General features: G+C 46.5%; 3 protein-coding genes and 2 non-coding genes across 6 annotated transcripts; 1 reads left to right on the forward strand and 4 right to left on the reverse strand.

Moving 5' to 3' along the window:
* Positions 1-32,937: 32,937 nt before the first annotated feature.
* LOC103649921 (probable 3-beta-hydroxysteroid-Delta(8),Delta(7)-isomerase) lies at positions 32,938-34,792 on the forward strand. Its single transcript, XM_008675600.4, has 4 exons — positions 32,938-33,319; positions 33,417-33,572; positions 33,985-34,093; positions 34,202-34,792. The coding sequence occupies exons 1-4, from the start codon at positions 33,178-33,180 to the stop codon at positions 34,455-34,457; spliced, it is 663 nt and encodes a 220-aa protein (XP_008673822.1). The 5' UTR covers positions 32,938-33,177; the 3' UTR covers positions 34,458-34,792.
* A 2,417-nt stretch (positions 34,793-37,209) lies between these two features.
* Positions 37,210-38,714, reverse strand: LOC103649922 (uncharacterized). 2 transcript variants are annotated; one of them, XM_008675602.4, is made up of 3 exons: positions 38,185-38,714; positions 37,908-37,971; positions 37,210-37,794 (listed from the first exon to the last, which is right to left on the reverse strand). In XM_008675602.4, exons 1-3 carry the CDS (start codon positions 38,370-38,372, stop codon positions 37,516-37,518), a joined length of 531 nt encoding a protein of 176 aa, XP_008673824.1. In that variant the 5' UTR covers positions 38,373-38,714; the 3' UTR covers positions 37,210-37,515. The 2 variants fall into 2 exon arrangements, with proteins under 2 accessions (XP_008673824.1, XP_008673825.1); XM_008675603.4 differs by having other exon boundaries at positions 38,194-38,660.
* A 3,034-nt stretch (positions 38,715-41,748) lies between these two features.
* Positions 41,749-41,831, reverse strand: TRNAS-AGA (transfer RNA serine (anticodon AGA)). The gene has a single exon. It is a non-coding gene; the product is annotated as a tRNA-Ser (tRNA).
* Positions 41,832-42,583: 752 nt separating this feature from the next.
* TRNAL-AAG (transfer RNA leucine (anticodon AAG)) lies at positions 42,584-42,664 on the reverse strand. The gene has a single exon. It is a non-coding gene; the product is annotated as a tRNA-Leu (tRNA).
* An 8,921-nt stretch (positions 42,665-51,585) lies between these two features.
* On the reverse strand, positions 51,586-54,407 carry LOC100384152 (Protein NRT1/ PTR FAMILY 6.1). Its single transcript, NM_001176731.2, has one exon. The coding sequence runs from the start codon at positions 53,777-53,779 to the stop codon at positions 51,794-51,796; it is 1,986 nt and encodes a 661-aa protein (NP_001170202.1). The 5' UTR covers positions 53,780-54,407; the 3' UTR covers positions 51,586-51,793.
* Positions 54,408-71,127: the final 16,720 nt, after the last annotated feature.

Consider the following 71,127-nt stretch of genomic DNA (forward strand, 5'->3'; position numbering starts at 1 on the left):
TATGGAAGCACGCGATGGACGGACCACGACGTCATCCGCCTAATGCTAAGGTCCTTTACCGTCCTTGATCCACATCTTGTGAACAATATTCGCGAGAATCCTAGGTACACCAAGATGACGCCCGAGGAGATACTTGGAAAGTTTGTAAGCGGGCGGATGATGATCAAGGAGGCAAGATACGTCGACGATGCATTAAATGGCCCAATCCAAGAGCCTCAAACTATTGCTCTCAAGGGACGCAAGGAGCATCCCAAAAAGAACAAGACGAAGGGGAAGCGCTCATGCTTCAAATGTGGTAAGATTGGTCATTTTATCACTAATTGTCCCGATAATGAGAGTGACCAGGAACAAGGGAACAAGAGGGAAAAGAAGAAAGCTTACAAGAAGGCTAAGGGCGAGGCACACCTTGGTAAGGAGTGGGACTCGGATTGTTCGTCATCCGACTCCGACAATGAAGGACTCGCCGCCACCGCCTTCAACAAATCGGCCCTCTTCCCCAACGAGCGTCACACATGCCTCATGGCGAAGGAGAAGAAGGTATGTACTCAGAATACTACTTATGCTTCTTCAAGTGATAATGAGTCTAGTGATGATGATGAAATAGACTATTCTAGTTTATTTAAAGGTTTAGATAGAAATAAAATTGATAAGATCAATGAATTGATTGATGCTTTAAATGATAAGAATAGGTTATTAGAAAAGCAAGAGGATCTTTTGTATGAAGAACATGATAAGTTTGTTGAGGCACAAAAATCCCTTGCTTTAGAAATTAAAAGGAATGAAATGCTTTCTTGTGAATTGTCTACATGCCATGACTCTATTTCTAGCTTAAAGAGCATAAATGATGATTTGTATGCTAAGTTAGAAAAAGCTAATAAATCAACATCTTGTGTAGAACATGTTACAATTTGCAATAGGTGTAAAGATTTCAATATTGATGCTTGTAGCGAACACCTAGCTTCAATTTCTAAATTGAATGATGAAGTGGCTAGTCTTAATGCCCAACTTAAGACTAGCAAAAGTGAATTTGATAAGCTAAAATTTGCAAGGGATGCCTACATGATTGGTAGACACCCCTCAATTAAGGATGGTCTTGGCTTCAAGAGGGAAGTCAAGAACTTAACAAGCCATAAGGTTTCCATCTTCGCCAAGGAGAAAGGGAAGGCCCCTATGGCTAGTAGTGTTCAAAAGAACCATGCTTTCATGTACCATGATAGGAGATATTCTAGGAATAATTATAGAAGTTATGATGCTTTTAATTCTCATGTCATGACTGCTTCTAGTTCTTCTATTATGCATGATAGAAATTTGACTAGGAAAAATGTCATTCATCATATGCCTAAGGGAAATGTTGCTAGTGTTCCTAGGAAAATAAATAAACCTTCTACAATATATCATGCTTGCAATGCTTCCTTTGCTATTTGTAGAAAGGATAAGAAGGTGGTTGCTAGGAAGTTAGGGGCAAAATGCAAGGGAGATAAAACTTGCATTTGGGTCCCTAAGACCATTGTGACTAACCTTGTAGGACCCAACAAGAGTTGGGTACCTAAAACCCAAGCCTAATTTTGCCTTGCAGGTTTATGCATCCGGGGGTACAAGCTGGATCATCGACAGCGGATGCACAAACCACATGACAGGGGAGAAGAAGATGTTCACCTCCTACGTCAAGAACAAGGATTCCCAAGACTCAATCATATTCGGTGACGGGAATCAAGGCAAGGTGAAAGGGTTCGGAAAGATTGCTATTTCATCCGAACACTCCATTTCTAATGTATTTTTAGTTGAGTCACTTGGATATAATTTGTTATCCGTTAGTCAATTATGCAATATGGGATATAACTGTTTATTCACAAATGTAGATGTGTCTGTCTTTAGAAGAAGTGATGGTTCATTAGCTTTTAAGGGTGTATTAGACGACAAACTCTATTTAGTTGATTTTGCAAAAGAGGAGGCCGGTCTAGATGCATGCTTAATTGCTAAGACTAGCATGGGCTGGCTGTGGCACCGCCGTTTAGCTCATGTGGGGATGAAGAACCTTCACAAGCTTCTAAAGGGAGAACACGTGATAGGTCTAACTAATGTAACTTTCGAAAAAGATAGACCTTGTGCAGCTTGTCAAGCAGGTAAACAGGTGGGAAGCTCTCATCATACCAAAAATGTGATGACCACATCAAGACCTTTGGAGATGCTTCATATGGACCTCTTCGGACCCGTCGCCTATCTAAGCATAGGAGGAAGTAAGTATGGTCTTGTTATAGTTGATGATTTTTCCCGCTTCACTTGGGTATTCTTTTTGCAGGATAAATCTGAAACCCAAGGGAACCTCAAGCGCTTCCTAAGGAGAGCTCAAAATGAGTTTGAGCTCAAGGTGAAGAAGATAAGGAGCGACAACGGGTCCGAATTCAAGAACCTTCAAGTGGAGGAGTACCTTGAGGAGGAAGGGATCAAGCACGAGTTCTCCGCTCCCTACACACCACAACAAAATGGTGTGGTAGAGAGGAAGAACAGGATGCTCATAGACATGGCAAGGACGATGCTTGGAGAGTTCAAGACCCCCGAGCGTTTTTGGTCGGAAGCCGTGAACACGGCTTGCCACGCCATCAACCGGGTCTACCTTCACCGCCTCCTCAAGAAGACTTCGTATGAGCTTCTAACTGGTAACAAACCCAATGTATCTTACTTTCGTTTATTTGGGAGCAAATGCTATATTCTAGTGAAGAAAGGTAGATATTCTAAGTTTGCTCCCAAAGCTGTAGAAGGGTTTTTGTTAGGTTATGACTCAAATGATAAGGCGTATAGAGTCTTCAACAAATCATCGGGTTTGGTTGAAGTCTCTAGCGACGTTGTATTTGATGAGACTAATGTCTCTCCAAGAGAGCAAGTTGTTGATCTTGATGATGTAGATGAAGGAGACGTTCTGACGGCCGCAATATGCACCATGGCGATTGGCGATGTGCGACCACAGGAACTCGAGGAGCAAGATCAACCCTCTTCCTCAACAATGGTGCATCCCCCAACTCAAGACGATGAACAGGTTCATCAAGAAGAGGCGTGTGATCAAGGGGGAGCACAAGATGATCATGTGATGGAGGAAGAAGCACAACTGGCACCTCCAACCCAAGTTCGAGCGACGATTCAAAGGAATCATCCCGTCGACCAAATTTTGGGTGACATTAGCAAGGGAGTAACTACTCGTTCTAGATTAGTTAATTTTTGTGAGTATTACTCCTTTGTCTCTTCTATTGAGCCTTTCAGGGTAGAAGAGGCCTTGCTAGATCCGGACTGGGTGTTGGCCATGCAGGAGGAGCTCAATAATTTCAAGAGAAATGAAGTTTGGACACTGGTGCCTCGTCCCAAGCAAAATGTTGTGGGAACCAAGTGGGTGTTCCGCAACAAACAAGACGAACACGGGGTGGTGACAAGGAACAAGGCTTGACTTGTGGCAAAAGGTTATGCCCAAGTCGCAGGTTTGGACTTTGAGGAGACTTTTGCTCCTATGGCTAGGCTAGAATCCATTCGTATTTTGCTAGCATATGCCGCTCACCATTCTTTCAGGTTGTTCCAAATGGATGTGAAGAGCGCCTTCCTCAACGGGCCAATCAAGGAGGAGGTGTACGTGGAGCAACCCCCTGGCTTTGAGGATGAACGGTACCCCGACCACATGTGTAAGCTCTCTAAGGCGCTCTATGGACTTAAGCAAGCCCCAAGAGCCTGGTATGAATGCCTTAGAGACTTTTTAATTGCTAATGCTTTCAAGGTTGGGAAAGCCGATCCAACTTTATTCACTAAGACTTGTGATGGTGACTTATTTGTGTGCCAAATTTATGTCGATGACATAATATTTGGTTCTACTAACCAAAAGTCTTGTGAAGAGTTTTGCAGGGTGATGACTCAAAAGTTTGAGATGTCGATGATGGGCGAGTTGAACTACTTCCTTGGGTTCCAAGTGAAGCAACTCAAGGACGGCAACTTCATCTCTCAAACGAAGTATACGCAAGACTTGCTAAAGCGGTTTGGGATGAAGGATGCCAAGGCCGCAAAGACTCCAATGGGAACCGACGGACACACCGACCTCAACACAGGAGGTAAGTCCGTTGATCAAAAGGCATACCGGTCAATGATAGGGTCTTTACTTTATTTATGTGCTAGTAGACCAGATATTATGCTTAGCGTATGCATGTGTGCTAGATTTCAATCTGATCCAAGGGAGTGTCACCTTGTGGCCGTGAAGCAAATCCTTAGATATTTAGTCACTACGCCTTGCTTCGGGATCTGGTATCCAAAGGGGTCTACCTTTGATTTGATTGGATACTCAGATTCCGACTATGCTGGATGTAAGGTCGATAGGAAGAGTACATCGGGGACGTGCCAATTCTTAGGAAGGTCCCTGGTGTCATGGAACTCTAAGAAACAAACTTCCGTTGCCCTATCCACCGCTGAGGCCGAGTATGTTGCCGCAGGACAGTGTTGCGCACAACTACTTTGGATGAGGCAAACCCTCCGGGACTTTGGCTACAATCTGAGCAAAGTCCCACTCCTATGTGACAATGAGAGTGCTATCCGCATAGCGGAAAATCCTGTTGAGCACAGCCGCACAAAGCACATTGACATCCGGCATCACTTTTTGAGAGACCACCAGTAAAAGGGAGATATCAAAGTGTTCTATATTAGCACCGAGAACCAGCTAGCCGATATCTTTACCAAGCCTTTAGATGAAAAGACCTTTTGCAGGCTGCATAGTGAGCTAAATGTCTTAGATTCGCGGAACATGGATTGATTTATAGCATACATGTGTTTATGCCTTGATCATGTTCCTTATGCATTTCATTGTTTATTTATGGTGCTCAAGTTGTACAAGCACTCCCCGGACCTCACAAGTCCATTTGCAAGTGATGCACACATTAAGGGGGAGATGTGCTACAACTTGACCCTTTGAGACTAACCATGTGCTTGAGTTTTCTTAATTTAGTCTCAAAGGAGGTTTGAAAGGGAAAAGGTGGACTTGGACCATGAAAGACTTCCACTGCACTCCGATGAGAGGGTAACTTACTCCAAGTTCATCTCTATCTTCTTATTGCCTTTGTACTCTTATGTGAAGATTTTGGTGAGGCAATGAGGTTTAAGGCCAAGATTGATCCCGTTTTGGTGCTTGATGCCAAAGGGGGAGAAAATAAGGCCAAAGCAAGAAATGGATCAGCTACCACTTGAGAAATATTGAAAATAGTAGAATAGAGCTTTTGGTTTGTCAAAACTCTCTTATTGTCTCTCTTGTCAAAAGTTGGCCTCTTGTGGGGAGAATGCTTGATTATGGGAAAAAGGGGGAGTTTTTGAAATCTTTGATCAATTTCTCTTGGAACAACTCTCTTTATGTCTCTACAATTGTGTTTGAATTAGAGATAGGAGATTGAGGTTGATTTGCAAAAACAAAACCAAGTGGTGGCAAAGAATGATCCATATATGCCAAATTTGAATCAAAACAATTTTGAGTTTTCATTTGTATTGATGTTGCACTTATTTTAGTTGTTTTTTGTTGTGTTGGCATAAATCACCAAAAAGGGGGAGATTGAAAGGGAAATGTGCCCTTGGGCCATTTCTAAGTATTTTGGTGATTGAGTGCCAACACAAGTGCTTAAGTGAAAATCTAAGCCAATTGATGGACAAAGTGCAAATCAAGTCTAAAGGTATGCTTCTAGACTTAGTACATTGTTTTGAGAACTAATGTATTGTGTCTAAGTGCTGGAAATAGGAGAAATCAATTTGGAGGTGACTTGGCTCGTTCAGCCAAAGTCTGCTCAGTCTGGGTGCACCGGACTGTCCGGTGGTGCACCGGACAGTGTCCGGTGCGCCAGGCTGGCTCTGGCTAACTTGCTGCTCTCGGGACTTTGACGGTGGTGTACGGCTTTAAATCACCGGACTGTCCGGTGGTGCACCGGACTATCCGGTGAGCCATTCACAGGCGAAGTCGTCGCTCTCAGGAAGTGATTAACGGCGTACGGCTATAATTCACCGGACTGTCCGGTGATCCAACGGTCAGCCGGGCCAACGGTCGGCCGAGGATTCCGCGCGTGACGCGTGGCCGAGCCAACGGTCACAAGGGTGCACCGGACAGTGTCCGGTGCACCAACGGCTCTGAATCTGCAACGGTCGGCTTCGCCAAAGAAGGAAAGAAATCCGCACCGGACAGTGTCCGGTGGTGCACCGGACTGTCCGGTGCGCCAGGCGACTGAAGGCAAGAATTGCCTTCCTGGAATGCTCTCAACGGCTCCTAGCTGCCTTGGGGCTATAAAAGGGACCCCTAGGCGCATGGAGGAGATAACCAAGCATCCCTTGAGCATTGTTGATCACTCACACTTCATTCTTGCGCACTTGTTCCACATTCTTAGTGATTTGAGCTCCGTTCTAGTGAGAACCTCGTGATATTCTTTTGAGCTCAAGTCTGGGTCTTGTGTGTGCGTATTTGCTGTGATTTTGTGTCTTGTGTGTGTTGCTCATCCCTGCCTTACTCCGTGCTTCTTTGTGAACATCAAAGTGTAAGGGCGAGAGACTCCAAGTTGTGGAGATTCCTCGCAAGCGGGATATATTAAAACTAAGCAAAACACTGTGGTATTCAAGTGGGTTTTTGGACTGCTTGAGAGGGGTTGATTGCAACCCTCGTCCGTTGGGACGCTACAACGTGGAGTAGGCAAGCGTTGGACTTGGCCGAACCACGGGATAAACCACTGTGCCATCTCTGTGTTGATCTCTTTGTGGTTATTGTGTTTTGCTAAGACTCCTCTCTAGCCACTTGGCATTATTGTGCTAACTCCTAATCAAGTTTTGTGGCATTAAGTTTTCAAGTTTCACAGGATCACCTATTCACCCCCCTCTAGGTGCTCTCACTTTTCCCCTTTAAGTCGGTTCCTTTTGATGCCGCTGAGCCAAAGCTCTTTTGCGCGTAGCTTCGGAGCAGCATCAACCTTTGTCTCGACCAAACTTTTCGTATTGTGTACAATTTTATTCTGAGTCCGAAGGTACCTGTACATATATTGCACTTGGGAAACATAGTTAAATCGTGTTTTTGAGGACCTTCGGAAGATGAAGGCCCCCAACAGTAGCCCCTTGCAGTATAAATTTGTTTAAATAATGAATTTAGACTGTGACGTGAACAAAGACCTTAAGCCGAAGGTCCGAAAAAACATCTTCCCTTTGCTAGAATAGCAACAGTCAATGACAAACGGGGCCTACCAAGTTGCAACGCACTGGGTGTATAAATATAAACGACAGCGACAACACTTGATACGCCGTTCCCACCATTTGCATCATTGTCTTAATCTTTTTAGCTCTTGCTCATTAGCTCTCGCCTGATATTCAAGCTTTTCGAGCTTCGGTTTAAGAACGTGCTTTCACTATGTCTGGGGAGAAGATGACTGAGGAAAAGAAAATGACTATGGAAACGAAGGTAACTAAGGAAACGAAGTTGTTTGAAGAAAAGAAGACCACAGATCCTTTTATCGCCGGGTTTGTTGAGTCTATGTCAAAAACAAACACAGAGAAGATTACTAAAGAGATTCTAGAAAGTTTGTCTGAAGATACTGATGACAGTGATAGCTATGATGTGGAGAGTGGAGACGAAGATTCTGAAGATCGGCCCTGGCGGCCAAGCCATACTGTCTTCAGAAAATCAACTATTAAACAGAGTCATCTTGATAACATGAGAGGAAGGTACTTTCATGACATGTCTATCGTGAGAGCTAGCGGAGACAACACCGCCCCTGCTCCTGAGGAAAATGAAGTTGTTATCTTCCGAAGCTTTTTAAGGCTGGTCTCCGGTTTCCTTTGAGTAAGTTTGTAGTTGAAGTGTTGAAGATCTACCAGATCTTCCTCCATCGGATCACTCCCGAAGCTATAATAAGGATGGGGATTTTTGTTTGGGCTGTAAGGAGTCAAGGGCTAGAGCCAAGCGTGAAGTGCTTCTGCAGTATGCACGAGCTTTTATATGAGACGAAGGTTACTGGTAAGGAACAATACCACAACAACTTTGGTTGTTATGGATTTATTGCTCGCCCTAATGCAAGCCACCCAATGCCAACATTCCGTAAAAGGTGGCCCGGGGCCTGGATGGAGGAGTGATTTTACGTTAAGAATGATTTAAAGGCAAGGGAAGACATCAAGGGAATCATTCAGCGCCCTATCTGGTCTCGCTTCGGCCTCCGAAGGCTGAAGGTGGAAATTGATGGCGTTGTTGAATCATGCCAGAGGGCTTTTAGTACTGTTTGGGCCTTCATTGGCACAAGGGATTTGATTCAAGAGCATATAGCCTTCAGGGTATGGCCACTTGTGGAGAATTGGGATATGCCAAAGGAGACCACCGTCGACTCCAGTGAAAGTGGTCTAGTCCGACTGAAGTATACCTTCAGATTTAGGGAGAAATTTGATGAGCCAAACGACGACTGGATGAAGTGTATAGAAGCTACCAGCGATGATCTACTTGGAGCATACTCAAAAGCCGAAGATAATGCTCTGTCCGCAGCATTTGGAGGTCGGGGTAAGAAAAGATTAAATAGGGTATTCGATGCTATTGGCTTCGTATACCCTGATTACCGCTACCCGCTGTGAGGGCAAGAGAAGAAGAGGAAGGCTGCTGCTTCGGCTACCACAGTCGTGCCGAAGAGCAAAAAGTTGAAGGTAACCCACCCTCCGCGATACATTGAGCCGGCCAAGGTACCTGAACTTGGCGAAGGGCCCTCTTCAGCTGCCGAGGCAAAGAAGACTGCTTCGATTGTGCAGAGCATCGAAGGGCCGACTATAGTGTCGAAGATGCCTACAGTCGGGCCGACCGAAGTTAAAGATGATAAGGCCGAAGAGCCACAAGTGAAGAAAGTAGTAAAAGAGCCAGAAATCCTGAGCCCACCAGTAGAGGCAGAACTGCCGAAGGTGCTAAAGGCTTCTGCCGCAACTCCCAAGAGGAGAAGAATGGCCAACGTGCTAGATGCTGTGCTGGAGACTACGAAGGCCTTGATCCCTGCTCCGACAAAGAAAATTGCTGAAGGTGCCAAAGCGCAAGCCGAAGCTGAAACTAGGCAAGCAAAAACCGAAGCTACGCAAGCTCCACAAGCTCAGGCTAAAGCCGAAGCTGGGCCCTCAGCGCCCGTCGCAGCGAAGCCTGCCGTGCCTGAGGAAAAAATAGCAAGACATATTGCACCTGAAACTCCTGTTCCCGAAATCGAAACTATTGACTACCTCTTTCGACATGCTTCAGGGAAGAAATTGTCCGAAGATGAGATCACGAAAGCAAGGCATTATGCTCAAAAACTGAAATATCCAAAAGGAGCCTTAGTTTTTAACGGGAGTAATGAAGATGATTTCTTATACTGTCTCCTGGACAACAAAGAGATATCCGTTTGCCGGGAGATAGGTAGAAGCATTGGATTCCCGAAGCTGGAAGACGACCTTTCAATTTTGTCAAAGGATGATCATGCTGATAGCCTTGCATACAATAGTATAAAGGTATAAAAGTTAACTTTGAATTTGAGAATGAAATATTTTGTTTGTCATACTCAACTCTTTCCTCCTCTTGGAGGGCTTAATTCTTAGTAATGCTCTTAGGGCACAGAAAAATATTGAAGACGAAGGCTATACGATAGCCCTTAATAACCTTCGTTCAGAAGTGATTGAACTAAGGAACGAAGGTTTAGAAAAGGGTAAAATTTTTATTTCTTTGGTAAATAAAGTAAAATAGGATGAGGCTAACTATAAAGCTCACGCTGAAGCCCAGAAAGCAGAAATTGAAGATCTTCGCAAATAGCTGGCCGAAGCTAAAGAGAATTGCGCACTCGTAGAGGCCAACCGAGAGATCAGCGAGTACTGGAAAAATTATCTAGAGAAGTGTTGAAAAACTTCGCCAATCCAAGGAAAGGTGCTTCGAGAAGTCCTTGGATTGCGTGAAGAAATTGAAGACTAGCTTCGCCAAAGTGGGTGTGTACTCTGCCGAAGAAAACTTCGTACGAGGCGACCCCGAAGGCGTTATTGAATGGTTAAGTGGAGAAACAGAAACCTTCGAAGAAATTTTGAGTGATCGCGGGGATGTCTGCGCATTTTCCGGTGCGCGGGGGATTTCATCCATCTTGGAGAAGGCCGAATGCGATCATATTAAATCCATAGCTCGGGCCGAAGCCGCCTTTTCTGTAGACGATACGAAGGATCCCTCAGCTGAAGCAACCTTAATGGGCGGAAAATTCTACAATGATGTCTAGGTGAATGGTGGCCGAGAGATGGCCCATGAAATTATAAAAAAGAGTGAAAAAGACACCCACGACGCTCGGGCAGAAGCAAAGCGAGCTGAAGAAGCTGCAGAACGCGAAAGGCATATAGGTATTATATCTTGATTATCTAGCTTCGTTACTTTCTTTAAGGCTTTGAACTTACGTGTTTACCTATTTCAGCTGAACTATCTCCGCCACCGGAGCCATATGATCCCCTAGCCGATCTAGAGGTGAAGGAATCATTGGATATCATAAGCACGACTGAATCCATCGTTGACAAAGTCGTCAACAAATTACTGAATGGAATTGCCGAAAAAGTCCTTAAAGAGGAATAGATTTTATTGAATAATTATTTTGAGAAGCTTGATATGTAAAACGATTGAAGGAAGCTTAGATCTCTTTGGTAACGAAACTATGTAATATCTGAAGCATGTAATATTGAAACAAATATGTAAATTATTGTAATTTATTTCTTTGCGATGCATGAAATTTACGCACATACCATTTTTGAGCCTTCGGCGAAAAAACACCTTCCCTTCTTTTCATGCTTTGTAAAGAAAAAAATCCCTTCTTACGACAAGGCTCTTGAAACTGTATTTCCCGAAGCTCACTTCGTGCCTTAGCACATTTTCAATTTGTCGAAGCATTTACTGAAGATTGGCATCGTATTCGATTCTTGTGTCAGTAATGCAATATGATGTATGATATAATGCTATGCGGAATGATGTGATGATATGATGCAAAATGATGAGGATGCCAAAGATATACATCCACACACACTGGAACAACCCAAGCTCTGCATCCCCTTAGGAACGTCTTTTGAGCTTCTTCACCTTCTATTTCGGTGATATAAGTTCTACATCCCCTTAGGAACGTCTTTTGAACTTCTTCGCCTTCTATTTCGGCGGTATAAGTTCTGTATCCCCTTAGGAACGTCTTTTGAACTTCTTCGCCTTATATTTCGGCGGTATTTGGCTCTGCATTCCTTTTGGAACGACTTTTGAGCAGAAAACTTACGCTGCGTTCCGTTAGGAACGAATTTTGTAGCTTCGGCAATTTTGGCTCTGCATTCCCTTAGGAACGACTTTTGAGCACGAAACTTACGTTGCGCTCCCTTAGGAATGACTTTTGTAGCTTCGCCAATTTTGGCTCCGTTCCCTTAGGAACGACTTTTGTAGCTTCGTAAATTTTTGCTCTGCATTCCCTTAGAAACGACTTTTGTAGTTTCGTAAATCTGTGAAGAAAATATATTTTATTATGATAGAAACAAAATCATTACAAGAAATTAAATCTAAGTTTTCATTGTTTGTTCCTTATTCAAAAAAGCAAAAATAAGCTAGAAGATAGAAGTATTTAGGAAGCAGGATATTGGTCAGTATATGTGCTTTGATTCTGGTACAGTACTGTTGACTGTACGAGCTTCGGACTCCTCCCTGAAGTCATGTTGTTGTTGTTGGCGCCCTTTTGGCTGCTGGCTTCGGGAATAAGTAGGTTGTAGTGGAGGTGGCGGTGGAAGCTGAGGCCAAGAAGCCTATGAATGGCTTGCCGAAGTGACAGAGGCTGCAGGTTGATTGCCCATGTATTCTGGTATGTAAGGAGAGTGGCACGAAGCAGTATGTAAGACCTGCTTCGGCTGATTCTGTCGAGCTTCTGCTTCGGCAATCTCCTTTTGTTTCAGAATGGTGATTTGGCATGTTCTTGTAGTATGGCCCTTGTTCTCACCACAGAATAAACAATAAATTTTTCTGGGTTGATCCCCATATCTGCCTCCGAAGCCCCTGCCGCCTCTACCCCTTGGAGCTGGTGGCCTGAAGGAGTTTTGCTGTTGTCCCAAAGACTGTGGCCTCTGAAGCTGGCTTCCTCTGTCATCATTCTGACTAGAGCTGTGGATTGATCTAACATGCCTAGGGTGGATTCTTCCTCCGAAGCCCCTAGTCATCTCAGAGAATCTGTAAGCTCCCTCCCTTCTTTGGTGGAAGTCGTTGTCAGCCCGAATATACTCATCCATTTTCTGAAGCAACTTCTCCAGAGTCTGGGGGCTTCCTGGCGAAGTATTGAGCCGTAGGACCTGGCCGAAGACCCTTGATCATGGCCTCAATGACAATTTCATTGGGCACTGTGGGCACTTGTGCTCTCGGTCGCAAGAACCTTCAGACATACGCCTGAAGGTATTCCTCATGGTCTTGTGTGCACTGGAATAAGGCCTGAGCTGTGACCGGCTTCATCTGAAAGCCTTGAAAACTGGTAACCAGCATGTCCTTGAGCTTCTGCCATAACGTGATTGTCCCTGGCCGAAGAGAAGAATACCATGTCTGGGCCACGTTTCAGACTGCCATGACGAAGGTCTTTGCCATGACAGCTGCGTTGCCTCCGTATGAGGATATTGTTGCCTCATAGTTCATCAAGAATTGCTTTGGGTCCGAGTGCCCATCGTACATGGGTAGCTGGGGTGGCTTGTAGGATTGTGGCCATGGGATAGCTTGCAATTCTGCTACCAGAGCAGAAGCATCATCGAAAGTATAGGTACCATGATTAAAATCATCATACCATTCATCTTCGTTGAATGAGCCCTCTTGACGAAGCTCCCTATGTTGGGGCCTTCGGTCATCTTGAGTAAGATGACGCACTTCCTCAGTAGCTTCATCGATCTTCCTTTGAAGATTAGCCAGCTGAGCCATCTTTTCCTTTTTCCTTTGCACCTGCTAGTGGATGATTTCCATGTCCCTAATCTCCTGGTCTAACTCCTCCTCTCGAAGTGTTGGACTAGTGGCCTTCCTCTTTTGGCTTCTGGCCTCTCAGAGAGAGAGAGAGAGAGAGAGAGTCTCCTGGTTTGTGTCCAGTGGCTGCAGTGCAGCCCCTGGCACTGTTATCTTCTTCGGCGGCATGATGAAGGTTGATGCTTTACCGAAGATGCCGAAGATTGTGGAAGTGAGTACACCGGAGGTGGGCGCCAATGTTGAGGACTTGTTCTCAAATGCTATGAGTTAAGATCAAGGCAACATAAAATGTTAAATGTTAATATCCTTCGTCCTTCAAAGCATTATCTCCCTTAGGATATAATGATCCTCAGACGAAGGTCATGAAGGACTTACCTTCATCACCGCAGCATATATTAATGAAAGAAGAAGCATATGAAACATAAGAGACAACATGAATAATCATATGGCATTATTTATTATCTCTTCTTCATATTATTATGAATAAATAGAAACAATATTGAATTACATTTGTACCTTCAGCTTGACAGAAGGTAGAAGTCCAAGCATGACGCACGAGCGAATACAAGTCAGCGTGAACAGTATGGGGGTATTGTTCATCTATTTATAGGCACAGGGCACAGCCTGTGTAAAATTACATTGATGTCCTTTATGTTTACTATTCACTCAAGGACAATTCAACGAGGACTAGATAGCCTTTCCCCTTTAAGTCGGTTCCTTTTGATGCCGCTGAGCCGAAGCTCCTTTGCGCGTAGCTTTGGAGCAGCATCAACCTTCGTCTCGACCAAACTTTTCGTATTATGTACAATTTTATTCCGAGTCCGAAGGTACCTGTACATACATTGCACTTGGGAAACATAGTTAAATCATGTTTTTGAGGACCTTCGAAAGACGAAGGCCCCCAACAAACCCTAACTTTGATCTTTTTATTGGTTTGTGTTGAACCTTTGACACCTGTAGAATATATAATCTAGAGCAAACTAGTTAGTCCAATTATTTGTGTTGGGCATTTCAACCACCAAAATCATTTAGGAAAAGGTTTGACCCTATTTCCCTTTCAACGACGAGCTATCCCACCTTCACCAAGATCAACTACTTCGACTAGGCGTCGCTAATGCGTGTGAAGCTTAAGGCGCGAGCGATCTAGACTACCATTGAGAAGGGGGCATCGATCCGCATGATGACATGATGGCACTCAACAAGCTCACCAGTGTTGTTCCACCGAAGATGGTGACGTCAACATCAACAAAGCTACTTCCAAGGAGGGCATGGGAGGTGATAAAGTTATGCGGATTGGGGATGATCACGTGTGAAAATTCATGATGTAGAATTTGTGCTGGTAGTTTGACCAACGCCACCTCGAAGTCGAAGGAAGACAAAGCATCAAGGACTATTTGCTCTGTTTGAGCGGCATGGTGGCTCAACTCGCGACCCTCGTGAGAACGTGGAGGATGCGGTAGCCATGACCAAATTCCTATGAAGTGTGTCGTTGCGGTTCAAGCACAATGTTGTGGATATTCTGATACTTCTCAACGTGTGGACGCTGACCCTAGCGGAGGTGACGGGGCGTCTAAAGGCAGCAAAGGAGGAGCTAGAGGCACCACCGCCGATGGTGCATAATAACATCAAGTTGCACCTCACTGAGGAGGCATTGGAGGAGAAGTGCATGGAGACTACGCGCGCGACTCCGACAAGCACCCCGATAGAAGGTCGGGTGGAAGAGGAGGAAGGTGCAGTGGGCATCATGACAGAGGACGCTAGAACAATGGCGACCGAGATCAGAACTCATAACTCGATGTCAAGGAGACCAACCAAACTTGATGAGAATCTTGAGGTAGATGTACCTATTAATATTGATTCTATTACTCATATTACATAGTCGGTTTTAGCTTTTGTACCTCCTTTTAGCAACAATCACTCTATGCTCAAGATAGACCTAGAAGGAATATTGTTTTGCCACATCGATATCGTGACACTGATAGTATGGCTCATTATACTCTCGCTGTTGCTCAAGAAACTAATGTTGCATTTGAACCTTCTTCTTATTCAGAAGCTATCTCATGTGATAATTCAACCAAGTGGTTAGTTGCTATGAATGATGAATTTGAGAGCCTTCAAAATAATTCTAATGCAAATTGGTTGAGCTTCCTGAAAGTAAAAAACCTTTAAAGTGCAATTGAATTTATAAGTAGGAAGATATATCTGGAGTTGAACCTGCAAGATTCAAAGCTCGATTAGTTGTGAAAGGTTTTGAACAAAGGGAATGTATTGATTTCAATGAGGTGTTCTCTCCTGTTGTTCGTCACACTTCTATTCGAGTTATACTTGCTATTGTTGCTTTGTTTGATTTGGAGTTAGAGCAACTTGATTTTAAAATTGCATTTCTTCATGGAGATTTAGATGGGGAGATTTATATGACACAACCTTAGGGTTTTCTACTCCTGACCAAGAGCATTTAGTTTGTCATTTACAGAAATCTCTTTATGGTTTGAAACAAGCTCCTAGGCAGTGGTATAAGAGGTTTGACTCGTTAATGCTTGCACATGGTTATCCTCGAAGTAATTATGATCATTGTATTTATTTGAAGTAGCTCCCTAAATGATCTTTTGTGTATCTACTGCTTTATGTTGTTGATATGTTGATTGCTTCTCATGTCAAGTCATTGATTGATGAATTGAAGGCTCAACTTAGTCATGAATTTGATATAAAAGATCTTAGACCAGCAAAGAAGATATGGGGTCGTGGAGCTTAGCACTCTAGTGGTGTTTAGGGAAACAATTTTATAGATTTAGCGTCAAGGGGAGATTTATTGGATAAGAGGATATGACCCTATCTCTATCTCCTTTGCGTATATAAATAGGTCCCGATGTACCCTGTACACCACACTGCATAATAGATCTGTTTTCCTGTGATTTTTTTCTCCTCCACATTGAGAGTGTTTTCTTCCATGTTAAACTTCGTATCTCCTTTTTCCCATTCTCGATCCTAACAATTATGTTATTTTTTTGAAGTAAAAGTTACTGTAGGGGGTCCTACAGTATTTTATTGCTTATTGCTTTTAAGGAAAACAAAGTGGGGAGAAGATACAGGGGGGTGAGTACAGAGGAAAGAGGAATTACAGAACCGAATAAAGAAGCCAGGTTCTAATTTTATCTCCAATTACTGGTTTAACTCGGTGGCTAAGAAGGTTCATTTCGGATTTGAACATAGCTCGACAACCTTCTACCGTGGGCGGAGTCTCATTGAACACCCAATTATTTCTGCATTTCCAGATGCTCCAGGTCAATAAAATTATAGTTTCAAGTTTCCAAGGAACGTGCCAATGTCTTCTGATTCTTAAAATGGTGTTTAGTAGATCTGCAGAATGTGAAGGAGAAACTCCAATTAAGGACCAACATCTCTTAGCAAAATTGCATCTGAAAAAAAGGTGAATGGACGTCTCCTCAACTTGGAGAATACAGTTGTCACAGGAATAAGATTCCAAAAACATGGACCGTTGGCTCAGAAAAGCTCTAGTATTTAGTCTGTCTTTCAGAAGTAGCCAAAAGAACACCTTGTGCTTGGGTTGACATTTGGATTTCCACAACCAAGAGAAAATGGGGTGCGTCCACTGGTTACCCATCAGATGAGCATAAATCTTTTGCGAGGAAAATAAGCCAGAAGGAGTAGAGCAGCACCATTTGTCATTGTGATTATTATGAGGGAGGTTATCCATGCAATCATTTAATTCTTGAAGTTGGACGAAGGCTTCAGTGGACAACGGTGTATGGAACAATTCTTGGGAGTCAGCCAATCTTGCTTGTAGCACAGTGATGTCTTTGCAGGCAGAGAAGGACCAAAGTTCAGGATACTACGCTGATTTGGGAATACCGTCCCAGTTATAATGCCAGAGAAGTGTTGTTTTTCCATCACCAATTTTCACCGTAGCAATACTCTTAAATGGTTGAAGCGTTTTAAGGACATCTCGCCACCAAAAAGAACCAACTGGTTTATCTGAGGGCAGAGAGTTACTGTAGTGATTGTTCCAAATAATATTGACCCAGGGGATGGCAGCTCTGTTGAAAAATTTATGAAGGTTTTTCATGAGAAGGGCTTGATTTTGTAATGACAGATTGATTACACCCAATCCCCCTGATGTTTTGGTCTGCAAACCGAACTCCAAGCAACTTGAGGGGGTTTCTTGGCGTTTAAATCAGCACCTCTCCAAAGGCAGTGCCTTCTGAGTCTGTCAATATGCTTGATCACTGTTTTGTGGAGCTTCAGAGTGCACATGTAGTATGTTGGGAGAGAGGAAAAGACTGCATTAACCATTTGAAGCCTTCCAGCCTGTGATAAGAAGATGGAGGTTGACGCCAGTCTTTTTTCAATTTTCTGGATCAAGGGTAGAAAAGCACCCAATTTAGGTCTTTGGATACCCAAGGGAAGCCCTAAGTAAGTAAAGGGCAATGATCCAATTTTGCAATGAAAAGTATTTGCAAGGATCTCCATTTTCTGGTCCGTGACATTGATGGGGTAAATGTTGGACTTATGGTAATTCACATGGAGCCCAGTGGAGTCAGCGAAAGAGTTGAGCATTGCTTTTAAGAAGAAAAGTTGTCTAGGGCAGACTTCCATTATGAGAATAGTATCATCGGCATATTGTATGATAGGGAAATCCAGGCCATAATTGTTTGGTAATGGCAGACGAAGAATGCCACCTTCGCAGGTCTTGTTGACAATAGACTGTAAAAGATTAGCCGCAAGAACAAAAAGAAGCGGGGACAGGGGGTCGCCCTGCCTGACGCCGCGTTGACAGTGAAATCTTTTCCCAGGGACTCCATTCAAAAGAACCTCAGAATATCCGGAGCCAAGAATCATAGAGATCCAGTGGATCCATTTATTACCGAACCCCTTGTGTCTCAAGATCTCTAGGATAGCAGCATGCTCCAGTTTATCAAATGCCTTCTCAAAGTCAAGCTTTAGAATGACCATTTCTTTTCTGGATTTGTGACACAGTGAAATATATTCAAAAGCCCAAGCTAAGCAATCCTGGATCGATCTATCCTTGATAAAACCATATTGATTCCGATGAACGAGCTTTCTGATCACCAGCTGCAGGCGATTGGCTAAGATTTTTGTTAAAACTTTGATGCTCGTGTTAAGGAGGGAGATGGGTCTGTAGTCACCAACAGAATCAGGAGAGCCATTTTTGGGAATGAGTGTCACATATGATCCGTTTATACTATGCATGCAGAGAGATCCTTCAAAAAAATTGTTGAATAGGTCATAGAAATCAGGGGCAATTATCGGCCAGCATTTTTTAACAAAGTCTGTGTTGAAGCCATCCGGACCTGGCGATTTATTTGATGGCAGACGTGCAATGATTTGATCAATCTCCAGGCTAGAGAAAGGTTGTTCAAGCTCGGATAGATTACCAATTGGCTGAATCAAAGCAGGTAAGTTGAAGACCATAGTAGTTTGCTGAGAGGTCCCCAAACGGTTCTTGAAGGCATTAAAAAGCACAGCTTCTTTTTCATTGTGAGAGAGAGCCAAATTTCCATTATCATCTTTAAGAGAGGAGATAAGGTTATGTCTGTGCTTGACAGTGGCATTGGCGTGAAAGAATTTAGTACCGGCATCTCCAAGGGTGGCCCATTTGATTTGACCTCTCTGCTTCCAATAAATCTGTTGCTTAGCTAAAAGATCTTGTAAATGAAGGAACAGGATTTCTTTGAAGTTCCATTCCTGAATGGTTAAATCTCTGCTCTCCTCAATGAAGTCTAGCAGTTGCACCACTAACTTAACCTTATCAATCAATTTTGTTAAGTTGGGGAGAGACTTACACCAGCCATGGATATACTTGTGTGCCCTTTTAAACTTTGCCATGAACCTTTTAGCAGGGTCTGGTTGAAAGATAGGTTGATTCCAAGAGTCTTGAAAGATAGAGTGGAAATCATCAAGCTAAAGCCAATAGTTTTCAAATCTAAAGATGGGTGGCTTGGGCACATTGATTTGGACATTGACCATCCAAGGGATATGATCCGAGGTTCCTCTAGGAAGCGAGAGTGCAGAGGTAGCTGGAAAGGTGACCGACCAAGCTTGTGAGACAAAGCACCAATCAAGTTTTTCAAGAAGCGGGTGACGTTGCATATTTGACCAAGTGTATACTTGTCCTTTGAGCGGAATTTCCTGTAGCCCCAGTTGACTGATTGCTAGATTAAAACTCATCATTCTGAGGTGATCCCCACCCGGTTTGTTGCGGTTGTCAGGGGATCTAATCATATTAAAATCACCGAGGAAGATCCATAATTTGTTATCCTCAATCTCAATGTTGGAAAACCAAGAAAGAAACTCATCTCTCCTGTGAGGAGTACAAGGGGCATAAATGTTGGTGAGCCACCAGGTTTGATTGGTAAGCTTTGTGTGGAATTGAATTGTGTGGCCGAAAGAATTTTGATCAATAATCTCCCCATCAAAAAGAGAGCCTTTCCAAATTGTTATGAAGCCCCCAGAAGCGCCAATAGAAGGACCGAATTCAAATTTATCAAAGGATCTGCTGCAGAAGCGGCGAATGTAGGAATCATCAAAGGACTCTTTTTTGTCTCTTGGATACAAATGATATCACATTTAGAGTCTGAGATGTTATTTCGTAAGGAATTCCATTTAGTCTCTGAGCTAATTCCTCTAATGTTATGAGACAAAATTTTCAGAGAGCGGTGTAAGTTCTGAGGGCCGGAAGACATGGAAAACTATCAGTCTTACAATTAAGAAATACCGGTATGCATAGCATACACCAATAGGTCCTTGTTCCAGAATAAATCCATAAGCAGAAGAATTGGAAGGGCCACATAACCAACATGTCAAGAGGGGAATAGGGCCTCCAATGGACCCGACCGGCAAAGTGCAAAGATAGTCCACATAACAAATAACCGGACCTCCAGCCATCAAAATTAACCATTTCAGGCAGCACAGAGTCATTGACTCCAACATATTTAATTGTATCAAACAGGAAAGAGACCTCGATTCCATCAGAGTACGTTTCAGAAAAAGCAAAAAGCGCCACATGCGCGCCAACACCAACCGTTAACCAACAAAATAGTTGCCAACCAGTGAAAAGAAAATACCAAACGACCCAAAAGGGGGAGGCCAAAGCCTTACAACCCCACCGAGGTATTGTCTTCATCATCATTGTCATCATTGAAGTGAGGGTCCCCCACCTGTTCATCAGAGAAGTCGGATTCCTCATCCTTGCTGTCGGAGGAAGCAGCCGGCCTCTGAATGGCAGTACCAGTGGCCTTGGATCTGTTCAAGTCTTCCGGATTTAGCTTGGAAGGGGACATTTTACAGAATTCAGCACCCAATTTCTTGATGACGTCAAGATGCATAGAGGGGGGGGTACATTGAGTGCAGCATGAGCAATTTTTCTTGCCAATCCCAGTGCAATTTTTGAAGCCCTTGGCCTTTGCCCTAAGCCTGGCACTCCTTCTGACTGTCGTGTCGACTGAGATAGGCTGCCTTTTTCTGGGAGTTGCCTCTGACTGGGGAGGGAGTTGAGGCTTATCAGGGGAATCCTGACTAGGTGGATGGGGAATTCTGAATGAAATGATGTCCATGCTAGGTGCGACGAATGCCGAGATAGCTCCGGACAAAAGGAATTTCCTAGCCCAATCAAACGAATCTGGCCTCATTAAAAGGCCCATGAAGAAAGCAGCCCAAATCTTTGGAATAGAAACTGAGTCCCCATTGTCAGGGAACAAACCAGCCCAAGAGGAGGAACGCTTTCTGGCCAGGAAATCTTCAAGCGCAGGGTCAGGGACGGTTTGATCCAAGTGTAACATTAGGCCCACATTGATGTTGTCTTCAATTTGCATGTCGTCCTGTCCCTCGACATTGTTTCCCTCCAAATTAATGTTGGCAGGAGGGAAAGCAGGCAGGGCGAGAACCGCTTCAGCCGGCGCCGGGGCTTCCTCCTGATGGAGCTGGACCCCCTGAGGGATAATGATGTCGTTAAAATAGCCCACCGAATCGTCAGAAGGAAGATCCTCAAGGCCTGAAAGCTGGTAGCTGAACTGCTCTTCTTCATTGTTCGTAGCGTTAACATTATTTGGTACAACATCTGGCACAGGGGGATGAGCCTGCTCAACAGGCCAAGGGTCCCAGCCATCATCAGCATTGGCAGCAACATTTTCCTCAGCATTGATTCCATCTTCGGGAGGAATATTGAGGTCGAATTGGAAATGGAAGTTTGGCATCGGCTGTCCCATACCAAAAAATTCAACCGGGAGCTGGTGACCATCATGAGGGTATGGAGGCACGGGGTCCTCATCCTGAGGTTGGGCACCAAGCATGAACTGTTTCACAATGTCACATTGAACTGTCCAAGAGACACCCTAAAAACCATCAGCCACAGAGAAGACAATGAACTGTGGTACTTCTTGCAGAGAAGTCACCCTAGCTCGGACCAACAGCCTAGTAGTATTGTTAGGATCAGGGTCCCACATGAGCACCCTTCCAAAAGCACCCACCGCATTCTGAATGAGTTCATGAGTCCAGAAATCCATAGGGAAACCAAGCAGAATCAGCCAACATTCATGATTAAAGGTTAGGGCACGCTGATTCCAGCCTTCATTGTGGCGAATAACAGTAAAGGAAAATCCCAGTGCTTGCTGGGGGCCCAAAGCCACCAAGTTATCTCTGTCGAACGTGAACCTGAATCGCACCAAAGCCTGCCCCAGATGAGAGCGTTGGATGCTCCGAACTTGGACCCGCCGGACTTCCACCAAATACTCACGGATAATATCATCGAAGATATGGAAGTTGACCTCATGCTCCGGCAAGGGGTGAACAAGCACAATGCCCCAATCTTCATGCGCCGAAGGTTGAGGACGAGTAACAGTATGTACCATTATCTCACGATGATCGACTTGCTGCGCCACAAAGCCATGGGGGAGGAACGGTGTAGGATCAAATCTGCGAAAAGCCATTTCTTTAGCAGCACCAAGAATGCTGGAGGACGAAGGTGGCGGAGGTCCCACACTCGTAAGGGAGCACGATGGCGATGGAGTCTTCCAGGGCAGCGACGCGGAGTGGGGTTTTGTGAACAATGTAAGTTCTGTGGAAGGCGAAGCGTCGGCACTCGAAAGAACCGCCTGAGAGAACTCACCAAAGTTGTTAAAAGTGGGTGGGTGAGGGGGCCCACCTGTAAGCGAAAGCAGGGGAGGCCGAAACCATAAGCGCGGAGGAAACCCCCAGGAGGCCTTCGCGAACTTATCGGGAAAAGAGACAACCGGTCGATTGCACTTCTGACCCGATAAACCAAATATTTGAGAATTATTTCCAGAGAGAGAAAGATCCCGGAAAAACCGGTCACCCGACGCCGCAGGGACAGAAGAGCCATTAATGCCGGGGGCAGAATCCTGTCCAAAATTCTCCGGGCACTGTTCCAAAATCTTCTTGGGCCTCCAAACCAACATCCGCGGGGCCCATGGGGGAACGTGAGGGGTCTCTAGCGAAGACCGAAATCCTGAGCGAACCATGCGGCCAATTCTGCGATTTGAATAATTTTGAAAATGCGGACGATCAACAGCAACATGATTACGGACAGAGCGGCGGGAGAAGGAAATCCGATCAAAAACCGAACGCTGCTGCATCTGCATCAATCCATCAGGGGTACGAATAGACCTCTGTCGATGTCCTAAAGGAACCAAATTTGCACCTGTCAGAGCTGGATTACGAGACATATTCACATTCGGGGCCGGAGAAGAGCGGCGATGGGCCAGAGAAGAACGGCGATGAGTAACCAGTTTCCAGGAATTGGATTCCTCCGCAGAATAACGCTGCCACTCAATAAACCAATTAGGGCCGCCAGAATTCCACAGGTGCAGGTACGCCTTGAATACGGAGCAAGAGTAGGAGCGTAGATGATAAACTGCAAAACCAACAACTTTGCAAGAGATCGAAAAGCGAAACACCCGGTCCGCCAGCTGAGAAACTCTGAATAAACCAGCCTCGCCACCAACAAACGATTGAAGCAGAAGGCCCACAGAATCAGGGCACAAACGCATGGAGCATCTGCCAAAGGAGACGACTAAAAAGAACTCATGACGATCAAATTTACCCGGGATGGGGTTGATCGGACAGTTAAACTTGTTGAAAATCCAATCCTGAAAGCGGAGACCATCGGAGAAATCCAGGGACGAAGCAGACGAACCCGCCAGGGGCCCCCCCATGGCCACGAGCAGGGGGGCGCCAAGAGATGGCGCGCCGAGAGACGCCGGGGGCGACCAGCGCTAAGACGCCATGGAGGCTCTCAAGTAATCAACTCTTGTGCTTTCAACCATTGATAGTCATGGATCTCCTCCTTTTGGTGGTGGTACAATTATGTTATTTAAAAAGGGATATACAGTTAGATAAGACAACCTTTGTTCCATCTTAATAACTTGTCCTAAAACTTTGGGAAAAAGAAAACTTTGCAATTCATCAGGTAATTTCTTTTTTCTGTTCTCTCATAGACTGCGATTGAAAAGTTCAGTAGTTCCAATTCGGACCATGGACTCTCCTGCTCTTTAATATCTGCGGCTTTGGTCCTGTTTAATTGAGTTGTGGCTTTTGAAAAAACTGTGAACCAAAAAAAAGAGGCTAATGTAAGGTAAGAGCAGTGAGAAAAGCTAAAAAAACCGTTTGATTGCAGTAGCTATGAAACTGTAGGTTGTGCACTACCGGAATCCTAAGCTTTGCCGAGTGTTGTATTCTTTGCCGAGTGCCTTTTGTCGGGCACTCGGCAAAGAAGGCTTTGCCGAGTGCCGCACTCGGTAAAGTTAGGATCTCGGCAAAGAGCCACTTTACCGAGTGCTGAACACTCGGCACAGGACGGCACTCGGCAAAGACAAGTTTGCCGAGTGTCAAACACTCGGCAAAGGGGGCTCTCGGCAAAGGGCCGTCAGCGGCCGTCCCAAAGCTGACGGCCGTCAGTCTTTGCCGAGAGCCAACGGCTGGCACTCGGCAAAGAGGCTTCTTTGCCGAGTGCCACATAGTAGGCACTCGGCAAAGGAGGCTTTGCTGAGTGTCATCTCTAGACACTCGGCAAAGTATATTTTTATTTTTTTATTTTGTCTCCCAAACTTTTTGTGGTATGTTCCTACACTATGTAGACCTACACGTATCATTTGTGGACAATTATAACAGAGTTTTCAATCGTTAGTAGATTTAGTTCGTTTATTTGAAATTCTTCGGAAAATTCAAATTTGAACTGCAGGTCACTCGAAACTTAGAAAACCGTGCATGAAAAAATGATATTCATGTTACTTAGCATAAGTTACGACCGATTTCAGAAGCGTACCGGAAACTTCGAGCAACATGCTCACTAAACATGGCCGTGAACTTGGCATCCACATGTTTAAAAATTGTATAAAACACAAACAAAGTCAGAAAATCATGAAACTTGTCCACGTGTCATGATATCATATGCACAAGCTGTGATAAAAATTTTAGAATATTTGGATAAAGTTGTGAGACACTATATGTAGAAACCTAAGAGATCCACATTGAAACTCTATGATTTCATGTGTAGTCCTCTAGGTTTCTACACATAGTGTCTCACAACTTTCTCCAAACATTCTAAAATTTTTATCACAGCCTGTACATATGATATCATGACACGTGGACAAGTTTCATGATTTTCTCACTTTGTTTGTGTTTTATACAATTTTTAAACATGTGGATGCCAAGTTCACGGCCATGTTTAGTGAGCATGTTGCTCGAAGTTTCCGGTACGCTTCTGAAATCGGTCGTAACTTATGCTAAGTAACATGAATATCATTTTTTCATGCACGGTTTTCTAAGTTTCGAGTGACCTGCAGTTCAAATTTGAATTTTCCGAAGAATTTCAAATAAACGAACTAAATCTACTAACGATTGAAAACTCTGTTATAATTGTCCACAAATGATACATGTAGGTCTACATAGTGAAGGAACATACCACAAAAAATTTGGGAGACAAAATAAAAAATACACTTTGCCGAGTGTCTAGAGATGACACTCGGCAAAGACAGCTTTGCCGAGTGCCAGTTGCGAGGCACTCGGCAAAGAATAGGGAAAGAGTCTTTGCCGAGTGTCCCCTGGGCGACACTCGGCAAAGACAGCTCAGCTTTGCCGAGTGTCAGCGATCTGGCACTCGGCAAAGCGTATTTTAAAATTAAAAAAAACTTTGCCGAGTGCCAGATCACGGGCACTCGACAAAGCGCCCTACATACCAACAGCCGAAGGCTTCTTCCTCACTCTCTCTCTCTCACTCACTCAAACGCCGCCGTCGCCGCGCCCTCACCGTCGCCTCGTCGTCGTCGCCGCCGCCGTGCCTTCCCTCGTGCCCGCGCCGCGCCGCCGTCGTGCGCCCCCGCCCACGCCCGCGCCCGGGACCGCGCCGCTGCCGTGCGCCCGCGCCGCCGCCGCGCTCCCGAGCCGCCGCCGTGCGCGCCCGCGCCCGCGCCGCCGCTGTGCGCGCGCGCCGCCGTGCCCTCGCGCTCGCCGTGCCGTGCCCGCGCTCGCCGTGCCGTGCCCGTCGTGCCCGCGCTCGCCCTCGCGCTCGCGACGCCGCAGCCGCGCCCGCCGTGCCCGCGCTCACCGTGCCGTACCTGCCGTGCCCGCGCTCGCCCTCGTGCTCGCCGCAGCCGCGCTAGCTGTGCCCTCGCGCTCGCGACGCCGCAGTCGTGCCCGCCGTGCCCGCGCTTGCCGTGCCGTGCTCGCGCTCGCCGTGCCGTGCCCCTCGTTTGTCGCGCCCTCGCCCTCGCCCGTCGTGCCCCTCGCCCTCGCCCCTGCCGTTTCCCCGTCGTGCCCTCGCCCGCCCGGCGCCTCGCCCGCAACCCGTCGTCTCGCCCGCGCCCCATCGCCTCGCCCACGACGAAACCTCCAAGGTGATTGCTTTATTTATGTTATACGTGTATGATTTATATGAAATGATTAGTTTTAATATTGAGTTAATTATATACGTGTATGATTAGGTTAATATGTAGTATTGTTGATTCCGGCCATCGTGCCGTTGAATTATGCGTGGATGTCAGCCATCGTGCTGATAGTTTTATTTGCAGGATTTTGAAACCTCTCCGTGCAGGGGAGGTGCTGCCGAAATTTTCTGTTGCTAGGCTTCTGTTAGAGGATGGAGGACCGTGAGTGGATGTACACGGGCCGTAGAGGAAGGAACGATGTCACCACTGAATGGATTAGAAAGACCGATGATTTCGTGGAACGATCATATGGCGAAGCTGCTAAAGGAGCGAGTCTAGTCCCATGCCCGTGCAGCAAATGTGACAACCGGAAAAGAAAACCAAAGAAGACCATGGTAGAACATATTTGGAAGAATGGATTTACGCTGGGCTATACTCGGTGGATATTTCATGGTGAAGCGCATCGTACGAGAGAGGAGGTGCTGAGACAACGTGTCGAGGATTATGACGCGGATGCGGGGGTAGCGGATATGTTGAACGACTATCAGGAGGCACAGTACACGGGAGGATGTATGGATGACGAGCCAGAGCCGACTGCAAAGGCGTTCTACGACATGTTCGACGCGGCACAGAAGCCCCTTCACGGCCAGACAAAGGTTTCTCAACTGGATGCCATTGGGCGTGTAATGGCGTTCAAGTCGCAGTACAGCAAGAGTAGAGACGCATTCGATGGCTTGTTGACGGTTATTGGGAGTCTGCTTCTGGATGATCACGTTCTGCCAAAGAGCATGTACGAGGCACAGAAACTACTTCGTGCACTCAAGATGACGTATGAGCAGATTCATGCTTGTCCGAAGGGCTGCGTGCTACTTAGGAAAGAATACGCGGAGGCAAAGTACTGTCCCAAGTGTAATTCGTCTAGGTTTATGGAGGTAGACTCTGGTGATGGACAGAAGAGGCAGCTCGACATCCCCTTGACAATCCTACGACACCTTCCGTTCATACCGAGGATCCAGCGTCTTTACATGACAGAGGAATCCGCGAAACAGATGACATGGCACAAAAATGGAAAACGATACAATCCTGACAAGATGGTGCACGCATCAGATGGTGAAGCATGGAAACACTTTGATGACATTCACCGTGAGAAAGCCGAAGAGGCTCGTAATGTACGTGTTGTGTTGGCCATAGATGGGTTCAATCCCTATGGAATGAGCGCTGCCCCGTACACATGTTGGCCCGTGTTTGTTATCCCAATCAATCTCCCCCCTGGTGTGTGCTTTCAAAGGCAGAATATATTCGTGTCATTGATAATTCCCGGACACCCGGGGAACAAAATGGGCGTGTACATGGAGCCTTTGATCAATGAATTGGTACGTGCCTGGGAGGAAGGGGTATGGACATATGACCGAGCTACGAAGACAAACTTCAGAATGCATGTTTGGTACCAGTACTCCATGCATGACTTACCGGCGTATGGGCTATTCTGTGCCTGGTGTGTTCACGGTAAGTTCCCATGCCCAGTTTGCAAGGAAGCTCTCAGGTTCATTTGGTTGAAAAAGGGTGGCAAATATTCGTCCTTCGATAAACATCGACAATTTCTTCCTGCTGACCATCCATTCCGCCTAGACATCAAGAACTTTACGAAAGGTGTCGTAGTGACAGACCGCCCACCTGCAACGATGACTGGTGCCGAAATTCGTCAACAGATAGATGGGCTCGTGGCCAATACAGAAGGTGGTTTTGTGGGATATGGTGAGCAGCATATGTGGACACATAAGTCTGGCTTGACTCGGCTCCCCTATTATGACGACCTGCTCCTTCCACACAACATTGACGTGATGCACACTGAAAAGAATGTTGTCGAGGCACTGTGGGCAACAATTATGGACATTCCTAATAAGTCAAAGGATAATGTGAAGGCAAGAGTGGATCTGGCAGCGTTATGTGATAGACCAAAACTAGAGATGAAGCCGCCAAGTGGCGGAAAGACGTGGAGAAGGCCTAAGGCCGATTTCGTCCTAAGCAGGGCCCAGAGGAAGGAAGTACTTCAGTGGATCAAGATGTTGATGTTCCCTGATGAATATGCAGCTAACCTGAGTAGGGGGGTGAACTTATCTACTATGCGAGTCTTAGGGATGAAGAGTCATGAACTCCACATATGGATTGAACGGATTTTTCCTGCGATGGTTCGAGGCTATGTCCCTGAGCATGTCTGGCTAGCGCTTTCAGAGTTGAGCTATTTCTTCCGTCAGCTTTGTGCAAAAGAGTTATCTCGGACCGTGGTTGCAGACTTGGAAAGATTGGCCCCCGTGTTACTGTGTAAGCTTGAGAAGATATTTCCACCCGGCTTCTTCAATCCAATGCAGCATTTGATTCTTCATCTCCCCTATGAGGCACGAATGGGGGGGCCGTGCAGGGACGTTGGTGCTATCCAATCGAGAGATGTCTAAAGACTATTCAAAAGAAATGTAGAAATAAATGCAAAATCGAGGCTTCCATTGCAGAGGCATACATTCTAGAGGAGGTCTCAAACTTCACAACAACTTATTATGGTGACAAACTGCCGAGCGTGCATAATCCACCCCCTCGTTACAATGATGGCGACAATGAATCGAACCTTAGCATATTTCGAGGCCAACTCGGAAGCGCAAGTGGCTCGACCACCAAGACCCTGACACATGAAGAGTGGCGGCATATCATGCTATACGTATTGACCAACCTTGAAGAGGTGACGCCATACATGGAACAATTTCTTCATGAATTCTGGCGTCGATCAAGGGACCCCACTCCACAGGAATATGACGCTCTTCTTAGAAAGGGTGCAAGAAATGGGTTGCCCGATTTCATTTCCTGGTTCAAACATAAGGTACGTGCTTAGTTTGTAAAAGAGATACGTCTTTAAACTCAATTTAGCGTCTTTTAACTTGCGAATACTTGCAGGGCCAAAGAGATCCGTCTATGAGTGCCGAGTTGAGACAAGTAGCCAACGGCTTTGCTTATAGGGTCAAGAAATATTCTAGGTATGACGTTAATGGATACCGTTTTCGCACAACACACTACGACAAAAGTTGGCCCAATCAGAAAACAACGTGTTCTGGAGTCTTTGCGCCGGGCCTTGACAATGTCGATTATTTTGGACGAATCAAAGAAATATATGAGCTCAATTTTTATGGTTCCAAACCTCTTACTCCAGTGATATTCAAATGTCATTGGTTTGACCCTCAAGTGACGAGAAGGACATATTCTAATCTTGGGATAGTCGAAATTCGACAAGATTCCACCTTAGCAGGAGACGATGTCTATATCGTGGCCCAACAGGTCACACAAGTGTATTATCTCCCATATGCGTGTCAAACGAAAGAACATCTTAAGGGTTGGGATGTTGTGTATAAGGTATCGCCGCATGGGAGGTTACCTATTCCTAACGATGAAGATTACAACTTAGACCCAGACACATATGATGTAGAGTTCTTCCAAGAAGATGGGCTAGAAGGGCGATTTGAGATAGACTTAACCGAAGCTATCGGAATGGACGTAGATATTGAAATGGTTGTTGATGAGGAGGATGATGAGGTGCAAAATGATAATGACTTAGTAATCCTTGAAGACAATGACATTAATGACGAACTTGCGTCTTCCGATGGTGTTGAGATTGAAATGCTTGATAGTGATGATGAGAGTTATGATCCGGCTAACCCCGACACATATGAAGATTATTTTTAATCGATGTAATGCTATATGACTTTTTATTTCGCACCTGTTTTTAAATACATCTTTTTATATGTGCTTATTTGTTTACTCTTAATTGCAGGTTGTTGGACAAATATGGTGGGCGGTTTCCTGAGGAGGAGGAGGGGGAGGAGGAGTAGGACAGCGAACGATGCAGAACAGGCAGCACAGCAGGACGAGGCAGAGCAGGCAGCGCAGCAGCAGGCGGCGCCTCAGGATGACGACGACCAGCAGCAGGACGCCTCAGGTTCAGGCGGCTCTAGTTCGAGGAGCATCTACCTGCGAGGCCCCGCGAGTCTCCCGCCACGTCCCATACTTTGGGACAGACGACCGCTGATTCGGCCAGAAGGGGAGAGGTATGTAACTTTATGTTCTTCATTCTTGTTCATATTATGTGTTCAAAATCATAATATAAACTAATACTTTTTATTTATCACTTGGACAGGTCTTGGACGGTTTTGGATTATGCTGGGGGTCATCGTCGCCCCCCCCCAATAACATCCTCGGCCTGTTGTGTAGGGAACACTTCCCTGGACTTGTGGAGTACGCCGGAGTGACGGGCCCAGCCTTCACCTTCGACCACTACGCCATCGCCCCCGATGCAGTAGACCGGGACAGCAGGGAATTCAATAACAAGGCGGAGCGGGTGAAGCAAGAGTTGTGGGTAAGTCTTAGTATAATGTAAAATTTGTCGCATTCGTTGCAAATTCTTGAAATAATGTATGGATACATCGTTTTTGTATGCAGGATTTCTTCAGATGCGATGCTGGATACGAGGCTAGGGCGGATGTGGTGGCCACCACGAGCTGTAAGAAGCTCGTCGTGGACATGCACTATGAGGCCCACATCCAGGCCATCATCACCTACCACGGCTCCGTCCTTGGGGAGAAGGTGACCAAACCTCAAGCCCGAACCATGTCATTGACCAGGGAGCAGTACCTGCAGGTAAAGTCATGCATGTTTGGTACCAGTACTCCATGCATGAATTTTATTTTATCTTCTGATATGCACTTTACGTGTTTACTTTGCAGATGATTCCACATTGGTGCGCCGCACATCCTCTGTGCTGGGAGCAGATGGTGGATAGGTGGTGTTCGGCTGAGTGGGACGAGGCGCACACAGCTAGCCGGGAACGGCGTTTGATGATGCAAGGCCCCTCCCACCACCAAGGCAGCCGGAGCCTGGGCCAATATGCCGAAGCATGGGTACGCCACCTTTTTTATTTAGATATATAGCACTAAGTTAGATATTATTTCTAACTATCTCGTTGGTTTTTGTTGCAGTCGGCGTCACATGGTGGCAGGCCTTGCTCCACCTTCTCGGCCTATGCTATGGCCCATAAGGGTAAGGCGACGTCCGACGTCACCTACAACCCGGATGACGGGCCCGAGGCCTACACCAACCCCGCCGTCTACAGCCGCCTCCATGACTACACCGCCATGGCGCAGGAGGTCCATGGCCCAGACTATGATCCGAGCACCGAGCCGATCGACCCCGATGTGCTCATGAGGGTCGGAGGAGGCAAGAGACATGGGCGGTACTAGATTGCCGACGGGGCAATCGACTCGTCCTCCACTCCCACTCTGTCTCAGGTGAGAGCAAGGAGCACGGGCTCGAGTCCAGCCATACGACCTCGGCACGACAGCTCACAGCATCGCATACAGCAACTCGAGGTTAGTGCTTCTGTAACTCGTCCTTTCTTGAGTTATATACCTTCTCTTTGAGTTACTATAACGTTGGCTTGTAATATTACAGACCCAACTAGAAGAAGAGAGGAGGGAACATCAAAAGATGGAGGCGAGGATAATGGCGGAGCGGGCGGCGGCTGATCAGAGGATGGCGGAGATGTTCCAGTACATGCAGAGCCTTGGCGCCGCACAGGGCATCGCTCCGCCACCTCCATTGTTCCCCCCAGTTGACCCTACTCTCTTCCACACTCCTGTGAGTATCAAAATTGTAGTTAGATGTTTGTAATGCATCTGGTATAACACATGCAATCTCTTCTCTGTGCAGGGCCAATCTGGGGCGGCATCCAACAACCCTCCGGAAGAGTTCAGCCCAACGCAGCCTCGGTCAAACCGCCCACCTCCATGAGTGTTGTGTTTTCATTGTTTTAGACTTCAGAACTTATGTATAATACTTATGTCTGTGTTTGATACTTATGTGAGAGCTTGCGACGTTTGAGACTTATGTTTGTGTTTAATACTTGTGTTGAACACTTATGTTTGTGATGGATATTTATGTTTGTGGTGACGGTTTTATGTTTGTGTTGGCTATTTATGTCTGTGATGATATCTGTGATGTATATATGTGATATATATGTGATATCTTCTGTTTGTGTGGATGGAATACAAAAAACAAATTAAAAAGGTATATACTGGTCACTTTGCCGAGTGTAACACTCGGCAAAGAGGCTCTTTGCCGAGTGTCTGGGTCATAACACTCGGCAAAGAGCACAGACCTGGGCACCGGCTTAGGTTCTTTGCCGAGTGTTATGTCGCTGGCACTCGGCAAAGAGGTCGGCTTTGCCGAGTGCCGCACAGAACACTCGACAAAGAACCTGACATGGGGACCCTCCCTGGCGGGTTCTTTGCCGAGTGTCCCACGTGGCACTCGGCAAAGATGGAATTTTTGCCGAGTGCTGCCTGGAAGACACTCGGCAAAGCTAACTTCTTTGCCGCCGCCGTCTCCGTCACCCGGCGCCGTAACGACCGCTTTTCTTTGCCGAGTGCTGTCTGGCACTCAGCAAAGAGCTTTGCCGAGTGCCCGAGAAAAAGCACTCGGCAAAGAAGGCTTTGCCGATGCACTGTTCGCCAAGCCTTCTTTGCCGAGTGTAACACTCGGGCCTCGGCAAAGCCTTTGCCGAGTGTTTTTAAGGATTCGCCGAGTGCTTTAGGCACTCGGCAAAGCCATTGATTCCGGTAGTGGTGTAAGAAATAACTGTACAATACCTTGAAGATATGGGGGTTGTTTATATATAATTTGATCGAAAAAAAACTAACTTGCTCATTGATTCACACGTAATGACTATTTTAAAAAGAAAAACATACTATTTTTTTCTATGTTTTGCGTCATCATTTTGATATGACCCACAAATAGAAACGATGTCAAAGGTACAGCCGCACAGGGCTCATACAATAACGTCATTCATCGTTTTAGACTGTACTGTTGTGTATAAGATGAGTAAACTGCTGTAGATAGTTTAACAAAAATAATATGCTCAAAAAGTCAAAAGACTGGGCCAGTTCTCCTTCAACTCTGCGAAAGCCCGTAACATTTCCAAGGGGCTAACATAATACAGTACGTATAAACTGATACAGTACACGCATTAGAATACTATAGCTCATTAGAACTCAACTCCCGGCAGTTCCAGCTTAAACGCCACCGGCCACGAGGCATCACGAGGTGCACAACCTAACCACCCATCCATCCCGGCTCAGCCAGCGCTTCGCTCCTCGGATCCGCCGCGATGTTACCTTATTATAAGTACGTTGTAGCAGCGACGAATCGTCCGTCATCTTCCCCAACTCCGATCCATAGTAGGCCAGTCCAGAACACGAGGCGGCGGCTATGGGCGGACATGGCCACCCTTACTCGCCGGCGGAGCTGCAGCTGCCGGGGTTCGTGCCGCAGCGGCTGTCGCAGGCCCAGATCGTCGCGCCTTTCGCGGGCACCGCCGTGTTGGCCGTGCTCGGCGCCTGGCTCGTCTCCGGTACGTAACGTACTAAACCCCGCCCACCGCCTCCACTCCGCACAGATCCCGGTCGCCGAGGCCAGTAGTGATTGATTGCGTCGCATGCGCTTCGCAGGGAGATGCGGCGGCGGCGGCAGACTATCCAGGACCGACCGCTTGCTCATGGGCTGGTGGCTCTTCACCGCGTTGACCCACCTCGTCTTCGAGCCACCCTTCCTCTTCACCCCGGACTTCTTCAGCAAGGAGAACCCAAACTACTTCGATGACCTCTGTGAGTATTAATTAGCTCTCAGCACACCAGATCGCTGCGTGCCACTGCCAATTGGCCAGTTGCAGCTTTTGAGATCAGCCTATATATGGTGGCCTATCGATCGTTGTTTGGCTATGACTATATGGGGAAAATATCCTGTGCAATCACTTATATTGGTGCAAGCGTGCAATCAAGCGGTTTAGTGTATCTAATCTAGATCTAATGATGACTGTTATTTTATATTTAACCCCTTCCACCTAAAACATAGTACCTATTTTACTTTTAACTCCTTCCATATGAAACCGTTGGATCTAGATTGTATGCTCTGGATAGTTTGATTGCACGCTTGCACCAAAATGAGTGATTGCACAGGATATGTCCTCGACCATATGACCAATACTGACAATAGAGGGGAAATAAATGCCGTTTTCAGTCAAGGAGTACAGCAAAGGTGACTCCAGATACGCCGCTAGGGACACCGCCATCGTCGCGCTTGAAGCGATAACCGTCGGGCTCAAAGGCCCTGCATCGCTCCTCGCAGTGTACTTAAGCAGAAATTCCCATCTCTTTCCAATCACGCGGAAAAATTAGTCTACCCTAAACCACATGTTTTTTTGTTGTTGTTGTTGCTGCTGCTGCTGCGCTTGCAGCTATGCGATCGCATCCCGGAAGCCGTACGGCCACATCCTGCAGTTCGCAGTCTCGTTAGGCCAGCTCTACGGGTGCCTGTTCTACTTCGTCACCGCGTACCTGGACGGCTTCAGCTTCTGGGCGAGCCCGTTCTACTTCTGGGCGTATTTCGTCGGCAACAACAGTTTGTGGGTGGTCATACCGACGCTCGTCGCCACGAGGAGCTGGAAGAAGATCTCGGCAGCGTTTCAGGCTGACAAGGTCAAGACCAGATGATGATGATGATCCTGCACTGTTCCTGCGACCAGCGACCCTCCGTTTCGCCGCCACGGCCTGGAGGAAGTTTCTTTGGAAGGCACAAAAATGCAATGCATGTTGTGCAAGAACGGGCAAACCATCATGACCGTGTAGTTTGCGAGAAGCAAACCTTGTACCTTTTTGTGAAAACTGTGCTGTTTCACCCATCTTGTTCAGTCGTATGCATGCCAGGGTGACTGGGTGAGTGCATATATATGCAATTATGCACACATATCTGCATCGTGTTTCAAAAAAAATGTATACCTGATCTTTAAGGTGACATACATTTTACATTGAGTTAGTGTTGATGATGATCCGGGCGTCAATCACTGCGATGAGAATCGACGGCGGTGCTTCTCTGCGGAGGCACGAACGATCCGCAGCCAAGGGCTGGATGGTCCGTGACCTGGCGCAGAGATCCTAAGGTGTCTTCGGATCGGCAGGCTATCCAAGACACCTCTAATCAACGTAGAGTCGAAGATATATGAAGATTTAGAGAGAGAAATCTAAGTTAATGTCTACTCTAAGGGAAAAATGTAAAGAACTAGATGTATATTGATTGATTGATCGATTGTTCGAGGTTCAATCGGTCGTAGCCCTTCATCTATATAAAGGGGAGGTCTGAACCCGTTACAAGTCCGTTCCCGAATTAATTCTGCAGATTTAGCTAACAAATCTCGTATGAAACTTGGAATCCTAACTGGTTCTGCGCACGCGCGGATAGTCCACGCTACTATGGCGGACAGTCCGGACCACGGACCGATCTAACCTTAGGGTCGGACCATCTGCTCGTCATTTTGGTGCTCAATATATGTCCCCCTGTCTTTTGGTGGAGCTTGAGCGAACCAAAAGCACTAACATAGGCCGAACCAAAAGCACTAACATAGGCTGAAATCAACTCGATGTGATCACGTGGTTTTTTAGACATCTTGCCATATACTGAGATGGTACTGTTTGAGGAAACGCCGTTTAACGCCTTACACAATCCCGTCTGGCCTTATTGTTTAGGCCCCGCGCATTCCAAACTAGGATATAGGAGAGATTCGTTGGGGACAGGGATAAAAAAACGACCAAGAACACATGATTAAGAATCCACTAGAAGTCCAGGTATTCTGAATTCAGCACACCGTATTCAACCTGCTAGCCAAAAATAGTGCAAGTGCAGCGAGGTGGGAATCAGTAAGGTGGTGGTATCCTTCAAAACCCTAAACCGTCAACACATTCTTTCATGAAGACAATAATTGATGCTAAAAAGGCTAGAAATAAGACTGGTGGACTTTGGGGCACGAAAGCTTACATGAATAAGACTGGTATGTTTTTATACAGTTTACTTCATTGACCGAAGAACACACAGCCATTTGCTCCTGCTTCTCTACATATAGTTGTCATTTGTCAAGTAACAACCTCTGTTTTACTATTTTGTACTTTGACAAAAGGAAGTTTGCTTTATAACTCTCTAATATTATTTCTTCCCGCTAATCTAAAAAAAAATCATTTTGTTTTATTGTTTGTTTAAAGTGTAATTTCCTGTCCAACTTCTTCATTGTAGCTCAAATATGTCAAAGAAAAATACTACAACCAGGAGCAAACTCCATACTTCCCGATTTAAATATGTCAAAAAATGCACCTGCTCATAAGAATGGGAACAGCTCGGAAGGCAAACACATGGGGATTCAGAGTGTTTGACTTGCACATAGACTTAAGTTTCTATAATACAATTAATTTGTGTGGTTTCCTTGATTACCCTTATACTTAGTGGGTGGAGAAAGAGACATTAATCAGTAGGTCATATAACCAATGACATGGTGAGTAATTTTTGTGCAACTTCACAATGAGGTATGAAAATAGTGTTTTTCAAGCACCCTTCGAGGAGCTTCAAAAATTTTATGAAATGGTATCTAGTTTCAGTTTTTTAACTAGAGCTTGTGGAGTTGGACTTGTTTAGATAGAAGAAGCTGAAATAGACTTGAAATTCTTGAAGTAAAGCTCTCCCAAACAGGACCTAAATAAAAGATGCAGTGGCCTCAGTTTGACCGTGTTCGTGTTGAACCCCTTAAACATCATCGTTCCTTATGCCCGTTTGGTAGGGCTCTTTCTCTGCCAGCTTCAACCATGACTCCTCCAAAAATAGCTATTTCCTTATTTTCAGAAAGAATTCTAAAAAGAAAACCATGTTTTGTTGATATAGCTCTTCATGCAACTTGTCCTATGATATATCGTCGACGAAAAGAAAAAAACATGAGAGAGAAGTAGCTCTTTTTTGGTTCTCGGCTCCTGCTGGTTTTTTTGGAAGAGTTCCTCCTTTTCTAGAAATTGCCCGTCAAAGAGCCTCCCATTTGGTAGATTTTATCAAAAAGTCGTTGGAGAAGCCTTTAAACAAGCCCTATCAAAAAGGGACTTAGAGCCGGTTTGGTTTGCTACCTAATTTGTTCTATTTTATCTAACTTTTGTTTAAGGTTAGTTTTTTAATTCGAATGTGGCACAGGTAGCCATTTAGAGTCTGTTTGGTTTGCTACATAATTTGTTCTATTTTATCTAACTTCTTCTTAAGTTTAGTTTTTTAATTTGAATGTGACGTAGCTAACTACGAATCAAACAGACCCTTAGTCACCTCATCAAGCCATCATCAGTCAGTTTCTCCACAAACCAGTAGCGTTATTTGTTCCCCAGAATAGAGAGAGAGAGAAGACTATTGAAGCTCCAGAATTTTGACCTGCCCGGATGATTTGGCTACAGCATGAATATATCTAGGAAAAAAAATCAAAGCTACATATATAGTTTCCTTCGTATGACAAAACAAAGATGCATCCATAATAACTGAAAACTCGATGCTGCATCTTACTTCCCGAATACCAAAAAAAAAGTAAAAACGCTCTATTCACAGGCTCCTCCTTCATTATCCATGCAACTCCAGCTACATTTACTAGACACACATAAATCATACTGCTCAATGCAATTGTGAAGCTTCAGATGGCAGCAGATTCAGAAGGGCAAAAAACGCGACTCTGATCAGGCTACGCCACCACGGCGATTCGATTCACACAAGGAGCGGCGTAACTGCGTAGTGGGTCTCCGAGTTGCCACAGGCAAAGCCTTCGATCCTCACTTTCGGGCTGCTGCTAACGCCGCAGGATGGCGAGCCTGCCTCAACCTTAAGCTTGACGTGGGAGCTGCTCCCTAGGGGAGACATGGATGGCAGCGCTCTTTTACCGAACTGCGGGTCATGGACGACAGGGTTGTTAGCGCGCACTGGAGGCGAGCCGCATAAAAAACCCGCCTGGCCGCTGCTCGAATCTGCTCCATCTGAGAAGTCATTCTGAAAAAAAAAACATGAAGCCGGTTATCAAGATTTAATCATCATCCATGGGAGTTTTTTTTTTTTTGCGCTGCTTGTATCCAATCAATGAGCGATCTTTTTCCGACAAATACCTTGCTGAGGATAAGATCATCGAGTATGTCGCAGGCGGAGGCTGGTCTGTACGGCGGAAGCGCACTGCAGATGCGGGGAGTAAAGAGGTTCAGCAAAGAGGGTCGTGATTAGTAGTACTACCAGACTAGTAATCTTTATCATTGAACACATCCATTCTGGACAAAATAGTTAGATGCGCATGCACCAGGGCGTTGCAGGTTGCAGCAATTATTTGCAATCTTGGCACCATCAGGATTGCCGGACAGAAAACGTGATAAAGGTAATCCAAGAACTAACCAATTCGACCTGGGGATGGCCTTGTTTACTGAAACGGCGAAGGGGATCCGGGCGGCGCGGCGAGGCTGGGGGCAGAGGACCTCCGCCCGGGGCGGCAGCGGCAGCGCGTCCATCTGCCACAACCTGGACCTCCTCTCGGGCACTGCCTCGGCCCTCGAGATCGGCTGCCTCAAATAGCAGTGCTCCATGCCTGACGCTCGGCTCGGGGCCTCCTCAAACCCAAGATCGGGAGGAACTGGTAGTCCGCTAGATCGGAATTCGGAAGGAAGTGGTTGCAATTTATTGAGCAAGCCAGGAACCAATGCGCGTACAAAACAAAACCAAACTGGTACAAGGAGTCCGCCTTTTTCTTATCAACACCGCGATGGCCCACCCCCCAAAACACAAGGATGGGAAACTTTCGTTTACGGCATTGCATTCCTCCGACTGGGAAAAGGAGGAAGGAAATGCAATGCTCAGCTGGGTGCCAAAAGAGGCGCCGCCTTTCTACACGGCAAACGGAACGCATTCTCGTGTTTCTTTCCATTCCAGCCATTTTTCTTTTCCGTGAGGGCTGAAGTTCTCCAGCTGTACACAGATAACCTAATCCACAAGCAGATCTTGAGGCAGCAGCGTGAGAGGTGGCGATAATTCACACGATCTCGACATCAAAGGTAAGTGTTCCACTGAGAAATATGGCATAGGATCTCCGGAAGAGAAAAAAAAAACCTGCATCAATCGAATAGACAGAGTTATTTGGAACCGTGATATCACCAACACCGGGCTTCTGAAAATTAGTATCCCGAACAGAGCAATTGGAATTGTAGTATTATAATCTGTTGAACTTCAGAATTGTAGTATCTGAGTCAGTTTTAGCCCAGTAATCCTTATTGTTACGGCAGTCCGTTTCTTGCAACGGATCCACGGGCGCAAAATCTCCAGAGCGCGAGAGTTTAGGTGGTCGAATATGTCTTCCACCACCTCTCTTGAAGTGCTAGTACATTTACCATCCGTGTTGCAACGCGGTGCCAGATGCTCGAGCTTGTGCATCCTCTGAAGCTGCATCTTCTCGGCATCCTTCTTAGAGATTCTGTCGACATTATCCACGCCTAGTGTTCTCATGTTCTCCAGACCCTGGAGCTCCAAGACGACTTTACTATTTTTTTCGTTGCAATATACCTTGGCAATGCTTCGATCTTAGTCAGTAATCTAAGGCCGCTGGGCATCCTCTGAAGCGATGAGCATTCGAGCACATTTAGCTCTTTCAGATTTCTCATGGTGCACATTTAGCTCTTTCAGTACCGCACGCCGCCCTGCAGGAGCTTCAGGTGGTCGAGGTCACGGAGGTAGTCGGCGACCGCGCCCACGGACTGGAGGAGGTCGGCGCGGGCATGGAGCGTCGGGATGTAGGCAGGGTCCAGAGCCAGCGAGCGGTTGCAGTCCGCGATGGCGTCGGCCGGACGGCCACCGGCCTGGAACGCGGCGGCGAACGGGTGCGGCAGCACGCCGCGCCGCGCCTCCAGGATCTTGGTGAAATGGCGCACGGCCTCGGCAGGGAGGCCGGCATCCAGCGCCGCCATGGCAGCCGCGCGGCGCCGGAGCAGGAGCTTCACGTGCGCCAGGAGCTAGGACACGGCCTCCGACTTGGATGTTTTGCCGGACGGGACGGAGGGAGCCGCGGTAGCGGTGGCGGACGACAACGAGAAGCTGTCGCTCCTGCACGGCCGCCGGCTCGGACGTCCACACGTCGAGCGCCGCCGCCGCTCCTGCACGGTCGTGGAGAATTCTCGCGCTCTGGAAATTTTGCGCCCGTGGATCCGTTGCAAGAAACGGACTGTCTTAACAATAAGGATTACTGGGCTAAAACCGACTCTGATACTACAATTCCGAAGTTCAACGGATTATAATACTACAATTCCAATTGCTCTGTTCGGGATACTAATTTTCAGAAGCCCGGTGTTGGCGATATCACGGTTCCAAATAACTCGAATAGACAGGTAGGTCTCTCGTGCCCTTCAAATCAAATATAAATTTTACCGGAGCACATCTTTCTATACTTAATCTATTAAGAACATAATATGACGCCTAACGATACCATAACTACGTCCCACGCCTCTTGACCGTACGATCGTCTCCCCCACCCTATGTCTGTACGACCATCTACCATGCCACCGCCTCCCCTTCGCGCTCGACTGCGCACGTGCCCCCACCCCCATGACCTTCGCCTCTGCGTCGTCATTCCTCCCGAGAACCCCACTTCGTGCCCCCCGGCAACCTCGTTCCCCTCCCGCGACCTCCGCCTCCGTGTCGTCTGCCCCCAACCCCACCCCCCGAGAACCCTGCTCCCCCAGGGGACCTCGCTTCCCCGCCACCATGCCGCCTAGGTCAGGTCGGATCCACATTTGGTGGCCCGTTGTCCCGGTACGCGGTAGAAGAGGTACCTGATGACCCAATAGGTGTCCCGGTAGTATACCTCTCAGAACCTGGATCCCAACACGACGACCCTGTCGGGCAATGGCAGCAGCGCGTGTCGGTCCGGCCGCGCCACGATGTCGCTATCGTGACTCGCGTGAGGCCGACCTCGGGCGGGAGACGCAGTCACGTCTCGCTCGAGGCCGACCTTCAACAGCCCGCTAAACATGCTTTATCTTTGTAGTCCCCTCCTTTGCTCCATTCCTGGATTCGCCACTGCGGCTAACTAACCTTCGTATGTGCCATCGAGAAGATGGAGCCGATGGTTGTGCGCTCAACCTCATAAGAACTCATGCAGTGGCGTGATGGAGAATAGGAATAGAAATGAAACGTTTTTCTGTGTAATGATGGCATTGGTGGGTAATAATATAAACTCAATGTCTACGTCCATGTTTGGGTGTTTTGGAGCTACAAAAGATGTGCTCCAAACTCCAGGATCAAAATAAACTAGAGCTCTGCCAACTCTATGGAGTTAGGCTGCTCCAAAGAAAATGTGGAATTAGGGTGTTTGACTCACTCAACTCAACTCTAGTCCAGAGTTTGGAGGTGGAACCATGTCAAATAGGGCCTTAGCCTCGGGAGCGCAAGAATTAATGATTGATAATTGGAAACAAAAAGTGGAGTATATATAGTTGTCTATATTATTGATAAATTGGTAATGTTAGGTTGGGCTCACATGGGTCTGTTTGGATCAAGAGCTAAAGCAAAAAATAACTAAATTTTAGGTCATTGAAAGCTAAAAGTGACTAAGGGTCTGTTTGGTTGGGCTGTGGCTATGAAAAAAGTTGTTGTGGGCTGTGAGCTGTGGAAAAAGCTGCTGTAGGCTGTGAGCCGTTAAAAAGCTAAAAACCGTTTGGTAGAAATCACTAAAAGTCGTTAAAAGTTCTTCGATATATGTTTTCACAGTTCCATCCGAAAAGTCACTAAAAGCAGGTTTAGAGGTGCTTTCAGATTTGCACTGTGAGAAAGTCAGCTTTTTCAAAGCTGCCAAAAGTCAAACCAAACACACCCTGGATACACTTTTAGTTCTTACTTTACCTCCTAAAATAATTAAACCTGAGTATACATAGTTGTCCAAACCATGTAAAATGGTAATGTAAACGCAAAAAGAAACGTGGTCGGCAGGATTCGAACCTGCGCGGGCAAAAGCCCACATGATTTCTAGTCATGCCCGATAACCACTCCGGCACGACCACCAATTTATGCTTTTTGAGATTATTTGTTATTGACGTAGTTTGATGTTTGCAATGATGTTACTTTGTATATTAACGCTATCTAAAACAAAACATACTGCTAGCATGCTTCGCGCGTAAATAAAAAAGAGAAAAAATGGATGTTGAGATGTCGTATAAATATTATGTTTAAACACAGACAAACTAGATAATAAAAAGGGGGAGGGGGGGGATACATTGTGAGAGTGGGATTTGATTGAACCCACGCCCCTTCGAAAAATTAGAGACTTTTATATAAAAATAATGTTTGAATGGAACAAGAAAACTGGTGTTGAGAGATCAGTATGCAAATTATTTCAACAAAACGAAAACAAATATAAACCCTTTTGAATAAACGAACATGTTTCGACAAAAGATAACATAAATAAATATTGAGGAAAAAAATCAACGAAAAGGAAAAAAATATATAAATCGTTTTAAATAAACAAATATGTTTGAACAGGACAAAAATAAACGGTGAGGATGGGATTTACAAATATAAACCGCTTGGAACGGACGAATATGTTTCAAAAAGAACAGAATAGATGCTGAGAGAATGGGCTTTATTATATAGTATAAATTCTTTTTTTAATAAACGAACATGTTTCAAAGGGGAAAAAAGAATAGATATATAAACTCTTTTTGAATAAATTCAAAAAATAATGATGTTACATGTTTCAAAGGGGAAAAAAGAATAGATATATAAACTCTTTTTGAATAAATTCAAAAAATAATGATGTTGAGAGTGGGATTTGAACCCAAGCCCTTTCGGACCAGAACCTTAATCTGGCGCCTTAGACCAACTCGGCCATCCCAACATTTCTGTTTAAGTTTTCAGAACCAAAATAGATAAACGTTTCTATCCGAACATGCTCGTCTTTGGATTGCTTACGTTCTATAACGCCTACATACTGCTACTCGACTGCTAGTATGTCGTTTGTGAGAACTGTGTGCGTGTCAGCTGTTTTGTTTCGCCTGCCGCCGACCATCCGCAAACGCCCCCAAACTCCTCTATGCTACCATACCTTTTGCTGGCTCAGTGCGTGTGCGTGCCGTCAGTTCGGCCGGCAGATAATGCCCACGGGCCACGTACGGTTTCCCTTCCCTGCCATTTGTCACGCACGCAACCGTACGTGTAAGCGGTGGGCGGTGGCTAGCTAGCTAGCTCTCCATGCGCCGGCCCATGCATCATGCATGCCTCCACAACTCCATTGATCTATGTCTATATGCGTAGGATGTGAATAGCAGGGGTAGAAGGCGTTTCCGAATCGATCGAAGGTGCATGCATGCAGCAGCTGGATTTGATCGTTGGATCTGCTGCCAGCCAAAGCAGTACTGCTACAACATCGTACGTCCCACGAACCAGCTGATACAGGGCCGCGAGAGACTCCGCAATTTCTGCACTGCATCTACGACTACCTCTCTCGTGGGAGCCTCAGAGAAAAGTTCGTACAACGGCCGCATGCAGTTTTATGCAACACCTGCAGTCTGCAGAGTCTCCGACAGTGCTGGTGTTTACAGTGTCGGAGTACGTTCTTCTCGGTCTGGAGCTCATCTGATGCCGGGCAATGAGGCAAGAGGTCTTTGGATGCCTCGTCGTTCTCAGTTTAATTTGCCGATGGTTTTACAATTGTACCATGGGGGGCGGACGGGTGCTGATGATGCAGGAAGACAACACCAGTGATTTTCTCTCTCTCTCTCCCTCCGACTACTGGATACAGCGCTAAAGGATAGGCTAACTGGAATGCTAAATACTGCTTTGGCGATAGACCTCTTCAGAAAATTCTGAAGATTGCCGCAGAGACTGGTACACTGATCAAATTGGGAGGCTGCTCGCCCAGCCTTAGGATTTCGCTATATACAGATGACGTCGCCTTATTTGTTAAGCCGATAAAAAAAGGAAATCGAGACAATTGTCAGGTTTTGGTCACAAATTTTCAGAAATCCATGATCGTCCTGATCCGGTGCCAGGGACTCCCGCTTGAGGACATCCAGCTAGAAGAGCAACCTTTTGTTGAATAATTAGACAAATTTCAAATTAAATTCCGAATATAAATCATGACCAAATCAGACGAACTGAAATAAAAAGCCAAATCAGATGATGTGTACTGATTAGACTTACTGATAGATGGCGCGCGCCGGAATCAGCAGGGTCGACGAGGTCAGAAGATCACGAGCAGTCGCGTGAAGATGCTTCCCAAAAACCTTATTCGCCCTCTCCCGGTGCAGGATCTAGAAGACGAAGGGTTCCGGAGACCTGCTCTCCTGATCGCAGATGCACCTCTGCGGACGGGACGAAGGGAACTAAAAGGCGGCTCAGCTATGAAGAGAGGCGAAAGCGAAACTGGGATGATTTGGAGGCTGGCTGCCGGGCTCCTTATATAGGGCCGAGTCCGCGACCCCCGATCTTATCCGCCCACAAAAATCTCGCGATCAGTTGAGATTTTATAGCGATCGGTTAGGATAAACGTAACAGCCAAGAAACCAAAAAATCAAACGGCAAAAGGTAGTCGCGCCCCCGCAAGGCGAGGGGCCGGATTTCGGCGGACCATTCACGCGCATGTCGTGCGCCCGCGCCCTTCGCCCCGCCCCGCCCCGCCCCGCCCCGCCCCGGCCAGGCCAGGCCAGGCGAGCGAGCGCGCGCGCGTGTGGATCTCCACACTCTCTCCTCTCATCCATGACTTGGTGAGTGAGTGTGGCTTCCATATTTAAGCTAGCTCTACTCCACTAGAGCTAGCAATATGGTGCTATTGGTTCCACCTATTCCTTAGCCATCCACTTATATGGGCTTTTGTGTTTTTCCTGGGATTTATTTGAATTTCTCAATTGGGCCTAGCCCATAAATCCTAACAATCCCCCACCAGATCTCAAATGCCCATCTGCAATTTTCACCATTGTTCACTACTATTTAATATACTAGTTTTTCAGCAGAGACTGTTAAGTTGAACTTCCGCCTAGAACTCCAAGCTACACCAACCCACAACTTGGACAATGGACTATGCCTTGAATTGCAAGTTTTGCGTGAATGGGTTTCACTTGAAGTCATGACCAGTACTTGGCTACCAGTAGTCCCCTTCTCGGGTGGAGCATATACGTCGTACTCCAAGGTCTCTTCATGAGTTTACTAGAGATCACCAAATCTCATAGACTGCGACGTTAGACAGTCTAACTCATATAGGTGTATTCTTTCAAAGAATGTTCTGCGGGACAACATCTTCGCTAATACAAGCCAACAGAACACATTAAGGCACAAAGCCAACCTGCCTTACAGCATTTGAGAATATTGCATCTTTACTTAGAGAGGGTCAAAGGTTACTCTCCTCAGTTCACCAATGGCTTGTTCTTCCCAGGACCTAATTCACGGGATCTCCGATCACATAGACTGGGTTTCCACCATGGCAACTTTATTCGGGTCTCATACCCATCTCTCTCGATGCGATTTCTATCACATTACGTGGTAGTCCCTTGGTAAAAGGATCTGCCAGATTTTTATCTGTTGAAATATAAGTCACACTTATAACTCCGGAGTTTCTCAACTTTCTGACAGACTTCAAACATCTTTTGACATGTCTTGATGACTTTCCATTATCCTTAGAACTCGTCACTTTAGCAATCACTTTCTGATTGTCACAGTTCATAAGGATAGTTGGTATTGGTTTCTCAACCACCGGCAAGTCCATCAAGAGTTCACGCAACCATTCTGCCTCAACGGTTGCTGTGTCAAGTGCAGCTAGCTCGGCTTCCATGGTTGACCTCGTCAAAATGGTCTGCTTGCATGACCTCCATGATACCGCACCTCCACCAATAGTAAAGACATAACCACTGGTGGCATAAAGCTCGTCTGCATCAGATATCCAGTTCGAATCACTATATCCTTCAAGTACTGCATGCTGATCAGAATAGTGAATTCCATAACTCATTGTACCTTGCAGGTAGCGCATAACCCGCTCAAGTGCATGCCAATGATCAGTCCCAGGGTTTGACATGAACCTACTCAATTTGCTCACAGCAAACGAGATATCGGGCCATGTTGCACCAGCAAGATACATGAGTGAACCGACAATCTGAGAGTATCTCAATTGGTCTAAACCAATTCTCTTGTTCTTCCGCAGTGTCACACTGGGATCATAAGGTGTTGGAGAAGGTTTGCACTCAGAGAAGCCAAATCGCTTCAAAACCTTTTCAACATAGTGAGATTGCGAGAGAGTAATCCCACCATCTGCCTTAATCAGCTTGATGTTTAGAATCACATCAGCTTCTCCCAGATCTTTCATATCAAAACTCTTTGATAGAAAAGACTTGACTTCATTGATCACATCAATGTTTGTGCCAAATATCAATATATCATCAACATATAAGCACAATATAACTCCTTCGCCCCCACCACAGCGATAATATACACACCTGTCTGCCTCATTAATGGCAAAGCCTATAGACGTTAGAGTAGTGTCAAACTTCTCATGCCACTGCTTTGGTGCTTGCTTCAGACCATACAAAGATTTCAATAACTTGCACACCTTGCTTTCTTGACCCTTTACTACAAATCCATCAGGCTGTTCCATATAGATTTCCTCGTCCAGCTCTCCATTAAGAAAAGCTGTCTTTACATCCATCTGATGAACAAGGAGACCATACGAGGCAGCCAAAGAAAGTAGTACTCGAATAGTGGTCATTCTAGCAACAGGTGAGTAAGTATCAAAGAAGTCTTCTCCTTCTTTCTGAGTATAGCCTTTAGCTACAAGCCTAGCCTTATACTTTTTAATTGTACCATCAGGCTTGAGCTTCTTTTTAAACACCCACTTACAACCCACAAGTTTGCATCCATAGGGTCGATCAGTGACTTCCCACGTACCATTTGAAAGAATAGAGTCCATCTCATTATGAACTGCTTCTTTCCAATCATCTGCATCTGGAGATGCAAATGCTTCTGCAATGGTAGTAGGAGTATCGTCCACAAGGTACACAATGAAATCATCACCAAAGGTTTTTTCAACCCTTTGTCTCTTGCTCCTTTTAGGAGCACCATTGTCATCCTCCTCTAGGACAATTTCATGTGGTTGTTCAAAACTCTCAATAGGTGTACTATGTTCAGGAGTTATCTCAGAAGAGTATCTAGAATTGCTATGAATGTCTTTCATTGGAAATATATGTTCAAAGAAAGTAGCATCACGTGATTCCATAATAGTATCAACATACACATCAGGAACTTCAGATTTAACTACTAAAAATCTATATGCTATGCTACACGAAGCATATCCAAGAAAGACACAATCCACTGTCCTTGGACCAAGCTTGCGCTTTTTATTAATTGGTACATTGACTTTCGCCATGCACCCCCAAGTGCGCAAGTATGAAAGTGATGGTTTTCTCCCAACCCACTTCTCATAAGGGGTTTTCTCTTCTTTGCCCATAGGAATTCTATTCAGAACATGACATGAAGTCAGGACTGCCTCCTCCCACCATGCCTTAGATAAACCACAAGTGTCTAACATGGCATTCACCAGGTCAGTCAACGTACGGGTTTTCCTTTCAGCAATCCCGTTTGACTCGGGTGAATAGGGAGGAGTCCTCTCATGAATAATGCCATGTTCTGCACAGAAATCATCAAAGACTTTGGGAAAGAACTCGCCACCACGATCTGATCTAAGACGTTTGATCTTTCTCTCTAGTTGGTTTTCAACTTCAGCCTTATAGATTTTAAAGTAGTCTAAAGCCTCATCTTTAGTTTTTAGCAAGTATACATAGCAAAATCTAGACGCATCATCAATCAATGTCATGAAGTATCTCTTACCACCCTTTGTCAACACACCATTCATCTCACAAAGATCAGAATGTATGAGTTCTAGCGGTGCCAGGTGTCTCTCCTCAGCAGCCTTATGAGGCTTTCGAGGTTGCTTCGATTGCACACAACTATGGCACTTAGAACCTTTGACTATGGTGATATTCGAAATTAAACTCATGGTTGCAAGCCGAGACATAGAGCCAAAATTAATATGACACAAACGAGAATGCCAAATACTCGCAAGATCATCAACATTAGCGCAAATATGGTTCACAGACTTATTATTAAAATCTAACAGAGAAAAGCGGAACAAGCCTCCGCAATCATAGCCTTTACCAATAAATTGTCCAGACTTGGACACAACTAATTTATTGGACTCCAAAACTACCTTGAACCCATCTCTACATAGAAGGGTTCCGCTAACGAGATTCTTGTGTATAGAAGGGACATGATGCACGTTCTTCAGCTGCACGATCATTCCCGAAGTAAACTTCAGATCCACCGTGCCAGTGCCATGAACAGAAGCATGTGACCCATTCCCCATTAGCACGGAAGAATCCCGGGCGCCCTGATAAGAAGAGAACAAGTTAATGTCATAACACACATGAACATTAGCACCAGTATCAAGCCACCAGCTAGGTGATTGAAATACTGAGAAGATAAAAGGTAAATTACCATACCCTTTGTCTTCCTCATTGCTAGTGACCACTGTGTTGACATTGCCCTTTTTGCCACGGTGATCCGCTCGATCAGGACAATCCTTGGCAAAATGACCCGCCTCGCCACATGCGAAACATGTCAATTCAGCCTTGTTCTTCTTCTTCTTGAAGTTGGTAGTTTTGTTGGGCTTGTTAGATTTTGGCTTTCCTTTGCCCTTGTTGTGGTTCCTCTGAACCATGTTGGCGCTGGAGTGGCCCTCGCCTCCTTTAGATCCCGTGTCCTTAGCCCGAGCTTTCTCCTCAACATCCAGAGACGCTATCAGATTTTCAACTGATATCTCCTGTCTCTTATGTTTCAGAGATGTGGCGAAGTTCCTCCATGTAGAAGGCAACTTTGCAATAATGCACCCAGCCACAAATCGGTCAGGAAGGACTATCTTAAGGTGGTCGAGCTCCTTGGCTATACACAGTATTTCATGAGCTTGCTCTACAATAGAGCGATTATCAACCATCTTATAATCATGAAAGCTCTCCATGATATACAGGTCACTGTCAGCATCTAATGCACCATACTTAGTAGTAAGTGCATCCCACAACTCTTTCCCGTCTGTGTACTGAATATTCGCATCAACCAGACGGTCAACAAGGGCGCTAAGAACGGCTCCCGTAAAGATAGTATTGGCATGGTCGTACTCTTTCTCCTGTTCAGGAGTCAGTGGACCCTCAGGTCTGCCTTTACTAACATGAAAGACATTCATAGCAGTAAGCCAGAGCGTGGCCTTGACTTGCCATCTCTTAAAGTGCATACCATTAAACTTTTCTCGCTTCAGCGCGTCGGCAAAAGCAGCCATAGAAAAACTACGAAATTGTCTACAATAAGGTTTTTGGATTGTTGAATAATTAGACAAATTCCAAATTAAATTCTGAATATAAATCATGACCAAATCAGACGAACTGAAATAAAAAGCCAAATCAGATGATGCGTACTGATTAGACTTACTGATAGATGGCGCGCGCCGGAATCAGCAGGGTCGACGAGGTCAGAAGATCACGAGCAGTCGCGTGAAGACGCTTCCCAAAAACCTTATTCGCCCTCTCCTGGTGCAGGATCTAGAAGACGAAGGGTTCCGGAGACCTGCTCTCCTGATCACAGATGCACCTCTGCGGTCGGGACGAAGGGAACTAAAAGGCGGCTCAGCTATGAAGAGAGGCGAAAGCGAAACTGGGATGATTTGGAGGCTGGCTGCCGGGCTCCTTATATAGGGCCGAGTCCGCGACCCCCGATCTTATCCGCCCACAAAAATCTTGCGATCAGTTGAGATTTTATAGCGATCGGTTAGGATAAACGTAACAACCAAGAAACCAAAAAATCAAACGGCAAAAGGTAGCCGCGCCCCCGCAAGGCGAGGGGCCGGATTTCGGCGGACCATTCACGCGCATGTCGTGCGCCCGCGCCCTTCGCCCCGCCCCGCCCCGCCCCGCCCGGCCAGGCCAGGCCAGGCGAGCGAGCGCGCGCGCGTGTGGCTCTCCACACTCTCTCCTCTCATCCATGACTTGGTGAGTGAGTGTGGCTTCCACATTTAAGCTAGCTCTACTCCACTAGAGCTAGCAATATGGTGCTATTGGTTCCACCTATTTCTTAGCCATCCACTTATATGGGCTTTTGTGATTTTCCTGGGATTTATTTGAATTTCTCAATTGGGCCTAGCCCATAAATCCTAACACCTTTCCCATCCGGTACCTAGGCCTCCCGCTCTCTTTATCTGGATTGAGGAAAGGGTACTTTCACTTCTTGGTGGACAAGATCTTAAACTAGCTAAGTAGTTGGAATGGGAGAAATTTCTCGGTGGCGGGCCAGTTGACGCTTATTAAAACAATGATTACCTCACAACCAATCTACCTGCTTTCCGCACTCAACGCCCCCAAGGAAATTATGGCTATTATCGACTCCGGAAGGAGACAATTCCTTTGGGCTGGTTCTGAAAGACCGACGAGCGGAAAATGCAAGGTTAATTGGAAGCGTGTGGCAAGACCAAAGGCTCTTGATGGCTTGGGGGTCCTCCACTTGGGCGTTTTCGCGCGTGCATTGCGCGTGCGATGACGATGGCATAACTAGATCTCATCAAGTACATCCTAGGGTAGTTAGGAGTTGCCTTGCACCAAGACCGATAAACTTCTGTTTGCGACATGAACTGATATTGTGATTGGTGATGGCTCTAAAATATCCTTCTGGGACAATGCCTGGGCTGATGGGATGAGGGCCAAGGATCTGGCGCCTCGCCTATTTACTGTATCAAAAATAAGAGAAAATCATTGGTAGATACGGTAAGAAACAATGTCTGGATCACCGATCTTGATTTGTTTGACAAAGCAATTTCATCTCACCATATTCACAAGTTCTACACTCTTTGTTCCCATGTCCAAAAGGTCCATCTTCGACCGGGGAATATTAATGAAGATATTGTTAACTAGAAATTCAGTGTAGACCATCGCTTCACAGTAAAATCGGCATACCGGGTCTAGTTCTTCGGCTCGACATGCACAAACTTCGACCTGTTCATCTGGAAGGTTTGGGCACCCCTAAGTGTATCTTCAGTTCGTTAGCTATTCAAAATCGAATTTGTATAGTTGATCGTTTGGCAACCAGAAATTGGCCCCATGCACCATCTTGTGTTCTGTGTAATGGGCCCCTGGAGTATGGAATACACCTTTTTGTCGAATGTCGGTTCACTAAATGGATTTGGGAGGACATTGTTGTTTGGGTGGCTATTGAGGACCTGAAGCCATCTAACTTGGGGGTGGAGGGCGCTTTCACTCTCTGTTGCCCATGATGGAAGAGATCTGTCATGTTGTCGGGATGCAATAGGAAAGACCTCGAGTTGTTGTTGATTCTAGTGATCTGGTCAATATGGCGGGAAAGAAATACGAGAATCTTTGACCACATATTCTCGAATTGCGAGCAATTTAAAAAATTAAATGTGAGGTGGCGGCCTGGAAGCTGGCAGGGGCCAGACCGCCACACAGCTCCTTTATCTTTTTCTTAGATGCTTTTCATAATTACAAGGCTTCTATTTCTTGTTTTCATCTGGCTAGTGGCTTCTATGCCTACGGACCTATCCTTGTTGTCTTAAATCATAACATGTCTTTTCCTCCTTATCAATATAATAGGCAGACCTCCTGCATGTTTCAAAAAAAATAGTCTGTAGCAGTTCGGCCATCAACGAGACAGGTTGTAGCAAAGCTAAAGCAACTGGGGAATTACTGATGAACAGTCAGCAGTACGATGTGGTTCATCATGCTATCACGCTCCTGAGCTGACAGCAGTCACCGGATACTTGATCTCCAGATGGAGGCCCAAGGCTGAAGCTCCCACTCCACCAGGCACCAGTTCCGGCTGGTCTATTCTATTGCCGCGACGGTACAAGATCTATGTTTTATGGTATTCCCAGTAATCAATAGTTACAGCACATCCAAACTCAAATCCTTGTAATGGCGCTAGCGGCTAGCTACTGCTTATCAACAGCAACTGTGGTCGGCACGTCGACCCTGACCCTGTACTTGTACCGCTTGGCAAAGAAGACGAAAATGAGCAGGTTGACGGTGCTGAGCACGGCGAGCAGCCAGTACAGGTAGTCGAACCTGCCCACGTTGATGTTCTGCGCCAGCCACGACGGCCGCCCCTCCTCATCGTCCCGCGTCGCGGCGTCCACCGCGGTGTTGATCGCCGACGCCACGAAGCAGCCGAGCCCGCCGGCGACGGCGGCGTACGCGGACCCGACGCTGCGCATCGCGTCGGGCGCCTCCTGGTACAGGAACTCCAGGAGCGCGACGAGGCAGAACACCTCGGCCACGCCGATGAGGCAGTACTGGATGAGCAGCCAGTAGGCGCTGAGGTCCGGCATGGGCGTGAGGAAGAGGCCGAGGTATCCGTGGCGGACGGCGTACCCGCGGCGGTACCGCTCGAAGAGCCCCGCCCAGGCCACGGACAGGATGGAGAAGAAGAGGCCCAGCCCGACGCGCTGCAGCTGGGAGGCGCCGTGTGGGTGGCCCGTCAGGCGGCGCGCCAGCGGGGCGAAGGTCTGGTAGTAGAGCGCCAGGATGAGGAAGATGGCCAGGCAGGGGAACACCGGCATGCACGTCACGGGCAGGTGCAGCGCCGCCACGCGGGTGTTCAGCGTGTAGGCCTGCTGCACCGACAGCGTGAGGAACTCGGTGAGGACCACGCTCAGCATCACCGTGCACGCCGGCACCGGCAGCAGCCGCAGCAGGATCTTCACCTCCTCCACCTGCGTCACCGTGCACAGACGCCACGGGTTCACCGCCTCCTCGTCCTCGCCGCCGGCGAGGTCACCCTCCAGCTGCAGCGCGGCCTTGTCAAGCCATCTGAAGTCGTCGGTGTGGTCAATCTTGGCGCTGCCACGGATGGCGGACTTGGCGCCGGCGACCTCGTACAGGCCGACGAAGTCGCCGCTGTCGAAGGCCGCGTCCCGCTTCCTGAAGGCGGCGACGAGCACCTGCGCCACCCGCGTGAGCGGGCTGCCCCCCGGCAGCCGGTGGCGGTACAGCGGCGTGCCCACGAAGAAGAGCGCGTTGGAGGTGCCCATGGCCAGCGCCAGCGTGCCGAACGCCGCCGCCCAGCCGTGCTGCATCTGGATGTAGACCACGGCCGTGAAGGCGGCGATGGCGCCGAGCGTGACGGCGAGGTAGAAGAGGTTGAAGAAGCGGTCGAGCCGGCGCTTGTACTCGGGGCTGCGCTCGTCGAACTGGTCGGCGCCGAAGGAGGAGACGCAGGGCCGGATCCCCGCCGCGCCCAACGCCGTCACGTAGAGCGCCGTCTGGAGGTAGGCCATCTGCCAGGGCGCGGCGGGCGCGCAGGCGCCCAGCAGCATGGCGAGCTTGTCGCAGCCCTCCTGCGGCGGCACGAGCGCCGGCACGCTGGCGCTCACGGTGAGCGCGATGAGCCCCAGCAGGTACATGGTGGTGAAGATGGCGATGGTCCAGTAGCGCCCCAGGTAGGCGTCGGCGAGGAAGCCACCCAGCACGGAGGACGCCTGGGAGATGCCGAGGAAGTTGTTGACGGCGTTGGCGGAGCTGGCGAACGGGCGGTGCATCACCTTGAACATGAAGATGACCATGTTGACGGAGAGCCCGAAGTAGGCCATGCGCTCCGCCATCTCGTTGCCGAAGATGAAGAAGGCGGCCACCCACCCCCCGGTCCTCGACAGGTCCTGGATGGGCTCGCCGCGGATGTTGACCGGCGTGGTGCCGCCGCCGCCAGCGGCGGCGGAGGGCGGTTCATAGGCGGCGCCGAGAGGTGTCCTGGCGCGGGAGACGCGGCGCTCGTCGCTCTCCATGAAGTGCGCACCCAGCTTCTTGCGCTGCAGCGCTGACAGCGAGCCTGGCTCCGGCAGCACCTCCGGCGACTTGATCTCCTTAGCCGACGCCGGTGGTGGTGGTGGTGCTTGCAGCTCCGTCTCGGACGCCGGAGCCATGCGGGCGGCAGGCGAAAGCCCTGATCGGCGGCGGCAGCAGCAGCAGCCGGCGCTGCCTATCTAGTAGAGACTAGTGGGCGTCGTCACCGGGAACTGGAGACTGAAGCGCAGACGCGCAATCCTGTCCAGCCCTTCCCTGCCGGCTGCCGCGATGCACACAGATACGCACGCATTTATTAGTGGAGCTCGCCAGCACGGATGAGCTGCAAGCAGTCAGTTTAATGGCAGCATTAAGCGCGACAGGGACGAAGTGAGATGACGACGGGACCCCTGCTCCGTCCGTCCTACGTTCCCGCGCTGCACACTGCAGTAGCTAGAAATATCTCACCCTGCCGCTATATGCTGCCGGATCTAGCCATGAACATGCAGGTGGCAGTACATCAGATTTAGATGAGTTTTACAGAGCAGGGTAGGCCTGCTGGCAGACCTCAACTTCTCTTTCCCCTCTTGCGGACCGGGGAAGAAGACAAGGCAGCAATCCTGAACCTGAACGCGCGGTGCGGCGTGGTGGTGGTTGAACGCGCGGGATGGGCAATTGGGCTTGGGTAGCGACTAGCGACAAGGTGCACCGGCCGGGCCGTCCACGTCCAGGTCCGTTGTTCAGGACGCCCGGAGCAGTGCGCGTGCTCCAACCACCAAAAAAATGACAGCCGCAACCGCAAGAGCCAAGAGGGCAGAGGCAGGCCCGCCGGGCCACCGGCGCCAGCCGCCAGAAACAGGGGCGCTCGAGTGGACAGGGTGGGTGGTCGATCAAGAGCCCGAGTGGACGGCACGCGGGACGACGAGCGCCACTGGCTAATGAATGATTCGCCGCAGGGAGCGAGCCGCAACCGAAGTGGTTGCCCTCCTTAGGTACGGCGAGCCACAACGACCGCAAGTCCGCCGCTATTGCCACCACCACCACGAACGACCAAAAAGAAAAAACTCTAAAAGAAACGAAAGGAGATGACACTCGCCCCCGCCCGCTCGGCAACACCTGTAAAAATAACTACGTACCGATGCTAGTGCGAACCAAGTGTGTGGAGCGTTGAGGCTCCACTAACTACGTCACTACGTGGTGGCAGGCTGGGAGCTTTGGAATCGATTTAGGGATAATCATCATCTGTTTTATTAATCACACACCTCAGACAGACCTCACGCCTCAGTGTCAGTTCTGTTCTGGGAGCAATACTGAGGGGTCAATGATGGTGCTTAGTACGTGTAAACACTGGTACTAGCAACAATATTGCGAGCAAGCTGATCGGATCGGATCGGCCGTGGGATCGGGTGGTTGGTCTCTCCGATCACGGCGGAGGATCGGAGTTAATGCACAGGACAGGGGACGGCCTGCTGCCTGCTAGCCTGATCGCCATTGGACCGTCCCTATCCCATGGAGCTGCAGACGCGGCGTTCGTGCTGCTGCAGCAGAGATAACTAGAGAGCGCGGAAGCGCAACGCGTGTGGCAGCGGGTTGAAGGGACGAGAGTGGTGGCCGCGCACGCGCCATGAGGGCAGAGCCAGCGCATGCTGCCGGCATGCATGATAGAAGCGCCCGCCAGCCCCCAGGGCAAGCACCATGCATGCATGCCGCCAGAGAAAGAGGGTCGGGATCGGACGAGGCCGACCGCCATTAAATTCTTCTCCATCCCGCGCCCGCCACCATCGCCGTTCCTGGCCGGGCGTCGCACACCCGTGGTGTGGTGTGGTGCGACGGCGCCCCACCTAACAACACCCTCCCTGCTCAGTTAATTTTGGTCTTAGACCCTTGAGGACGGACGAGGATGGATGGAGATTGGAGAGGGAGGAAGACGACGACGACAACGACCAATGACAGCAGGAGGCGACCGCGGTTAATGCATGTTCGGGAGTTCGCTTCAATAATTTTAAAGTCTATTTTAGTTTTTTATATCCAAACAGTCTTAGTTTCACTAGCTTTAGCTTAAGAAAACTGAAACTAGGGTTCAGTTTCATGAAATTTTTAAATCTCCTTAAAGGTTGCACAAAAGTTAACCACCATACCATTGGTTATATGATCTACCGATTCATGTCTCTCTCTACACCAGCTAATCATTAAATGTAATTAAGGAAACTCATACAAATTAATTGTATTACAAAAGTTGGAGTCTATGTGCAAGCCAGACATTCTTGAAACTCGTTTTATCAATATATTGAAGTTGTTTCATCGTGAAGCTGAAAAACCGAAACTATAATTTTGAAGCGAAGTCCTCCTAAACAGGGTCTAAATACGTCGTCACGTGCATCTTTTCACGACTTCGATTTCGTCCAAGTGTTTTGATCGATCTTTTTTAGGATATTTAGTTTGAGAAATTAGTTTATTATCTTATTACTTCTTACTTTTTATTATTTGTAGAATAGAATGAATTGGACAATCACCATCTTATTCCTTATAATTAATTAGTTAATATTAACATGAAAAATATGATCATCTTACCAAATTTAAAAAATAAAATTATAATATATCATCTTATTTTGGACAGGTTGATAGGTTGATTCCTCGGACAAAAACTCTTTCCTCCGCCCTAATTATCAGGCGGGCACTGCCGAGTGCGAGTGCCAACGCGCGCGCGGGTGTAGTAGCTGTAGCTTGCAGGCCGCAGCGGGCATCCGCAATTCCGCATGACTGTTAGACTGGAAAATTGACCCGAATGTCCGGGTCGTCGCGGAACGGCGGAAGACGTTCACGTCCTCCCTCTCCATTTGCATGCATCCTTGTCGCTGTCATTGTCAACAGGATCCCGTCCCTGCTTCTCGACGTCTACGTATTTACGTATTCCTGTTTGCAAAAGTGAAACGCTGCCCGTCGTTCCAGGACCGCGCGCATTACGACAAAGATAGCGAATTTTTGTCCACTACAATAATCTTTTTGTGGGATTTAAAGTAGCACATCAAAGTTGATTCAAATTTTATCGGCTAAGGTTTTTTTTTGGCGATCAGAACAAAACAACAAAATGAAATTAATTTATTTTCAACTCTTGTGTAGGAAGCCAACGAAAAGTAAGTATTTTTTGCTGTGATCGGACCAAAACTGAAATTACTTGTGTATCTAGATCAGGGTTCACAATTTCGTTTGGAAGATCCGAATTTCGTTTCGCTGACCAAAATTTGACTTTTATATTTTTATATTTTTGAAACGAAATCCAGTTAAAAACAGGACCGAAATCCGTTTCTTAGTGAGTAACAAAAACGAGAAAAAATAGCGAAATTCGGTGTTTTCGGAACGAGAAAGTAAACCCTGATCTAGATAAGCTTTATAAAACACAACATGTGCATAAGGGCTCATGGACTCAACCACGAGTACAAGGTCTACTAGGAGAGAGTCCAAATCTAGGAGAATTACAGGAGTAACCGACTCGTTCTATTATGAAGTTGGTAATCAACTCGTTGGCTACCATAACTGAAAGGGAAATGATCTTAACCATTTTCTCTAATTGATTTTGGTGCTTGATGTCTATCACAGTCTTATGGACTAACTAGTTTGTCTAACATTTGATTCACAGGTGCATAAGTCAACTCAACTTAGTTCCAAGTCAGAAACAGATCAAAACTAACCACAAAAGGGGTAAAACTTGGAAAATATAAAGAATATCTAGTTTCACACTTTGGATAAGTTGCATACACCACTAGGAACCTATTTGATACATCTAAGAAGGTTGGAGAGCTAAGTTTTTGCAAAGTCAATATTTTGGAGCTAAGTTTTGCAAAGTCAACATTTTGCTCCCTAAGGCCTAGGGCAGCTGGCGGGAGGGTTAGTCTAAGTGACTCTATGGACGGTTTTTTGTATGCTTGTTTCTGGATTCCATGAGGATCTTGTATCTCAGTCTTCTATGGACGTTTTGTTCCTTCTTAATATATGAGGCGCAGTTCTCCTATGCTTTTCGAGAAAAAAAAGTTGGAGAGAGCAAAAAGTTCAAAAACCACGACTTAGACTAGTTGGATAGTCACCAAATATGTTTGTCTAAGTCATAGGAACACCCTTAAAGATAGTTTAAAAGGTTTTAAGAAGAACTGGGCAAAAGATAAAAAATAGGCTGCTGGACAGAAGCATCAGGGCTCACCGGGCCATCCGTTAGTGCACCAGACCATCTATGCAGAGAGCATGCAACTTGGGATTTCTTCAGCCTGGCACACTGGACTGTCTGGTGGCACACCAAACCGTCCGACGTGAATTGTGCTCTTGGGCCATTTCTAAGTGTTTTGGTGATTAATATCTAACACTCTTCATATGAACATAAGCGCGGGTGTTTAGAAAGCAAATTGAAGCAATCAAGTCCAAAAGCTTGTGGAAAATAAGAAAACCACTTTTTAGGCTTGAGTTTGGGCATATTGCAAATCCTTATGAAAAAGGAATCAAAATGGTATGGTTCCTACACTTAGTCAATTGTGTTTGTTGCTAACAATGTTTATCTAAGTAATAGGGAACTTCTCAGGATAAGCCAAACGAAGACAAAGAAGTTTGGCACAAAAAGAGGAGAAGTTGGACCAGACTCGACACCACCGGACAGTCCCGTGTGCACCGGACATATCCGTTGCTGAAAGTGCAGTCATCCCTTTTGTGAGTTTTGGTGATTTGGATAACAACACATTTAAAGGTCTAACAAGTTTGCTAAGTGTTGAACAGGAAATTCAGTATGATAAACATACTTGAATAGTGTATAATGATCAGTGAACAAGGTTCAACACAAGGTCAAATAACCAGTGAGACAATGCAAATGGATATAATATGGTCTCTATATTGGTTTGAATATATGGACAAGTCCTGAGAAATCACTATGCATAAATATGATCATAATAGAGGTTGAAGGGATTAATAGGATTGGTCAAGCCAAAGTGAATAAGATATGAGGAATCGTGAATTGGCTTGACCATATTACTATTAGTCCATATATGAATATATGAGAATCAAACTAGAGCTTGATTGATCTTAGCAGTTATATCTAGATGACATTCAAGCAAGGTTCACAATATTTAAAAAATGATTCTCTCAATGGATGCTCAATAGGATGTGACTCAAGAATGGCTTGATAGGGTGAAGATAGCAAGGAAAGGGTTTCGAGGAACTAAGCGAAGGTGAAGGCCAAGCGACGGCTTGTAGACCGTGGTACCATGGCTAAGGTGAAGAAGAGAGTACTAGCACTAAGTCGATGAACTAATCAGCTATAAAGAGTTACAACATGTTGATGCATCAGTAAGGTGACTTGAAGCCATGATTTGAACTCATATATGGTGAAATGGCACAAGTCACAGGCTCGATTTGTGTTTGCTTCAAAAGGTGAGACAAAGATGTTTGTGAAAGTCGCCTAGAGGGGGGTGAATAGGGCGAATCTGAAATTTATAAACTTAAGCACAACTACAAGTCGAGTTAGCGTTAGAAATATGAACGAGTCCGAGAGAGAGGGCGAAAAACAAATCGCAAGCAAATAAAGAGTGAGACACAAGGATTTGTTTTACCGAGGTTCGGTTCTTGCAAACCTACTCCCCGTTGAGGTGGTCACAAAGACCAGGTCTCTTTCAACCCTTTCTCTCTCTCAAACGGTCACTTAGACCGAGTGAGCTTCTCTTCTCAATCAAACGGGACACAAAGTCCCCGCAAGGAAAACCACACAATTGGTGTCTCTTGCCTCTGTTACAATTGAGTTGATCACAAGAAAGAATGAGAAAAAGAAGCAATCCAAGCGCAAGAGCTCAAATGAACACAAGTCACTCTCTCACTAGTCACTAATTGATTGGGAATGATCTTTGGACTTGGGAGAGAATTTGATCTCTTTGGTGTGTCTTGTATTGAATGCTATAGCTCTTGTAAGGTGTAGGAAGTCTGAAAACTTGGATGCAATAAATGGTGGGTGGTTGGGGGTATTTATAGCCCCAACCACCAAACTAGCCGTTTGGTGAAGGCTGTTGTCGCATGGCGCACCGGACAGTCCGGTGCGCCACCGGACACTGTCCGGTGCGCCTGCAACGTCACCCAGCCGTTGGATTCTGACCATTGGAGCTTCCGTCTTTTGGGCCACCGGACAGTCTGGTGGTGCACCGGATAGGTCCTGTAGACTGTCCGGTGCGCCTTCTGGCGCGAGTCTGACTTCTGCGCGCACTGTAGCGCATTGAATGCAGTTGCAGGTGACCGTTGGCGCTGAAGTAGCCGTTGCTCCGCTGGCACACCGGACAGTCCGGTGAATTATAGCGGAGTGGCTCCTAGAATTCCCGAAGGTGAGCAGTTCGGAGTTGGAGTCCCTGGTGCACCGGACAGTCCAGTGTGCCAGACCAGGGGAAACTTCGACTGACTTTAGCTCTCTATATTTGAATTCTTTCTCGATCTTTTTATTGGTTTGATGTGAACCTTTGGCACCTGTAGAACTCATAATCTAGAGCAAACTAGTTAGTTCAATTATTTGTGTTGGGCAATTCAACCACCAAAATCAATTAGGAAAAAGGTGTAAGCCTAATTCCCTTTCAATCTCCCCTTTTTGGTGATTGATGCCAACACAAACCAAGGCAAATATAGAAGTGCATAATTGAACTAGTTTGCATAATGTAAGTGCAAAGGTTACTAAGAATTGAACCAATAAATTCTCATAAGATGTGCATGGATTGATTTCTTCATTTTTAACATTTTGGACCACGCTTGCACCACATGTTTTGTTTTTGCAAATACTTTTGTAAATTCTTTTCAAAGTCCTTTTGCAAATAGTCAAAGGTAAAATGAATAACATTTTGAGAAGCATTTTCAAGATTTGAAATTTTCTCCCCCTGTTTCAAATGCTTTTCCTTTGACTAAACAAAACTCCCCCTCAATAAAATCCTCCTCTTAGTGTTCAAGAGGGTTTTAGATATTAGTTTTGAAAGGGTTGTACCAATTTGAAATTCTATCAAAAATAAGATACCGATTGAAAAATCACCAATTGAAACTTTTCTTAACTCAAATTTTAGAAAATTGGTGGTGGTGCGGTCCTTTTGCTTTGGGCTAATACTTTCTCCCCCTTTGGCATGAATCGCCAAAAACGGATACTTGAGTGAAATATAAGCCCTTTGAACTCTCCCTATGGTAAATAACATATGAGTGAAGATTATACCAAAGTTGGAGAGCGGTGCGGAGCGACGGCGAAGGATGAGTAATGCGATGGAGTGGAGTGGAAGCCTTTGTCTTCGCCGAAGACTCCAATTTCCTTTCAATCTATGACTTAGTTTGAAATACACTTGAAAACACATTAGTCATAACACATGAAAGAGATATGATCAAAGGTATATTTATGAGCTATGTGTGCAAAACATCAAAAGAAATTCCTAGAATCAAGAATATTTAGCTCATGCCTAAGTTTGGTAAATGTTTGTTCATCTAGTGGCTTGGTAAAGATATCGGCTAATTGTTATTTGGTGTTAATATATGCAATCTTGATATCCCCCTTTTGTTGGTGATCCCTTAGAAAATGATACCGAATGGCTATGTGTTTAGTGCGACTATGTTCAACGGGATTATCCGCCATGCGGATTGCACTCTCATTATCACATAGAAGAGGAACTTTGGTTAATTTGTAACCATAGTCCCTAAGGGTTTTCCTCATTCAAAGCAATTGCGCGCAACAATGGCCTGCGACAATATACTCGGCTTCGGCGGTAGAGAGAGCGACGGAATTTTGCTTCTTTGAAGCCCAAGACACAGAGACCTTCCCAAGAACTGGCAAGTCCCCGATGTTCTCTTTCTATTAATTTTACACCCCGCCCAATCGACATCCGAATAACCAATTAAATCAAATGTGGATCCCCTGGGGTACCAAAGGCCAAACTTAGGAGTATAAACTAAATATCTCAAGATTCGTTTTACGGCCCTAAGGTGAACTTCCTTAGGATCGTCTTGGAATCTTGCACACATGCATACGGAAAGCATAATGTCCGGTCGAGATGCACATAAGTAGAGTAAGGAACCTATCATCGACCGGTATACCTTTTGATCTACGGATTTACCTCCCGTGTCGAGGTCGAGATGCCCATTTGTTCCCATGGGTGTCTTGATGGGCTTGGCATCCTTCATCCCAAACTTGTTTAGAATGTCTTGAATATACTTTGTTTGGCTAATGAAGGTGCCCTCATGGAGTTGCTTCACTTGAAATCCTAAGAACTACTTCAACTCTCCCATCATAGACATCTCGAATTTTTGTGTCATGATCCTACTAAATTCCTCACATGTAGATTCGTTAGTAGACCCAAATATAATACCATCAACATAAATTTGGCATACAAACAAATCATTTGTAAGTGTTTTAGTAAATAAAGTAGGATTGGCTTTTCCGACTTTGAAGCCATTAGTGATAAGAAAATCTCTTAGGCATTCATACCATGCTCTTGGGGCTTGCTTGAGCCCATAAAGCGCCTTAGAGAGTTTATATACGTGGTTAGGATACTCACTATCTTCAAAGCTGGGAGGTTGCTCAACATAAACCTCCTCCTTGATTGGTCCATTGAGGAAGGCACTTTTCACATCCATTTGGTAAAGCTTGAAGCCATGGTAAGTAGCATAGGCAAGTAATATACAAATTGACTCAAGCCTAGCTACGGGTGCATAGGTTTCACCGAAATCCAAACCTTCGACTTGTGAATATCCCTTGGCCACAAGTTTGGCTTTGTTCCTTGTCACCACACCATGCTCATCTTGCTTGTTGCAGAAGACCCACTTGGTTCCTACAACATTTTGATTAGGACGTGGAACTAAATGCCATACCTCATTCCTAGTGAAGTTGTTGAGCTCCTCTTGCATCGCCACCACCCAATCCGAATCTTGAAGTGCTTCCTCTACCTTATGTGGCTCAATAGAGGAAACAAAAGAGTAATGTTCACAAAAATGAGCAACACGAGATCTATTAGTTACCCCCTTTTGGATATCGCCGAGGATGGTGTTCACGGGGTGATCTCGTTGAATTGCTTGGTGGACTCTTGGGTGTGGCGGTCTTGGAACTTGTTCATCTTCCTTATCTTGATCATGGGCATCTCCCCTTTGATCATTGCTCTCCTCTTGAGGTGGCTCATCTTCTTGATCTTCTCCTTCATCATCTTGAGCCTCATCCTCTTCTTGAGTTGGTGGAGATGCTTGCATGGAGGAAGATGGTTGATCTTGTGCTTGTGGAGGCTCTTTGGATTCCTTAGGACACACATCCCCAATGGACATGTTCCTTAGAGCGACGCACGGAGCCTCTTCATCATCTAGCTCATCAAGATCCACTTGCTCTACTTGAGAGCCGTTAGTCTCATCAAACACAATGTCACAAGAAACTTCAACTAGTCCAGAGGACTTGTTAAAGACTCTATATGCCCTTGTGTTTGAATCATATCCTAGTAAAAAGCCTTCTACAGCCTTAGGAGCAAATTTAGATTTTCTACCTCTTTTAACAAGAATAAAGCATTTGCTACCAAAGACTCTAAAATATGAAACATTGGGCTTTTTACCGGTTAGGAGTTCATACAATGTCTTCTTGAGGATTCGGTGTAGATATAGCCGGTTGATGGCGTAGCAAGCGGTGTTGACCGCCTCCACCCAAAACCGATCCGAAGTTTTGTACTCATCAAGCATGGTCCTTGCCATGTCCAATAGAGTTCTATTCTTCCTCTCCACTACACCATTTTGTTGTGGAATGTAGGGAGAAGAGAACTCATGCTTGATGCCCTCCTCCTCAAGAAAGCCTTCGATTTGTGAGTTCTTGAACTCCGTCCCATTGTCGCTTCTTATCTTCTTGATCCTCAAGCCGAACTCATTTTGAGCCCGTCTCAAGAATCCTTTCAAAGTTTCTTGGGTGTGAGATTTTTCTTGCAAAAAGAATACCCAAGTGAAGCGAGAATAATCATCCACAATAACTAGACAGTACTTACTCCCGCCGATGCTTATGTAAGCTATCGGGCCGAATAGGTCCATGTGTAGGAGCTCGAGTGGCCTGTCAGTCGTCATGATGTTCTTGTGTGGATGATGAACACCAACTTGCTTCCCTGCCTGACATGCGCTACAAACCCTGTCTTTCTCAAAATGAACATTTGTTAGTCCTAAAATATGTTCTCCCTTTAGAAGCTTGTGAAGATTCTTCATTCCAACATGTGCTAGTCGGCGATGCCAGAGCCAGCCCATGTTAGTCTTAGCAATTAAGCAAGTGTCGAGTTCAGCTCTATCAAAATCTACTAGGTATAGCTGACCCTCTAACACTCCCTTAAATGCTACTGAGTCATCACTTCTTCTAAAGACAGTAACACCTATATCCGTAAAAAGACAGTTGTAACCCATTTTACATAATTGCGAAACTGAAAGCAAGTTATAATCTAAAGAATCTACAAGAAAAACATTGGAAATAGAGTGGTCAGGTGATACAGCAATTTTACCCAATCCTTTGACCAAACCTTGATTCCCATCCCCGAATGTGATAGCTCGTTGGGGATCTTGGTTTTTCTCATAGGAGGAGAACATCTTCTTCTCCCCTGTCATATGGTTTATGCACCCGTTATCGATGATCCAACTTGAGCCCCCGGATGCATAAACCTACAAAACAAATTTAGTTCTTGATTTTAGGTACCCAAATGGTTTTGGGTCCTTTGACATTAGATACAAGAACTTTGGGTACCCAAACACAAGTCTTTGACCCCTTGTGCTTGCCCCCAACATACTTGGCAACTACTTTGCCAGATTTGTTAGTCAAAACATAAGATGCATCAAAAGTTTTAAATGAAATGTTAGAATCATTTGATGCAATAGGAGTTTTCTTCTTAGGCAATTTTGTACGGGTTGATTGCCTAGGGCTAGATGTCTCACCCTTATACATAAAAGCATGATTAGGGCCAGAGTGAGACTTTCTAGAGTGAATTCTCCTAATTTTGTGCTCAGGATAACCGACAGGGTACAAAATGTAACCCTTGTTATCCTGAGGCATGGGAGCTTTGCCCTTAACAAAGTTAGACAATCTTTTAGGAGGGGCATTAAGTTTGACATTGTCTCCCTTATGGAAACCAATGCCATCCTTGATGCCAGGGCGTCTCCCACTATAGAGCATGCTTCTAGCAAATTTAAATTTTTCATTTTCTAAGTCATGCTCATTAATTATGTTGAGCTATGTGATCATTTTGTTTCTTAATTAAAGCTAGGTGATCATGAATAACATCAACATTAATGTCTCTACATCTAGTGCAAATAGAAACATGCTCAATGGTAGATGTAGATGATTTGCAAGATTTTAGTTCAACAATCTTAGCATGTAAAATGTCATTTTCACTTCTAAGATTAGAAATGGAAGTATTGCAAACATCTAAGTCTTTAGCCTTAGCAATTAATTTTTCATTCTCATTTCTAAGGCTAGCAAGAGATACATTCAATTCTTCAATCTTAGCAAGTAAACTAACATTATCATCTCTAAGATTGGAAATTGAATCATCACAAACATTTGAATCAACCTTAGCAATTAATCTAGCATTCTCATTTCTAAGGTTGGCAATAATATCATGGCACGTGCTTAGCTCACTAGATAATTTTTTCACATTTTTCTACCTCTAGAGCATAAGCATTCTTAACCTTAACATGCTTCTTATTTTCCTTAATTAGGAAGTCCTCTTGGGAGTCCAAGAGTTAACCCTTCTCATGAATAGCACTAATTAATTCATTTAATTTTTCCTTTTGTTGCATGTTTAGGTTGGCAAAAAGGGTGCGCAAATTATCCTCCTCATCACTAGAATTATCTTTATCACTAGAGGATGCATATTTAGTGGAGGATCTAGATTTTACCTTCTTCCTTTTGCCGTCCTTTGCCATGAGGCACTTGTGGCCGATGTTGGGGAAGAGGAGTCCTTTGGTGACGACGATGTTGGCGGCGTCCTCGTCGGAGGAGGAGTCAGTGGAGCTCTCGTCGGAGTTCCACTCGCGACACACATGGGCATCGCCGCCCTTCTTCTTGTGGTACCTCTTCTTTTCTCTCCTCTTGCCCTTCTTGTCGTTATTCCTGTCACTGTCACTTGATAATGGACATTTTGTAATAAAGTGACCGTGCTTACCACACTTGTAGCATACTTTCTTGGAGCGGGATTTGTAGTCCTTCCCCCTCCTTTGCTTGAGGATTTGGCGGAAACCCTTGATGATGAGCGCCATCTCCTCATTGTTGAGCTTGGAGGCGTCAATGGGGAGTCTACTTGATGTAGACTCTTCCTTCTTCTCTTCCGTCGCCTTGAATGCGACTGTCGGGGACAATAATTAGGGGTACCCCCAAGACTCCTAATCTCAGCTGGTAACCCCATCAGCACAAAGCTGAAAAGGCCTGATGGGTGCGATTAAGTCAAGGCTCGGTCCACTCAAGGGACACGATCTCGCCTCGCCCGAGCCCAGCCTCGGGCAAGGGCAGCCGACCCCGGAGGATTCACGTCTCGCCCGAGGGCCCCCTCAAGCAACGGACACACCTTCGGCTCGCCCGAGGCCCAGTCTTCGCCGAGAAGCAACCTTGGCCAAATTGCCACACCGACCGACCGTATCGCAGGAGCATTTAATGTGAGGATCGCCTGACACCTTATCCTGACGCGTGCTCTTCAGTCGATAGAGCCGAAGTGACCGTAGTCACTTCGCCGCTCCACTGGCCGACCTGACAAGAAGACAGCGCCGCCTGCGTCGCTCCGACTGCTGTGCCACTCGACAGAGTGAGGCTAACAGCAGCCAAGTTCGGCCTCGGGCGCCATAGGAAGCTCCGCCTCGCCCGACCCCAGGGCTCGGCCCCCGTCTCGGCCTCGGACGACGAACTCCGCCTCGCCCGACCCCAGGGCTCGGACTCGGCCTCAGCTCCGGAAGACGATGAACTCCGCCTCGCCTGACCCTAGGGCTCGGACTCGGCCTCAGCTCCGGAAGACGACGAACTCCGCCTCGCCCGACCCCAGGGCTCGGACTCGGCCTTAGCTCCGGAAGACGACAAACTCCGCCTCGCCCGACCCCAGGGCTCGGACTCAGCCCTGGCCTCAGACGACAGTCTCCGCCTCGCCCGACCCGGGGCTCGGACTCGACCTCGACCTCGGAAGACAGACTCGACCTCGACCTCGGAGGAGCCTCTGACCCAGGGCTTGGACCGACCACGTCACAGGGGGGCCATCATTACCCTACCCCTAACTAGCTCAGGCTACGGGGAACAAGACCGACGTCCCATCTGGCTCGCCCCGGTAAACAAATAATGATGGCGCCCCGCGTGCTCCATGACGACGGCGGCTCTCAGCCCCTTACGGAAGCAAGGAGACGTCAGCAAGGACTCGACAGCCCCGACAGTTGTCCTTCCGCAAGGCTCCAGCGCTCCTCCGACGGCCACGACATCACATGAACAGGGTGCCAAGACCTCTCCGGCTGCCACGACGGCATGTACTTAGGGCGCTAGCTCCTCTCTGCTAGACACGTTAGCACACTGCTACACCCCCCATTGTACACCTGGACCCTCTCCTTACGCCTATAAAAGGAAGGTCCAGGGCTCTCTTACGAGGAGGTTGGCCGCGCGGGAGGACGGGATGATGCGCAAAGTTCCTCGCTCTCTCCCACGCGGACGCTTGTAACCCCCTACTGCAAGCGCACCCGACCTGGGCGCAGGACAACACGAAGGCCGCGAGTTTCCTGTTTTTCCTGTCTCCCTCCTTTTCCCCCCTTCGTGCTCCGTCTCGCGTCGACCCATCCGGGCTGGGACATGTGGCGACAATTTACTCGTCGGTCCAGGGACCCCCCGGGGTCGAAACGCCGACAGCGACCGGTTGTGCTTTGGGCGTGGAGGAGGCATCTTGCTCGATGATTTTCTTTGAGCCTTTGATCATCAACTCAAAGCTCACAAATTTTCCTATTACTTCCTCGGGAGACATTAGTGTGTATCTAGGATCACCACGTATTAATTGAACTTGCGTAGGGTTAAGAAAAACGAGTGATCTAAGAATAACCTTGACCATTTCATGGTCATCCCATTTGGTGCTCCCGAGGTTGCGCACTTGGTTCACCAAGGTCTTGAGCCGGTTGTACATCTCTTATGGCTCCTCCCCTTGGCGAAGCCTGAAGCGACCGAGCTCCCCCTCGACCGTCTCCCGTTTGGTGATTTTGGTCACCTCGTCTCCCTCGTGCGTGGTTTTGAGCACGTCCCAAATCTCTTTGGCGCTCTTCAATCCTTGCACCTTGTTATACTCCTCTCGACTTAGAGAGGTGAGGAGTATAGTGGTGGCTTGAGAGTTGAAGTGCACGATTTGGGCCACCTCGTCCTCATCATAATCTTCATCCCCTACGGATGGTACCTGTACACCAAACTCAATAACATCCCATATGCTTTTGTGGAGTGAGGTTAGGTGATATCTCATCATATCACTCCACCTAGAATAATCTTCACCGTCAAACATCAGTGGTTTGCCTAATGGTACGGAAAGTAATGGAGTATGCTTAGGAATGCGAGGATAGCGTAAGGGGATCTTACTGTACTTCTTGCACTCTTGGCGCTTAGAAGTGACGGACGCGGCGTCGGATCCGGATGTAGAGGGCGATGAAGAGTCAGTCTCGTAGTAGACCACCTTCTTCATTTTCTTCTTCTTCTTGCCACTCTTGTGCGATCGAATGCGTGAAGGGGATCCATCCTTCTTCTTGTTGGTGGACTCCCTCGATGGAGCCTTCCCATGGCTTGTAGCGGTCTTCTCACCGTCGATCACCATCTTCTTGGCGTGATCTCTCGACATCACTTCGAGCGGTTAAGCTCTAATGAAGCACCGGGCTCTGATACCAATTGAAAGTCGCCTAGAGGGGGGGTGAATAGGGCGAATCCGAAATTTATAAACTTAAGCACAACTACAAGTCGAGTTAGCATTAGAAATATGAACGAGTCCGAGAGAGAGGGCGAAAAACAAATCACAAGCAATTAAAGAGTGAGACACAAGGATTTGTTTTACCGAGGTTCGGTTCTTGCAAACCTACTCCCCGTTGAGGTGGTCACAAAGACCGGGTCTCTTTCAACCCTTTCCCTCTCTCAAACGGTCACTTAGACCGAGTGAGTTTCTCTTCTCAATCAAACGGGACACAAAGTCCCCGCAAGGACCACCACACAATTGGTGTCTCTTGCCTCGGTTACAATTGAGTTGATCACAAGAAAGAATGAGAAAAAGAAGCAATCCAAGCGCAAGAGCTCAAATGAACACAAGTCACTCTCTCACTAGTCACTAATTGATTGGGAATGATCTTTGGACTTGGGAGAGGATTTGATCTCTTTGGTGTGTCTTGTATTGAATGCTATAGCTCTTGTAAGGTGTAGAAAGTCTGAAAACTTGGATGCAATGAATGGTGGGTGGTTGGGGGTATTTATAGCCCCAACCACCAAACTAGCTGTTTGGTGAAGGCTGCTGTCGCATGGCGCACCGGACAGTCCGGTGCGCCACCGGACACTGTCCGGTGCGCCTGCCACGTCACCCAGTCGTTGGATTCTGACCGTTGGAGCTTCTGTCTTCTGGGCCACCGGACAGTCCGGTGGTGCACCGGACAGGTCCTGTAGACTATCCGGTGCGCCTTCTGGCGCGAGTCTGACTTCTGCGCACACTGTAGCGCATTGAATGCAGTTGCAGGTGATCGTTGGCGCTGAAGTAGCCGTTGCTCCGCTGGCACACTGGACAGTCCGGTGCACCACCAGACATAGTCCGGTGCTACACCGGACAGTCTGGTGAATTATAGCGGAGTGGCTCCTAGAATTCCCGAAGGTGAGCAGTTCGGAGTTGGAGTCCCTGGTGCACCGGACAGTCCGGTGTGCCAGGCCAGGGGACACTTCGGCTGACTTTAGCTCTCTATATTTGAATCCTTTCTCGGTCTTTTTATTGGTTTGATGTGAACCTTTGGCACCTGTAGAACTCATAATCTAGAGCAAACTAGTTAGTCCAATTATTTGTGTTGGACAATTCAACCACCAAAATCAATTTGGAAAAAGGTGTAATCCTAATTCCCTTTCAGTTTGTGATCCTTATGAAGCAACACCATGGAGAAATCATACTTGAGACACCAATGACTCAAGGAGTTTACTTAATTATATTTTATTTAACTTGAGTATAGGAATCGTCGTACTATCAAGGGGGATCCATAAAGAAGGTTGGTGTTGGTACTAAAGCTCAAAATCCTTGTTCTAAAACTTCCATTTATCCTTGTTAATCCTTAGTGAAAGTATGTAGTACAACCTTTTTAAGTCTATCTTGGCCAAAATTGTTCTCTGGAAAATACTGGTTCAGCTGGTTTTCAGGCTGGTTCAGCTGGTATTCAAATACTGGTTCAGCCGGACACTCAACCGGTTTTTGTCTGGTGGAAACCGGTTCAACCGGTTTTTGCACTGTTCACTTTTTTCTGCCAGTCTGATGTGTCAGTCAAAAAGCCCTGCGCAGCTTTTTGAAAATCGGTTCAACCGGTTTTGGGACCGGTTCAACCGGTTTTTGTGCAGAAAAGTCAAAAACGGCTAGTTTTGGAACCCCACCTATATATACTCACTCCTACCTCTCTCCCCTATAGTAGAGCATGACTTGGACTCCATTCCTAACCTGAGAAACACCTCCCACTCTCTCTCACACACCTCTTGCCTCTCCCATTTCAAATCTTTGGAGAGAAATCTTTGAGTGAGTTTGAGAGCTGCGGTTTTTGTGCTTCATCTCCAAATCTCTCTTGCTCTTCTTGATTCGATCTTTGGTACTGTTGGGGACCTTCGGCGTCCGAAGGTCCTCAAAAACAGGATTTAACAGTATTTCTGTAGTACAATGTGTGAACAGGTACCCTCAGACTAAAGTCGGCATTGCAGCAGATCGGAATAATACGAAGCTTGATACAGAGCCGAAGGTGTTGAGTAGGAAAGCTTCGGCGTAACAGCAGAGAGTGGAACCGACTTAAAGATGAAAAGGCTATTCAAACCTCGATAGACTACTATAGAGTTATTATCAAATGTAAAGGGTATGAATGTAATTTTGTAAGGGCTGTGTCCCATGTCTATAAATAGGTGAACAGTATCCCCGTACTGTTCACGCTGACTTGGCATTCGCTTTTTGCGTCACGCTTGTACTATCGTTTCCTTCCGATTAAAGGTACACTTATAGTTTAATAATATTTTTGTTTATGTTCAATAATAATAAATGATTGTTCATGTGTTCTTTTACATTCTTTATATTTTATCCTTTGTCATTGTTTGATGAATTTATGAAGATATGTCTTTCATAGCCTTCGTCCGTAAGCCATTATATCCTAAGGGAAATAATGCTTCGGGGGACGAAGGGTGTTAACGATTAACATTTTCTATGTTGCCTTGTTCTTAACTCCTAGCACTTGAGAACAAGTCTCCAACATTGGCGCCCACCTCCGGTGAACTCACTTCCATTTCTTGAGCTTTTTG

The sequence above is a fragment of the Zea mays genome, chromosome 3 (assembly GCF_902167145.1).
Source record: "Zea mays cultivar B73 chromosome 3, Zm-B73-REFERENCE-NAM-5.0, whole genome shotgun sequence".
NCBI classification, from domain to species: Eukaryota; Viridiplantae; Streptophyta; class Magnoliopsida; order Poales; family Poaceae; genus Zea; species Zea mays.

What these genes read in the sequence shown, in the direction of transcription:
- LOC103649921 (XM_008675600.4), top strand. Translation starts at nt 33,178, where the DNA reads ATGGGCGGACATGGCCACCCTTACTCGCCGGCGGAGCTGCAGCTGCCG. An exon ending in CGGCGCCTGGCTCGTCTCCG is followed by an intron (nt 33,320 to 33,416) that starts GTACGTAACGTA and finishes TGCGCTTCGCAG; the next exon opens with GGAGATGCGGCGGCGGCGGC. An exon ending in CCTGCATCGCTCCTCGCAGT is followed by an intron (nt 34,094 to 34,201) that starts GTACTTAAGCAG and finishes CTGCGCTTGCAG; the next exon opens with CTATGCGATCGCATCCCGGA.
- LOC103649922 (XM_008675602.4), bottom strand. Translation starts at nt 38,372, where the DNA reads ATGGAGCACTGCTATTTGAGGCAGCCGATCTCGAGGGCCGAGGCAGTG. An exon ending in GCCATCCCCAGGTCGAATTG is followed by an intron (nt 37,972 to 38,184) that starts GTTAGTTCTTGG and finishes CCGCATCTGCAG; the next exon opens with TGCGCTTCCGCCGTACAGAC. An exon ending in ATGATCTTATCCTCAGCAAG is followed by an intron (nt 37,795 to 37,907) that starts GTATTTGTCGGA and finishes TTTTTTTTTCAG; the next exon opens with AATGACTTCTCAGATGGAGC.
- LOC100384152 (NM_001176731.2), bottom strand. Translation starts at nt 53,779, where the DNA reads ATGGCTCCGGCGTCCGAGACGGAGCTGCAAGCACCACCACCACCACCG.